This window comes from Vulpes vulpes, unplaced genomic scaffold (genome assembly GCF_048418805.1).
Source record: "Vulpes vulpes isolate BD-2025 unplaced genomic scaffold, VulVul3 u000000647, whole genome shotgun sequence".
Lineage (NCBI taxonomy): Eukaryota > Metazoa > Chordata > Mammalia > Carnivora > Canidae > Vulpes > Vulpes vulpes.
In genome coordinates, this window is record NW_027325811.1 from 627585 (window position 1) to 699673 (window position 72089).

Genomic DNA, 72089 nt, shown 5'->3' on the forward strand with positions numbered 1-72089 from the left:
AAAGCCATAAAATTTTGGGAAGATAGCAAGAGAAATTTCTATCCAAGAATTTCCATGTTCTCTACCAGAGCTTCCAACTTACACACAATTACTTTATCACTTAAATAAAGGTTATTTAAAGACTCTTAATTTTGGTCATTTTGTAAAGAATGGTACTATGTGCTAAAGAAGAAATCTGGGATAAATTGTACCTAAACTGACTGAACCACACAATCGAACACACCACATATATGTATTATCAAGTGTTTGGAATGCAACTTCAGAACTCCAACACATTTACTGTTAGCAAAAATGAACACTTTTCTAAGAGCCTTAAGTTGTTGTAAAATCACTACCAATTAAAATATGTACAGCACTTAAAAATAATAAAAAGAAGATGAAGACAAACATGATACCAATCTAAAATATCACAGCTTCGGTGACATCCCGTTATAGCAGCAAGAGTTTTAAAATTTAAATACAATATTGTCTGACAAAGTGACATGGTATAGGCTCACAAAACTCAGGATAACACAAAGATTCTTCTGATAATGTGCACCTTCCTTGGAATATCCCCTGCTCCTGGCTCCTTGAAGAGCATATTTAAAACCTGTAAAAGAAAAAAAAGGGTTTTGAGTACATTAATATATAGGAAAATATTTGTAAATCGGGTGTATTAAAAGAATAAAACTTTTCATAGGAACTGTATAGAAGTTTTCAACATCTATTTGTTTAAAAGAGTTATTTAAGAAACTGCTCAGTGCTAGGCACTTGTGGTTCAATCATATACCAGAAATCTGCAGTCTCTATTTTCACGGAGCTTAGTTGAGTGAAAGGTACTCAAATTTGTTAAAGCACCTTCTTTCTACAACTTGGGTTAAAGAGAAGAGACTCAGACGTACATGAAATGATGCCACCAGCCTCTAGAAAGCAAGAAACCTCGTATCTTTTCCATTCTCTAGGCCAAGTTAACTATGTCAGTGACACTTAGGGAATGTTGACTATGAGGAATCAGAGCTGGAAAGTTGGTCGGAAGTTAAGCCATCTCAGGAAACATTTGTTGGTCAATCTACCCTATTTCTTCTGATCGGTGGGAACTTGGGGAGAAGGTATTCTACTTTCTGCAGGTGTGTGGCTGCACCTGGCACACCTGGTGTTGTTGGGCCTTTGGGATCTCCTGCCTTCACAACTGAATCTCCTACAAGCCTCATAAAACACATGCTGCTCTTGCCTGGAGAGCTATTTTTAGTTCTCCGTGCACACCGTGCTCTTTCACACTTCCTTTGCTTTGCCTGAAATGTCCTTGCTCTCCTCATTCACCTGGAGTCTTCCTCCTCAGGTTGCAATGCTCCCCTCAAACACTGCTTCCTCTGGGGAGCCTTCATTCACCCCCAGGCTGGTTAGTCAGTTAGTGGGGGGTTGTGGCAACAACTGTGAGAAAAGACAGACTGGGAAACGGAGCTTGGTTCTAGCTTTTACCAGATGTGGAGTTATGTAAACGTTCTGAACCTTACTTTTTCCCTATGTATAAAATACCGATATTTGCCTTCCAGGGCTGTTTTGAGGATTAAATAAAATGGTGAAGGTCAGGTCCCTAACCAGAGAGCTTGGCACACAACACTCAATAAACCCTGCTTTCCACCGCCTCCTCTCTAGTCACACCTTGGAGTTGGCATGAACTTAAATATGCTTAGAGCACCCATGGTCCTTATGAAAATCAACACAATTACAATAATAGCTTCAAGTTAAAAACAGCATTACAAATCGAAGCTTATTAAAGATTTCCCAATTAGTTACAAATACATTTTGTGTGGAGAATGACTATAAAATAATTAGAAGGATATTCTACTTGAAATGCATGCATACAGTACTTTGAAAGATCCTGATCAAAAGCCTTAGCAGTGTGTGTTCCAGGCCTATAAATTTTACATAGAGGTCAATTCTATATTCTCAGCAATCACATCTGCCCTTGTAACTATTTTACAGACTCCTTCCTAGGCCAAGAACACAGTATATCCACAGCAAAGATTTCAAAAATTCAATAACATTATAAGAGCAATAATTATTATATTTAATAAGAATTTGCATTTCTTCCAAGACTTTGACCCAAACCTTAAACATTCTATGAATATTCATTACCTCTCATAACATCCTCTGTGGCAGGTCCGTAGTGCTGTGATAACTAAGCTGTCCCAGTATTCAAGGCCATGCACAGAAGGCCTTTCACATCAGGATAGCAGAGCGATGCTGGGTGTGTTGTTGGAAGACAAGAAACTGGATAAAGAACATAGAATGGTTCCTAAACAGGCCAAAAAGTTTCACTTTGGGGCCTGGTTTTCAACTCCATTTTGAAAAATTGGGGAATCATTAGTGTCTTATTCAGCCACTCACTCAGCAACTATTTATAAACATAGTGGGAAAAAGTACAGAGTAATCAGGAGTGAGAAGCCTGGGTTCAAATTCCAGCTCTGCTGCCTGTAGCTATGAGGCCTTGGGTGAGTTACTTCCTCCTCCTATGGTTTAGCTTCCCCATCTATAAAGTGGGGATAACGATACTACATCATAGTGCTGTATGGAGCAGGGAGGGCCTGGCACATAATTAATGTTCCTAATTATTGGGAACTATTAGCATTAACTTTTATTTCTGTCCTAGGCCCTAAGCTGCAGTGGTGAACAAAAGGACTCAATACATATTTAGTGGATGAATAATGCAATGCCATAATAGACTGAAGCCACAAATACAGATTTTGGATACCCAGGTGGTTTCCATGAATGGCTGATGTCAGATAACAAAAATGTAAACATTCATATGATTAAGTCTCAGCAACATGCTCATTTGCCCAAGAGCAGAAACAGAATGATATAGTGAAATTATCACCTGATGTCACAACAGGCAAACCAATGACAGTAAGCCAAGTAGCTCCGTGCCCAGTGTTCTTTTTTTAACTTGGCTGTAGTAGAATCCTTTTTTTTTTTTTTTTTAATAAGCTTGTAAACTTTGTTTGTTAGCCAAAAACAATGACTCTCCAGTGAGGTCATATTTGGAAATATATGTATCAACATTTAACTCAGAACCAAAAGAAAAGCCTCAATACTTCAGCCAAATTCTGTCTTAAAATTGAAATAAGTGAGATGTAAAAATTAGAGGAAGGCATATTCTCAGTTGGATCATTGTTTTATGCTACCCTTTATATGTAATAAGCACAGGGTAAAAGCACTTCAGGATATCACTAAAACTGTTTGCGGCATAAACGAGTTCGAACCATTGCGAAAACTTCCAGCAGTGCTTAAAAATACTCAAGAGACAAGAGCTACAATATTTACATCTGCCTACAAGCATGTAGTCATCTTAATTCTCGATTTTAAAGTCAGATATTTTCTTTTAAAGTTGTTCAAAACGTATGTTCTGTGAAAAGGAAACTTTAAAAAGCATTAATGTCTTAAGCTGCAAGCAAGAGCTATTAAGGAAGGTGTTGAAAGAGTAAATGCAAGCAATTGATGCAAATCTAAACCGGCAAGAGGGCCAGAGAGCAGAGAGGGCTGGGGGGAGAGATTCATCTCCCTCCAACTGCAAAAAGGAGAATGTGTGTCCACATGACCACAAACACTCTCCTTTATTATTTTCCCAGAAATGATGAAATATTAGGAACCAGAAGAACTTAAAGAGTTATCAGTACTAAGAAAAGCCTTCTTAGTATCAGCATAGATATAAGGGGTGGTTTCTTTCACAACTAATGCAAACAGACTACTGACAAGAGAGAATAGAAAAGCCAGAAAGAAGGATCCCTGGGGGGCTCAGCGGTTGAGCATCTGCCTTTGGCTCATCCTGGGGTCCCGGGATCGAGTCCCACGTCGTCGGGCTCCCTGTGAGGAACCTGCTTCTCCCTCTGCCTGTGTCTCTGCCTCTCTCTCTCTCTCTGTCACTCATGAATAAATACATAAAATCATTAAAAAAAAAAAAAAACAGAAGGGTGAAGCCATTCTTCAAAATACAGTAATGGGAAGCTGCCTTCAGTAACTGGGCATCCTGAAACCACAGATGATCCCAGGTAATCACACACACACACACAAAATTAATGATTGATAAAGGAGAGAATTTGCTTTTATTTACAAGTTCCTTTGTAGACAGGTATTATGTTGCTTTAAATGTCGCTCTGTTCAGATAGTGAATTGCATTTACATACAGAGTCCTTTCCGATTTTTGCTTCTGGTGAGTTATTTTAGTTGTGAAAATGAAAGTAAAATAATGTGGAAGTGCAAGTTTTATGCTCTTTGGTCCCCGTGTTCTAGCAGTAGCTTATTTGGGTTATACATAGAATATACTTTATCACCTTATTATTCTCTTTCTTTCACTTATTCTTTCAGGAGGAAGTGAATCCCAAATATATATATATATATATATATATATATATATATATATATATATCCAAAATATTACTTTAAAAATGTTAATGGATATTATGCCTTAACATGCTAATATTGACTTTTCTCTTGGTGGCCAGTTACCACAAACTTTCATGGCCTAAAACAACACAGATTTGTTATTGTACAGTTCTATAGGTTAAACGTACAGGTCTCTCCAGGCTAAAATCAAAACATCGGCAGGACTGCATTACTTTCTGGAGGCTCTAGGGGAGAATACATTTTTTGCCCTTTCCAGCTTTTAGAGGTCTCCTGCAAAAAAAAATATAAATAAATAAATAAATAAATAAATAAATAAATAAATAAATAGAGGTCTCCTGCATTCTTTGGCTCATGGCTTCCTTCCTGAGAAACCCAGCCTGCATAGTGATATCTCCCTCTGACTCTCTCCTCCTGCCTCCTCCCTCCACTTCCAAGGACCCCTGTCATCACCCTGGGCCTATCTGGATAGACCAAGATACTCTCTCCCATCTCAAGGTCTGTTGATTAACAACCCTAATTCCATCTTTAATCCCTCTTGGTCATGTATATTAGTCTGCTCTGGCTGCCATAACCAAATAGTGCAGACTGGGTGGTCCGAAAAACAGAAATGTATTTTCTCACAGTTCTGGAAGTTCAGGGCTTGAAGCCCAAGATCAAGGTGTCAGCAGGGTTAGTGTCTAGTGAGGCTTCTCTCCTTGGTTAGCAGATGGCCAACTGCCTTCCGCCTGTCTCCTCTCATGACCTTTACTCTGAGTCTGTAGGCACAGAGAGCGAGCTCTGGCGTCTTGTCTTATGGGACTAGGTCCCCACCCTTATGACCTCATGTAATCTTAATTACTTTCTTGAAAGCCCTATCTCCAAAGATAATCATATTGAAGGTTAAGGGCTTACTAAAGAAAACTGTTGCTCTATTTACAATATTTCTGGCACCAAAACCATGGGATTTTCCTAACCAACAATCAAGGTCAATTTTGCAGATAACAAGAGGTGTCCTACAATTTAATTCCATTTGACACTAAGTACCGGACTTAGGCAGGCTGTGTAGATTAAGAGCTCAGTCCCACAAGACTGCTCCCGCTTCAGATGCCAGTCACATCGTCCCAGGCTGTCCCATGTGCTCTGACCAAGAAGCTGTGAGGGGTTCCCACAACTTCCTCTTCAGTAATTTGCTATATAGAGGCTCACAAAACTCAGGAAAACACTTTCCTTACATTTACCAGTTTATTATGAAGGATGCTAGTGCACAGCCAGATGAAGAGGCACATAGGGCAAGCTTCAGAAGGGTCCCAAGCCTACAGGCTTCTGCTCCTGTTGTGCAGGGGTGCACTGACCTCCCTGCGCTTGGATGCGTTCACCAACCCAGAAGCTCTCTGAACCTTGTACTTTAAGGACTTCTTAATGGAGGCTTCATCATCCAGGCATGATTGATTGCTAACTCGGTTTCCAGCCACTCTCACTTTCCCAGAGGTCAGGATGGGGGTGATGGCCAGGGGAGGGCTGAAAGTTCCTGGTTTGTCTTTCCAGTGACCAGCCCCCATCCTGACACTATGAAGGGGCCCCCAGTACCAGTCCTCTCACTAGCATACCACATCACACTCTTACCTGGTGCGAGGATACCACGGGTCTTAGTAGCTCTTGTCTCAGGAGCTGGGGACCAAGACCAAATGTTCTAACAAAAGCTGTTGCTGTCACCCTTATCACCCTGAAAGTAACAGTTTTAGGAGCTCTGTGCCAGGGAACTAGGGACAAAGACCAGGTATATATTTCTTATAGCACAAGCTTCTACCTATGAATTATTTCTGGTGGGGACACATTTCACAATCCACATTATGGACTGAAAACCTGTGAATCATCATTAAATAAATAAGATAGTTCCAGATCCTGCTAATTCACAGGTTTTCATGCTAATATGTAAACTAACATATTCACAGGTTCTAGGAATTAGGACATGGACATCTTTGATGGAGCCGTTATTCCACTTGCCATAGTACTGTACTTTGGATTGCAGGCCCAGCCTGCAGGAGTGATAGGCTCCTGAGGTCGCATGAGGGATCAGCAGCGAACCCCATCCCAGACAGGGCCGGGAAGGAGGAGAGACACGGGAACAGCAGCATGCTGGCTCTTTTTCCCGAAGTGGTTGTAATTGCTGCTTGAGCCACTTCCAGAGCACCAGCCTTCCTTCCTCTCTGGCAGTGGTTCAGGGGAGGATCAATGCAAGCACTTACTCAGAGTAAAACGTGGCAGTGCCAGTGGCGTCAGGCCCTCTAAACCTAGGGGCTGTGACCGTCGCAACACTGTGGTGACTCACGGTGCCCGGAGATTAATCTAAACACTATCAAACGGCCTGTGCTGATCAGATCCTCTTGTAGAGCCCATGGGCCAAGCACTCTGTGCTTGGTTTTAAAATCCACATTTCCAGGTGGCATGATGAATGAAAGAGACGAGGAATAAGTGCAGTAACTAGTTGTTACAAAGGAGTATGCATCTGAAAAGTCCAGAGAGAAGCTGATTCTCAGAGTAGGCAAACATGTCACATCTCTATATTCCCCTTTTATCATTCATGAAGGTCACTGGGTTAATCGGCCCCATTATTCATCATTTGTGTGCCAGGACACACAGGGATGTGGCCATCTTGATAAAAGGCCTTACTGTTCTCAAGAGGACATAATTAGCCCAGGGAATAAGTGATTTGCAGATTCCAACCCTAAAAGGAGACAGCAAGTATCAGAACAAAAACAACTCACGTTCAGCTTCTCCTCTACTTTTATCTGGTGCTCTTATTATCTCTACTTTCTAGCCAGAGGCTTGTTAATGAATTTTTACCCAGAATTAGCTACCATTCTGATATCAGCCAAAAGATCAAGCAATGAATATGTAAAAGAAAGGAGATTAAGATGACAGGCAAAGACTTTCTTGTCCTCCTCCTAGTTGTTGAACACACACAGACATGCACATCTAGTAGAGCAATGAATGTGTAAATGAAAATACAATTCAATCCAACAAATCAAAACCAACAAAATAAAAACATGGCCTTGCTTGTTTTGTAAATGCTTTCAATTATGTGTGTAATACATTGCTTCCTAAACTAAAAAAAAAAATAAAATAAAATAAATTAGTAAGCTGTAAGTAAGATATTAAAAAACTCTAAGATATAGAAAGCATTTATGTTCTTCATGTTATGTTGGTTCCTAAAACCACACACACACACACACACACACACACACACACACCCAAACACCCATATTTTAACTCAGCCATATCCCAGACATTGTCCACTTGTAAGATAGGAATTTTGAAGCAGCGCACACTAGAATACAGAAGAGTCTATTAAGCCACTAAACTGCCCCTTCATATACCCATAGCGGATATTGCTAATCAATCCTATGAAACCCAGAGGAAACTTCATAGTCCCAGCACTGGGTTCTAGGTGGCTGCTACAAAGCATTCAGGGTTGGCATTAGAAATTATATCTATTTGCCTTCTGGCATACAACAGTTCTAATTTCTTCCTCTCCACTTAGCTTCTTCCTTGCTTCCTCCAAATATACACAGGCCTTACTCAACAGCAAATAGTTTGGAGCATCTACTCTGTACCAAGCACTGTTTCAGACAGTAGGAAAATACAGTGGTAACAGGAATTTACATGATCTCTGTTCCAATGTAGCACAGGGTAGGTTATACTTACTGAAGAAGACACACAATAAGTCATCATTAAATAAATAAGAGAGTTCCAGATCCTGCTAAGTGCTTCAAAGAAATAAAGCAGGGTGATGTGATGGAGAGACAGAGAATGGGGAAAACCACTGGCAGTCAGAGAAGTGCTGTGTGAGTGGTGAGTGGACCTGCACCCACATTTCCTCACCACCAGCCTCCTTAGCCATTGATGATCCAGTCCATTTCCTTTACTCTTATGAAATCTCTTTCTGAAGGGACACTGATGGCCTCTTCTGTGCACATCTCTTTTTGGCCCTTTCCAGGTACTCACTCAGAAGTTGTTATTGAGGCCCCATTTTGCCCCCAAACTCTGTAGTGGTCACTGTGGCTACCGTAGTAAAAGCAGGAAGGCCTGCCCATTGCCCTCATGGTATACAAAGGCTAACAGTGAAACTAGGCCTGTAACAATGAAGCTTAAGGTCTATGAAGGCGGGAGTTGCAGTCATTATGGGAGACCACAGCAGGGGCATCTCATCTAGTCTGGGGATGACTGAGTGAGGTATGGGACAGGGAGGACAGGGGAAGCACCGTGGGAATTAGCCAGGCCAAGAAGAGAACATATTCCAGGCAGTGGACACTGGAGGTGCGACAGAGCTCAGCAGGTGGTAGGAGCAGAAATGGTTCAGCCAGAGGTAAATAAGACAGGAAGTCATTTCCTCTCCATTATTATTATTATTTTTAAAGATTTTAGTTATTCATGAGAGAGACAGAGAGGCAGAGACACAGGCAGAGGGAGAAGCAGGCTCCTCGTAGGGAGCCCCATGCAGGACTTGATCCTGGTACCCTGAGCCAAAGGCAGATGCTCAACCGCTGAGCCACCCAGGTGCCCCGCCTCCGCATTATTAAACCATTCTGCTTACATGGTCCCTAGCAGTCTTCTTTCAGTTTTATTCCTTCCCTTCCAAATAACTTTCTGCTTAATAATTTATTGAGTTTTTTAAAACAATATTTTATTAAAATGTAAATGCTTGTGAAAATTGATGACAAATAGCTAAAGAAAATTAAAATGAAAATCAATTCCCTCAACATATTGGTCTGTGTCCTCCTAATAGTTTTTCCTATGCCATCTCCCTGCCTCTGCCTCTTTTGGAGGGGATGGAATTCAGTTTTATGTCCTATTTTATTTGGGGGAAGAGCTTTTTACTTTACATCCTCTGTTGATGGGTACAAGTTTGTTTGTTTGTTTGTTTTTTCTATGTTTGGGATGCTAGATATAGTTACGATTATCTTTATACATAAACCTTTGTTTACATCGTGGATTATTGTGAGATTCCTGAAGGCAGATTTGTCAGGTAAAAGCAAAGAAGCATTTCTGAAGCTCTCAGTGCTGATGGCCAAGTTGCCCTCCAGAAAGATACTGTTCATTACACCCCGGTAGCAGCGAGTGAGTGTTTTGTGCCACCACACACCCTTGCTGGCATGGCACGTCACTGTTTTATTCGTTGTTGGTACTTCATGGGTTAAAAATAAACTCATTGCTTGAATTTATGTTACTTTGACTCACATTTCTAAGTTGATTTTTTGGGGCCAATTTATGCTTTTCATGTAAATTTTTTAAACATTATTTACCCATTTACTTCACTGGCTTATTAGTGCTTTCCTTGCTGACTTAAAAAGTCCTTAATTGATTAAATTGAATCTGTGAATCTTGAGATTTTATAGGCTAACAGTCCTCTCATTTTGCCAGTTAAAAACTTTTAATACTTGTTTGTAATTTGTATATAGTCACAATTTAAAAACATTTTTTCAGCACGTGCTATTTGAGCTATAAAAACAACATGAATGGTGTCTTCAGAATCTTGCGGGGTCTTATTCCCACCTCGCCTCACCTGGAAACAGGACCCATGGTCTGGGACCATTATTAATCCTATCAAATTATCTCTCCCTAACTTCTTTCAGGCTGTTAGGGCTCCTCTTTCTCATGAAATCTCACCATTTCCACTTGGCTCTCCTCCAGTTTTGTCTCCACAGGAAACCAGAATGATTGTTTAAAATTCTACTTCAAATGCTTCAATGGCTTCCTGGTGTAATCAGAACACATTTCCAGCCCCTCAACATGGTTAATGTGGTCTTCTCCCTGGGCTGGTCTTGTTTTCCTCTCCCTCCTCATCTTGTGCCATCCTGTCCCTGGCTCACCAAATTCCAGACCCAGAGGCCTTCTGTCTGCTGTAGAACTCATGTTCTGGATTGTTCTTCCCTGGAGTTTTGAGCTGCCCTCGTGCTGACAAACACCACATAAATGGCACTGTACCAAATGAGGTCTTTGCTGACCTCCTAGCCTATTGTTCTTTCTCACAAAACCTAGCTACTTTTCCTTCATGGGATTTCTCATTTATAATGGACATTTTTGTGGTTATCTGTTTAATATCTGTCTCCCTTACCTCTAGACTCAACTCTGTTTTATTTGCTGTATATGACCAGAGACAAGGATGAGAGGGAAGCAGGGGAAAGGGTTCCACTCTTTTCCCCAATTCAGTTCCGCTTACCCTCTCATTAGAAAAATTCCTCCCAGATACTAAGAAAAGCTTGCCAATGGTAGCTTTTGAAAAGGGGCACTTGGCCCAACCTCCTAAAGGAGGGCTTTGTAGAGGAAGTGATGTGAACCAAGTGAACCAAGTCCCACAGGAAGAGGCAGACATGGGGAAAGGCATTCTTGACGGAGCACGTGTGCAGCGCCTGTGAGGTGAGAACACAGCTCATTTGAGGAAACCGAGGGACAAAAAGCCTTCACCTTTCCAGAGGAATTATCCTTCACTTTACTCAGCAAAAGCCTGTCTCCTTGCCTTATGCCAAAAGTCATACACATAGGTGCTCAATAAATATTAGATGATCAGATGAATGGTATGTGACCTGCCTTCATTAGGGCAACTCCCTTCTCATAGAAAGCTCTTTTTCTCTCTACAAGTCTGAATTCCATCAAGACCTGGCTAGAGACACACCTCCCTGAAGCTCTTCTTACCCACAGTGACCTTTACTTGCTCTGAATTTTGTCTTTTACCATTCTCAAATTGTTTTCTTTCTAATCTTAACAGGTAAACATCAAGGCCTCAAGGGTAGGGACCCATCCCCTTTTCTGCCACTAAAAATTTTTTTTATTCTGTTTTGTTTTGGTATATCCACATACCCTATAGAGCAGATGTTTACTTTCAATGGAAGGAAGGAGGGAGGGAAGCCTAAGAGGATAGCTGTCCTCATGGAGTATTTGGCTTAGAACTGACCTCTACACTCGCCCTTTTCCCTCCTATCTATCTATCATCTATCTATCTATCTATCATCTATCTATCATCTATCTATCATCTATCTATCTCTTTTAAAGCTAAATAACTTCCTGGATTAATAAATGAGATTTTACTCCAATGCTTCAAAATTCAGCAAAAGGTAAATAGCTTACCAGGACTTCACAGTCTGTAACCAAAGGCATTAATTTTCACCTTCTCTTTTCTAGAACAAATGAGATACTGTAATTCCTTCTGATGCAGTGTAGCAAGTCAGATGCTAAAATAGCACCAGCTGCTTTTCATACACAAACACCACTGTTATCTCTACCTTAATATTTCTGCATCTTGAAGAATCTCCCAATCCTTCCTCTTCTTTAAATCCCCATCCCTGTCCTCTGGTCTGCTCTAATCTGCCATCTCTTGCAAACACTTCCAATTTGTCTTCCTTCACCTACTCTTGCCGTTCCTAGTACATTCTACTAAAGACAGCCAGGGAGAGCCATGCTATTCATGGCATTTTCCTAAAATCCTCTGGTTTGCTGCCTTTGCAGATAGCATAACGACCAGCACCTACAAGACTTGGCATAGTTGGGGGCCAAACCACTTTGCCAGCTTCATTGACCAAGTTCTGTCATTCTTATGGTTCTAGTGGGCTCCAGCCATAAGGACCTTTCTTTAACGGCTCACACATATGTTGCTTCTTCTAGCTCCAGGATTTCTGTCCATGCTCTCCCTCCTCAGCTTCAGCTATTTATTTCCTAAGGAAGCGAGCCTTGATCCGCACAAGACAACACAACGTGCCCCCTTCCATTATATACACATGCTCAGGACCATATGCTTTTACTTCACAGCACTTGTTACATTTACAGTTATGTATTTGTTCATATAATTACTTGTATAGCACCTTGTGTTCCCAACCAGTCTAAAAACTCTATAAAGACAAGAACTCTGTTTTGCTCTTTTGTATCTAAATAGTACCTGGCATATAGTAGGCATTTAATAAATACTTGACAAATGAATGCCATCTGCAGTAGATGTTAATAAGATAGATGTCTTTTTTCGGTTTTTTTCTTCCTTCCTTCCTTCCTTCCCTCCTTCCTTCCTCCTTCCTTCCTTCCTTCCTTCTCTCTCCTCTTCCTTCCTTCCTTCCTTCCTTCTTTGTTTCTTTCTTTCTGTCTAGCAAAGCCAAAAATCCAATGATTTGAATTCTAGGGAAAGGGGAAATTAGGCTGGGAATTCCTCTTCAGATAAAAGATGACAAATTAGATTTATCCATATCCTTATTTCCTATAAATATACATAAATTGCTGGTACACTAATCACATTTTCCCCCAAACAACCTACAGCAATTCAATAAGCTCTTACTTAAATGATCTGGGCCTGCTCATGGGGTTTTGTTTTGTGAATAACACACTTTATTTTTACCAATGAAGAAATAATCTGGACATTTAAAACTTCCTGCAACTTAGGAGGGGAAATTATTTGGGATAAAAAGCAAGGAAAGACACAATATTTTAGTTTGTAAAATTGGTTTATTTACAATTTGGTGTTTTAAAATCGTATTTGGAATTTTAATTTTTATATATTTGCCTGGTAGGCATTCTGTGTTTTATTCAGTATGGAGGCAAAGAATAGGAAACCTGAGTTAAGTTTGAATTTAAGTTTGAATTTACTGACTGCTGCTACAGTCAGTAAAATTTAACTTTTAACCCCTGAGAATTATCAGTCAAAAATATTTGCATACATTCAAATGTAAAAAGCCTATTTTAAGAACAGAAAATAATAAAGCTACTATAATTTATCAACCTCCTCAAATATGGCAATATTAGGAGTCCCTCTTTCAGTTAACCAACAGGTGCATGCACAATGCATGTTAGTTATTAGGTGCACCTAAGGAGACTAAGATGCTGTAGACTTCCATTTGTTGTTTTTTGTGTAGCTTCTCCTAAGAAATATTCCTAGGAACTGATACACAATTTATTCAAGTAATATCAATGCTCACCACTAGCTCAAATCCTCCCTCCCCTCCCCACTTTCTAAATTTTTGTATGTGATAAATAGCTGGGGATTTTTTACTATCCAAGACCAGAATTCTTTATCAGATTGCAACCTGAGGCCCAAACTGTTTTTGTAAAGTCACGTTGGAACAAGTCACTTTAGTTAATTATAGCTTACAGGAATGTATAAGCCTGAACTGATGTTCATACACTGCCATGAGACCTGTGAAGTCTTCTTTGGAAGGAGCAGTGCTCTGGAAACATATCAGACTTATACCTTGCTGCTCCCTCCTTACATAGATGACTACCTAATACTCCTAAAATGTCAGCTTTCTTTGGAGGAGTAAATATAAATTCATTAGTCTGCTCATTAGACTTCCTTGAGAAGCAAAGGAATGGCAATTATGCCCTCCCCAATATATAGGAAATGTAGCACAGATAGTAAGGATGTGACCACAGCAAAACAGTAGGTCAAAGTCAAACCAAATGAAACCAAAGCTTTTGCAGTAAGATGGGAGTTTTCTTATGTATGTGCAACACAGTGGCAGTCATTTTTCATTCTGGACGGTGGTAAGCATCACTAATGACAAGTGTTTATTTGCCTAATGACTAAAACAAAACAAAAACCACAATGTAATCCAAACTTCTTAAAGACAACAATGAAACAAAGTCACAAGTACCCTTTCTTCAAATGTCTCTTAATGCTCTTTCCAAAACAGAAAATAAATGATTTTCCCTTTTTCTGAAACACCAATACCAAGCCAACTAAGAACACCCTGGAGTGCTAGTTTGAAGGCAACTTTGAAGTTCCAGAAATAGTTAATTGCATAGGTGTTGATCCCCAAACCAAAACGATTACAGAAATTCAAACAATATGGTATTAATCAATTTAAGAAAGAGATTTGGAAAGATCTGATAAAAGAGAATGAGTGGGAACTATAATCTTCTCTGAGTACATCAGATCTGGACATTCTATTTTAAGTTTAAATTGCTGCTTCAGCATCCAGCTTTCAATTTTATATGTAATGCACATCTCAAGTTTGTTTGTTTTTTTTTTCCTAAATATATTGGGTTTCTTGGGTTTCTTGGTTAGTTGGTCAGTGGGTATTTTTTCACTGGGTAAAAGCTCTGATTAGCAAGAGAAGCAGTAATAGGGGATCATGGCATATGATATGATAAGACCAAGTCTGGGTTTGGAAACACCTAGGGTATTCCTTGTTTCAGCAAATCCCATTTCTGCTGCAGGAAGCCACACTAAGTTTTTTGGCTGTTGGTGGCAGGAGGGGTGTAAATAAAAATCTGAGGTAGTTCTTTCCACAAGAGGGAAATATTTGTCTACATAATATCCCCGCAATGTCTGACAAATTACTAGAGCATCTGCTTGCTGTCATCTGTAAGCAAACTCTTCACTTGGTAGTAACTGAACTTGACACATCACGAGCTAGTTGCAGTTTACAGGCCCTATTTTCTGATCCAGACATGGGAAATAGAGACATTAAACTGCCCCTCCCCCGCAAAAAAAAAAAAAAAAAAAAAGCCATGAACCATAGAGACCACCAAGTACAAGAATTGCAAAGGCATAAGCTATAAGAAGCATATAAGGGAGCCGGTGAGAGCACATAAGGAGTAATTTGCCAGAACTTGGGCACAGAAAAGGATAGCCTGGTGGGGGATAATTTATAGGATCTGCTTCCACAGCTGGTCACCTCGAAGGTTAAAAAAAAAAGAAAAAAAAAAGATTTGAAGTTCTAGCAGGATATAGAACACAGCCACAGAGTCCATATAAAGGACAATAAACACAGAACTATATTACAGTTTAAAGAATAGGATATCCTAAGAAAAGCAAGAGTTGCCTGCTAAAACTTTAGTCTTTCTTACTTAGAATCTGCACATTTACGCTGAACTAATAAAAAAAAAAAAAAAGTCAATTGTAGCTGACAATGTTTGCCTTCTAAACAACTCTCTCCAGGCTACCAGACCAAGAATACCACCGGAAATAGATCAGGAGTTAAATTATAGTTAGAAAAGGGGAGAAAAGTAAGGTAGGACATTAAATTTTTATTCTGAAATTATCTCTGGCCACGACAATAAAATGTTAACAAATATTCACTGAACAGTCTTACTCCTGTCTTCAGCTGTACAATACATACAGTATCATAGAACTGGCCACTAGGATTAAAATCCACCAGAACATATTTCATGTTAAGTGGCGACAGCAGCATCTCACAGAAATGTTTACATACATATATACACAGTCCACATTCAACCATTTTCACATATTTTCAGTACACACAGTTGCAGCATATTACAGTCACGTGTCTAAGTTGTTGCTCGATAAAAACCCAAGCCACTGCCTAGACATAACTGTAGCAGTTGAGCTGAGTATAATTACAATTAATTTTATCTATGTCCATAGCAGAGAGATGTACAAGCCCCTAAGAAACAGAGTTGACAAATACTTTTTTTTTTTTTTAATGCTACCACAGCATTATGTTGGGCGATATTAAAACCTTTACCAACCAAATCAGTTTTTTTTAAAAAGTCTTCTGCTTACCAGAAATACTCTTGATGAAAAAAATTACAAAAATGAATGCTCTTTTAAAATAATTCACACTTTTAAGATTCCAATATGGCCCAATGCTACTGATGCCTGAAGTGTTGCCTAACCTCCCGATGGAGTCCTTTAACACGACTCCAAACCACCCATTAAGTTTAAAAGTGGCTTAAGTGCCTTGCACCCAAATTGTAAAAATCCCTGGCCATCCGTACTAGAGCCAGGCACATAGAAAAGGAATGCACTTTGGTTCATACCAAATGCCCTGGGATTAATCACACTATAAAATTAAATGGTTTGAGGTAAATTTTTACAAATACAGTTGATTTTTGTCTAGTGTTAGCATAACAAAAAAATATCATTTAAAAAATCAGTCTGATGATAAGATACAACAAAGATCGTCTTTAACCCCTTAAACATAGGAATTTCCGGTGTAACTAACCAGTGGTTACCTTTTTCAATGCCTGATGATGATTTACGCCTTGTGGTTTCTATTAAGGCCTGTAAGTCACTAGATATTTAAGACAGATGTATCTTTGCAGAGGTGGGTTCCATCCTTACTGCCTGGTATTCAAAGAGTTAAAGAGGCCAAAAAATGCATGCCCTACAACATGGCATTCAGAACAAAAGGCACATTGTTAATTAACACTGAGGGCACAATTTCTCCTCTCCTGTCGATCTGCACTGTCCTGCAGCACGGTGCTGTTCCACTGCTGGAGCAACGCACTCAAGTGGTCATGTGCGCTGTGGAGGTGCAAGAAACGGAGCCAGATGAGACTGCAACCAAAGACAAGACACTGTGCTATTCTGAAATCTGAAAACAGCTCAGACATCCCTAGACAATGGTAACCTGTGAGACCAAGGACTGTTTCCAAGCCAACTCCTAGTAGCCTATTAGAGCCCTTCATTTATTTAAGATCACAGAGATGCAACTTTTTTTTTTTTTTGGACATTATAATTAAGCTGGATTTTTTTTTTTTTTTAAAGCAGCCCTATCACTAAACACTGAACATGGTGGCTCTTGTGAATGAAGTAAATTTCACTGTATTTCGGGGGTGGGGGTGCATAGTGCTGCACATCATAGTTTGGCTTAAAAGTTTCCGGTTACATTTGTGAATATAGTCACAAATGCACTATTGGCATCTTAAGAACCAGTTTTATGTGGTGGGGGAAAGACAAGCAGTATTAGTCCACTTATAAATTTTCACATGTATTTTAAAGGGAAATTTCTATTAATGGCAGGCTCAGGTTCATATAAACCTAAATGTGAAAATGAGGATGGATATGGAAGAGGAGCATCGCAAGGGAAAAACAGCCTTTATGGGTTTATTTTAATGACCTAAAGAAGCTAACCATCATTCAGAGGCTTATGGTTTTACAAAGCCACCATACTGAGTCTTCTACTTCTTATGCCTTCAAGTCACAATTTTAATAATAAATACACAATCTTTAAATTCTATAAGCCACTGATTGGGGTATCGTCACATGAGCATCATTTTAAAAAGCAAGTTACTAACATATTATTGCACTTCCACAGATTACAAAGAAATGTGTACAATATGCTAAAGAATTTGACTAGGGGAAAGCAGCTATAATTTCTAAACACAGAAGTACAAATTAATTTATCAGTGACACCCTTAAATAGTAAAGCAAATATCAACATCACTATCTTACTAATAAGCTAATCTTATTACTGTTTTTTGGCAAATATCTGTAATAGTTCCTGAGCATTTTTCTCCACCAACTGACAAAGCCTCAAGATAAGTGTTTTGTTCCAAAAACTACTTTTTTTTTCTTTTCTTCTTTAAAGTAAGAGAAACCGTAGGACTAATGTTAAAAGAACTTAACCGGAAACTTTCTTGGCCTCGCTGGGGACCATGCTTTAAGTACTTGTAAATCAATTTACAGGCAATACAATAGTGTCTGTGCATATAAAAGAGTATTTATCCTAATTTATACTACCCAAAACCTATTATCCAAACAGGCAAAATCTTTCTATATTAAATTGCACATACTAAAAAAATTTCTTCCACGTGCCTTGAAATTGATAAATATCACTGCTCATACATTAGTGATAAAATACTGAATTTTTCACTTTGAAAATAATTATTATTCAGAGACGAAAATATTCTTTTACCTAACTCTCAGTTACTTTCCCAGGTAAAGTGTCATTCCCACAAAAACAATCAGTGCAATCCAAAAGAAAGTAAAACAGAGGAATGCAATTTGTGATTTTTCTAATGATGCAAGAAAGTCAAACCATTTAACTTGAGATTGAACTTTTCCTCCTTTACATTGGTTGTTAAAACAGGTCTCCTTGAACAGTCACAATGACTTCTGTTCAGCAAGAGGATTTTCAGCCTTCTTTCTTTTTAAAGAAAGAGTTGATGCTTTCCCAGGCTAAGAGAACCTTACAGTGACACCTGCAAAGTGTGAACTCACTTTAATTTGCTAGACCTTTGGAACTGTGGAAATCCCCACCTTAAGTAGCCAGGCTGCTGTTCTTTTTTAAACTGGGATATGAAACAATGGTCAAAAATCACAGCTGAAATGTCTCTCTTCTGTATTAACAGTCTGGGATATATATTTGAAGGGGGAAAAAAAAAACACCTAAATGCAAGCAACAGATGTGTGGTAAAAGAGGAACAGAGAGGAGAAAAGCAAAGAGGAGAAACAGTTCATGGAATACATTTCTATATTTAGGTGCAAAACCAAGTCCGTGATCTGAGGCTTCTTTACAAAACAGCTTGCTGATCATATTAGAGAATGTGAAGGAACACATACGTTTCCATTTATCCACCCAGGTGTGCTTGGCCAGCTTTTAGAAAGTCAGAGTGCTTAGTGGGCATTTGAACTTGGGGATGTCGTGTCTGTTTGACCACTGGTTTAGGGAACATGCTACACCTGTGTGTGAACCTGGAGCATCGGTGGGGCTGAGGGGGGGAGGGGACCTTCACCTCGGGGGAGGGGGGGAATATAATATGAACCATAAAAACAGTGAATGTCTTTGACACCAATCTGTAAATGCGCAGCAGTCACGAAGTAATCAATGGCCTGCCACTGATGTTTATTACTCTGCCACACTAGATACAGTAAGGCTCATCATACTTTTAGAACACAAAAACAGTTTCAGGAAGTATAAAAACTTAAAGCATTGTCCCCATGTATTTTATAAAAACAAAATGAACAACTTTCTTACATTAAAATAAGTGCTGAAAAGATACAAATGAGTTGAGTTATTGAGCAAATAAAAACAGGTCTGAGCTACTCCTTTTCAACCCAGTAAGGCTCAGCAACGTCGTATCTTTCAGATTACCAGCATCAGGGGACTCAGCTCAGCTGACAAGTTTTGGCAACACTGTCCTCTGCTGAATATTCCCATTGGCATCTGTCATCTGTGCCAAATTAGTCCTCAGTTTGGAAGCTGAGCTGGAAGGTGGAGGTAACTTGGAAATGGATGTGATAGCACCAGTGCTCTCGGTTATCCTTTTCACGGACGTCTTCTCCCCTGTCGGAGGCTTTGGCAGCCGCCTCCGCAACCAGGGATGCCGTAAAGCCTGGCCAGGGGTCATGCGAACCGCAGGATCCCATTCTAAACACTGTTTTAAGAAGTCCAGGAAAAGGGGATCGTCACACCCCTTCAGTGCATTCCCCCACTCCCGGCTCTCTGGTGGGCCCCTCAGTTTCCCCCTCCGGGAACGGCCTCCATTGAGAACCACAGAGCCGTCTGAGAGTGTCGTGACAGTGCAGTAACGGGGATAACCCTTGGAGCTCACAAAATTTTTGGCTCGTTTGGACGCATCCAGCAGTTTCTGGGAGGGCATGCCCAATAGTTCAATCATACAAGCCAGCTGGTCCCCTTCGTCTTCCCCAGGCAAGAGCGGGTAACCAGTCAGGAGCTCGGCTAAAATGCAACCCAGGCTCCACATATCGATGGGCATGCCGTACCTGGCGCCCAGGATCACTTCCGGAGCCCGGTAGAAACGGGACTGAATGTACGTGTAGACGCGCTGATGCTCGTAACAACTGGAGCCAAAATCGATCACTTTAATACCACTTCTACCCTGCTGCTTTAATAAAATGTTCTCAGGCTTAAGGTCACAGTGAATTATTCTGTTCTTGTGCAAAGCATCCAAGCACTGCAGAATGGAGTGGGCAAACTTGCGAACCAAAGGCAGGCTGAAGCCCTGGAACTTATTCTTCTTGATGAGCTCGTAGAGGTTCATGCTCAGCAGCTCGAACGTCATGCAGATGTGGTTCCGGAAGGTGAAGTTCTCCAGCATGTGGATGACGTTCATGGTGTTGTCCTTGTCCTGCTTCCGCAGGTGCTCCAGGATCCGGATCTCCTCTGCCGCCTGCCGGTGGAACCGCTTCTCATTCCGCACCATCTTCAGGGCCACGTGCTGGTGGACTTTGTGGTCGTAGGCCTTGACCACCTGCCCAAAGCTGCCCTTCCCAATGACCTTGAGGACCTCGTACCTGTAAGCCACGTGATCGTGGGGCACCTGCACGTAGGATCCCTGGTCATCGTCGTAGCCCCCGTTGTTGGGCCCGCCTGTCATGCCCTGGCGCTTCTTTGCATTTGGACCCAAGAAATATATTTCAGGGTAGCTGAAAATCTCGTGGTGTTCAAAGGTGGTTAGTTTTTGCATGTATTGCTTCATTGCTTGTTCGGGTGTCATGGGGGTGGCTTTCACCTTCCCCATGCCTTCCATAGACTTCAGAGACGTGGAGCTCCCCTGCCGTCTGTGGATGCTCTCCAGCTGCCGCTCGGGCACCACCGGCAATCCCGCTTTACCCACTGTTGTAAGCCCATTTGGTTGTGTCGTGAGCACTGTCCGCTTGTTACTATTATCCTCAAACAGCTGCTGAACCTGGATCTGTCCGTGGCTGTGGCTGCCGACGTGTAAGTGATCATTCATTGTGTGCTTACTGCCGCCAAGCTGGAATTCAGAAAGCAAACGTGAATAGGATGGAAGAGGTGTGTCTGTTCACATGGGCTATATTATGGGTCGGCCCCCGCCCCACCTTTACAAAATCCGGTTTGTTTGAATCTCCAGTCAGAGTCAGTTGCTCTAAATGGAAAGAGCTGTATACCCAGGAGGGACCTCACAAACACCCTGATGGGGAGAGTGGACAGGACGCCGACAACCTCTGATAAAGGAAAAAGATTACACGACTTGGTAAGGATACGAAACTTGGGATCCAGAAAAAAAAAGACCCCACGAGCGCTTACACCTAACAGACAAGCAGTTTGCTGTACATATCCAGGATCTTCCGAGCAGTTCCCTACGGAGGCGGAGAGCGTCTCTGTGCCTTGTTCGCTAGCCTCTACCTAAGATTCAGCACAGGGCCTGGCACAGCACAGGTGTTCCACTCAACCCACACAGCACCCAGTGAAACAGGATGCAGAGAGCATGAACAGGTAGTCCGTGCGCTGGCTCCCCCTCCTCCGGAATGTAGCCTCCTTCCCACCGCAGTTAGTAGCTTCTTCGTTACCCCGAGGGCAGGGACCACGTCTGTCTTGTTTACTACCCTTCCTCCAACGTCTAGCTGCTCTGTGTGGAAACACTAGCATCTTCATTCTCCTCGGTCTCCTCTACTCCTTGGAAAACTGACCACACCTAGGAAAGAATGTATGAACCGCTGGCAAAAAAAAAAAAAAGTCTGCACTTTCAGGCTTGAAAGATTCCCATGTAGATACACACTGTAGCATCCTGTAAATCCCTAATCTATTTTTAAAAATGTCTGGGCTTCATTGACTGTGATGACCATTTAAGGCCATTCGGCGCAACAAACCAACCACCACAGTTTGGGGCCTTCCTTTGGTCAATGGCTCAGCTCTCTCCACAGTGTATTTCTGTGGGCTGCTGGGATACCCGGCTTTCCAACAAGGAACACAAAGTAGCGACTTCTATTTCAGGCACACATGCCATCCCTTGAACATTCCTGTCTAAACAAAACTGATGGTGCAAGCCAAGGGGCCCCCGGCCTTCCACTGAGAATCTGCTGGGGATTTCTTTCAAGTATTATTATTGCAAAGATGTGAGGGAGGGGCGAGCGCTGGCAGCCAGGATCCCCTCTCAGTTCGGAATCCTCGCCAGCCTTAGACAACCACCCCACAAGTCTTAATGCATCCTGCTGGGTGATTTTTATATAAAACCTTAACGATCAATTCCTCACCTCCAGCCCATCTTATCCGCTCAACCAGTATCAGCTAAGGTCTAGCCACGCAAATGGTAGCATCCCTGCCCTTGAGAAGCTTATAACCGATTAGCTGAAATCTTTGGCCGTCGCTATTTTTTCTCTTCTCCCTTTCTGAAGCCCAGCTTCGGGGCTCTATGTCCTACCCAAAGAGTAGAAGCAGTTTGTATGTGTAAATCCAGCAACTCCGGGAGTGGTGTGGAATCACCTCGATTCCAAAATGAAATTTCTCAGTAGTAGACCAAGACCTTTGAATTTTCTTTAACTGACATGCTGCCCACACAGTGATTATTTGAGGAGTGAGTTTTCTCTCTGCTTGCTTCTGAAACAAAGCAGAAGACAGTACAGTCCCCGGGCTCGTCTGAAGTGTGATTTCATAGATAGAGGGATTTTACTTCTCAGACTTCTAGTCAAACCCTTTTATTAAAGTCACAGATGATAATGATGCTAAGTGAACTTGTGTCAGGGCAGCTGGACAGGTTATTTTATCCCCATTCTAAGGCAAAAGCAGAACAATCTATAAAAATGGGATCAGGAAGTCCATGAGTATATATATAAAAGTAGTACAGGCTTGTCCACTGCTTTTGTTCCCAAGCCCGCTCTCTGCACCCCGCCCTCCCCACTGTGGTCTTTCAAGCACCAGGAAATACAAGGACCTGAAATTCGAAATATAGCTCACGTAGAGAACCATTCTCTTCGGGGTGGAAAGAAGTGATTCAGAAGAAAAACCTACATTACCAGTATGCACAGTACAAAAAGCAGGAGGCTTCACTAGGGACAAGATTAACCTCGGGGCTTTAGCAACTCCTAAAAAGACAGCAAAGCAAAACTTTCTGAGCATCCGAAATTCACTCCAGTTTCAGCAACGGCAATCTTCATGTTGTGCACGATTTAAAATATAACACACAAGTTTATCGACCAACACCGAAGAGAGTTCGACAATTAACTGGATCACCTCCCGTCTCTCCAACCGCCTCCTCTGGGTCTTCTCAGAGGTCTCAAGGTCTCAACTATTAGTAGGTGAACTAACCTACCCTTGGGTGGCTTCAGGGGTTCCCCAGGGTTCAATCCTCAACTCTCTTGGCTTCTCGCCTCCCGTAATTCTCCCCGGCCGATCCTGACCACAGCCGGGGCTTCAGCAACCACCCAAGGGCTGGTATCTGCTGCATCTGCCACCTGCAGCTGGGGCCCGCCCGACCTAGGCTGAGTCGGGGACTCTCGTGACCAACTATAGACCCGTGGCCTTTCCCACAAGCAATTCAAACTGAACTCCTGATCTTCCTACCACAACCATTTCCTCCTCCCATACCCTCAATTTCTGAGAAACAAGAGGCTTCACCTCCACGTTATCACTCAAGCTTTACATCTGGAAATCCTTCTCAACGTCTCCCTCACCTCCTGAGTCCCCGCTAGGCCCTGTCCTCTCTCTCCATCCTACTCCTGCTCCACTGACCGGGCCTCACAGCCCACTCCTGTTGGGCTAGAATTTCCTTCTCAGGCTAGAATTCCTAAAATCTCTTCTCTCCAAAGTACTTCTAGAATGGTCATCGAGAAGTGTCAGTCTGACGGTGACCTCACTTCCGCTCAAGTCCTACAGCTATACCCCGTTTCCATAGACAGTAGAAGAATTTACAGGCCAGGACACCAGGTCCTAAAGTGTAGCACATGAATGACCTGAGGCCTTCCTTACAATGTCGTCTACCATTGCCACAATTCTCTCTGAGAGTAACAAAGCTGGGTTCCCCAAGACATGCGGCAACACCATGCTCCTTTACGCACCTCTCCTTTTTAAGTAACTGTTACAAGTCGAGGCATTTTCCGTTAGACACACAGGTAATGAATCCCAGCTCTATCACTTACTAAATGTGTGACCTTGGGCAATTTACTTAATCTCTCTGAACCTCAGTATGCTTGGCTGTCAAAAGAAGGCAACAGAGTTTCTCATGAGGACTATTTGGGTTAAGTAAGGCAAAATGTATAAAGTGCTTAGTGAAAAAGAGCTATTATTATCCTTTCCAAAAGCTGCTGGGAATCTCCTCCCGAACCATGTCTACACAGTAAACTCCTTCTCAGCCTTCGATGTCCAGTTCAACTCTCATCTCTTCCATGAAACACAGGAAAGGCCCCTTTCCTCCCTTGTGCTTGTAGCCCACCGACCGAGCGTTAACATCTACTTCATCTTCCCCTAAGTGCTGTAACACTTGAGGTACCCACCTGGCTGTGAGCAATACCAGGGCGGGGTCACCTCTTAATCTTTGTAAGTCCCTATTATCACAAACCCAAACATGCAGTAAGCACTCAGTAACTATCTGCGGAACGGAAGAACAGGTGTCAATAAATCCTTGCTAACTGATACCTCTCTGAGTTCTGCTTGGGAACTACCTTTGCACCTTCACAAGAAAACACGAACTTAATGCCCAGGGAACTGGGAATCGTCCCCAGTGATCCAAGTCACAAGATGGTAGGCTTGCAGTGCATCAGCAGAGACTTTAAAGGCAAATGAGAGCCAGTAAAAAAGTACCGGGAGCAGAGGCATCAACTAAACCCCTGAAAGCCATGGATGGCATCTTAAAAACTCTCCAGATGTTAAGGGGATTCAGTTGAGAGGCTTTAGTAAGGAAGGCCTTTGATCTCAAGCACTGCAGACTCCTAAAATCATGAAATTCTGAAGCACAATTAACTGATGATAAAAAAAAGGGGGGGGGAGGGGGCAGCTCTAGAAGAGCCACCCTATTTCCAGAACACATTTGCCAGGCCTACGTAACGGTAAGGATATTAAAAACCTCTTGGAGTCTGACAACCTGGCTTATTCCTATTTGCCACTGCCTACCTAGCATGGCTGTCACATTTAAAAATATACACAGAACGAAGGCAATTGTTAGAAATGTACAATCTATGGGTTCAAACAGACCTACAAAAGCCTTCTCTGACCATGAAATCGTTTAGTATTAAAAATTATAGAAGGACAGTGGTCTAACCAGTTGGGTAGTTTAAATCTCTTCCAATCAGAAAGTGGAAAATAGCAGATACTTCATACTGTGCTAAGATTTCGGAGCATTTAAAAACTTCCCTGAAGTCATCTTAGAAATGCGGTATAGTGTTATGGGAACAGACCTGACTGTAAAAAGGCTGGATTTTAGCTGCTCCTCAAACAGTCTGTGTGACCATCAGTCAAATATCTACTTTTTCTTCAAAATATTACTATTTTAAAAATGAGAATACTCATTCTTTCTTAATCCTAATTATTTTATAAACGTAAAATGGTAACCGGAGACTGCTTTAGTCATCAGAACAGTTATGAAAGTGAGAGAATACTAACACTTGGGAATTTTTAAAAAAGTATATTATTATCCCACAATATCAAAAGAAAAAAAAACTATAGGAATCAAGACGGTTACTGGGTACACTCTTAGGACAAACAGAAATAAACAAAATGACTAAGTATACAATAATATATCCATGGAGACAGGGAACAAAAGGGCAATGGACGAAATAAATTCCAAAGTTCATAATCTTTATAAGCACATATTTACCCACCTACTATATCATGACCAGGGAAAATATGGGCAAGCTTCTGTGATAAGATCCCTTTTCTTATCCTCAATACCCATCCCTCGCTCCCATTCTAAAATTGCTCTTCCCAGATATAGCTGTGGAATTAAAAAAAAAAAAAACCTGAAAGACATACGGACGTACGGATCTGCAAAGGTTCCTGTATGTATAACGAAACGAACACAACTTCCTAGGCTTAGCGGTGTCAAGCAAGATGTTGAAGGTAGGCTCAGGAGGGCCTGGGCTTTCACTCCAGCCTTGATACGAAGTGGCTGGGGAGTCTTGACCAAACCAGTTAACCTGTCCGACTGCTACCTCATCTGTAAAATGAAGGAGTAGAACCAGATAAACACTGTGGTCTTTTTAAACTTTCCTGTTCTAGGAAATCTGCAATGTCGTACAAATCAAAGCCAAACCACAATAGAAAACGAACCTCACACTTTCAAAACCAAGCCTCCGATGACCAAAAGCATACTGGAATTTTAACTCTAAGCTCAAGACAGGTAAACCACTCCGATACCGCAGCGAAATACAAGCATCCATTCCTGGGAGTCCTGAGAAGGCCCCTCACATCTGTTCATTTCTGGGCCACCTCAAGCTGTTGCTCCAGTGCACACCTCCTGTTTTCTCTAATTTCATTACATATTTCTACGGGAAAAGGCTCTGATCTAGTAAAGCCCACTTTTTGAATCCAGGTGCAAACCAAGTACTTCTTTCCCAGGTCACACCAAGTCACGTGATTACATCCACACACCAGGATGGGGGTGGGGGTGTGGAAGCGGATGCTACCTTTCCAAATTGTCAGATGATTACAAACCAAACCAGAAACTCCTAAAAACCAATGGCAATTCCTCAACTAAAACGTCACTGTAACAGGAATATTCAGCCCTAACATATGGAATCCACCAGCCCACCGACAGATTCTCTTCCACCATCAATATGTAACACAGATCGGTTAACTTCTGTGTAGTGAATTCTTAGCCCCTGGTCACGTGGGGGAGGGGGGAGCGAGACGGGGGGGGGGGGGGTGGGGAGAGAAGAGAGGAAGGGAGAGAGAATGACTAACAACAAAATGTTTTCCTACACAACTTGTGCACATGGGTCCAGGTCTAAGGGGGGATACTGCACTGGGGCCATCCTTTCACAAACTGTTTATTAAAGAAGTTTCCACGGAACCCCTGACCCTCAGAGATGCTTCTCTGTAGACCAGAAATGGCCTTTTCTACAATAATTCAACTTGCACTAGGCACAGCCATATTCCCACCAACCATCCCTTACACAGAACCACCTTAGGCCGTTCTTCTGGAGGATCCAGTTGCCAAGTAGGACCTGGGGAAGCACGGCCTCCTCCCCAAGTGCGCACCTCCTCTAAGGGGCAGTCACCTTCCAAGGGCGATCTCTGCGAGCTGAGAAGAGGTACATGCCGAGGTCAGATCCAGCCGGCCAATCCGCAGCCACAGGTCCCACGGTGGGTGGTGGGCTCTCCACCCACCCGGGGACCGCAGCACCTGCCAGGTAGGTGCCCTTCCCTTCTCGCTTCCAAAGCAAAGGCGGCTCTTTCCTTTTGAATGATATCCAAGCAGGAGAATCCTACAGGGGTGGCTGGTTGTTTTGACTGCTGCTGTGGCTCTTATTTTTGTTCACGTTAATTACAATTTCTGCTGTGCTCAAACCTGTAGCACTCATAAAACATGCTTCCACACGCGGGGGACAATTGGCGGTGCTCCCCGCTGGCTGGAGCCGGGCCTGGGAGGCTCTTTGGGGGATCGATTTTCCGGGCAGGTCGGCCTGACTGTCCCCTAACACATATCTGTTCTATAAATACCCACTACCCAACGTGGGGGGGGTGGGTGGCGGCTGGGGGATGTTTATCCGGTCAGGGAAAGGAGCTCTGGGAAGCGAGGAGGGGGGAAAGAAGGAAAGCAGCGCGGAGGAAGTTCCGAGGAAGAGGAGCGCAGGGGTGGGCGGGCTCCGGAGGGGAAGCGAGGGGCCCAGGCCGCGAATCTCCCTTTGTGGCTGCAGCCCTGCGCCCGCCCGGGGTGCACCGGGTGGCGTCCGAGAGGCCAGGAGCCAGAGGCGTGGGGACCCTCGCGTCCCGGCGTCAGAGCCGCACAGCGCCGAGCCCGCGCCCGCGCCCCTCCGCGCCCCTCCGCGCCCCTCCCCGCCCCCGCGGCCTCCCGGGGGCTGGGTCTCACCGTGTGCGCCGCGGCCGCAGCGTTGCTGGCCCGGAGAGGCGGCAGGGCGATCGGGGAGGGCGGGCCGGTCCCCACTCCGCTCCGGGGGGCCCCCGCACCGAGCCCCGGGGAGGCCTGCAGCTGTCGCACGGCGCTGTCCCCTCCACGGCCTGGGAGCCACGCGCGGGAGGAGACAAAAGAGGGTCAGGGGAGGGAGAGCCACCGGACCCCGACGCCCCGCCCCACCCCTCGGGCGGCGAACCCCGCTCTCCCCCGGGAGGGGGCCGGACGCTGCAGCGGGCGAAGCGGGGGGACGGGGGCGCCCGGGCCCCGGGCGGGGTGCGGGCAGCTGCAAAGTTCGCGCGGGCGCCGGCGCGGGAGTTCGCGACCCCGCGGCGCGGCCGGACCGGGCGGGGAAGGGGCTCGCACCGCCTGCAAGGGCGCGGGGGCGCGGGGGGGGAGGGGGCGCGGGGGGGGGCAGGGGGCGCGGGGGGGCAGGGGGCGCGGGGCCCCCTCGGAGGCGCCCCGGGCCCGCGCGCAACAATGAGCGGGGCCGCGGCGAGGGCGCGCCGTCCTCCCGGGCCCCGCCGCCGCGCGCACTTCGCTCGAGGTCCCGCGGGCGCCCCGCCACGAGGGCAGGACCCGGGCGCGCGGGGGCCGCGGGGGCGGGGGGCGGGGGGCGGGGGGCGGCCCGGCCCTGCTTACCGGTCGGGTAGGCGGCGGGAGCGGCGGCCGAAGGTTTCCTGGTTAACATGGCCGCTGGAGCAGAAAATGCATTTCAGGGCCGCCGCCGCCGCCGCCGCCCGTCCTGCCGCTGCTCCTCCCGGCCGCCCCTCCGCGGCTCTCCGGCGCCTCCTCGCCGCCTCGCGTCCGCTACAGCCGGCCCCGCGCAGCCCGCTGCATCCCCGCCGCCCGGGCCCGCCGCCGCGAGCGCCCCGCTCTCCTCCTCGCCGCCGCCGCCGTCCTCTTCCTCGGGCGGCCGCAGCACCCCCCGGCCCGTGCACATGCCTCGCCCTCCCCTGCGCGCCGCGGGCCTCCCCGAGTCCCTCACATGGGGCGCGGGGGAGCGGGCTGCGCCGCCTGCACCGACTCGCTCGGGAGCCTCCCCCGGGCCCGCGCGCGCGCCCCCGCGCACACTCGCACTGGCGCCCGCGCGCCGCCCGGCCCGGGAGGACGGCGCCGCCCCCGCCCCGCCCCGCCCCCGCCCCCGCCGCAGGCCCCGCCCCCCTGCTGCAGGCCCCGCCTCCTGCAGGGCCCGGCCCCGCCGCCGGCGCAGGCCCCGCCCCCTCTGCTGCAGGCCCGGCCCCGCCGCCGGCGCAGGCCCCGCCCCCATGTCGCTGCAGGCCCCGCCCCCTCCGCTGCAGGCCCCGCCCGCCGCCGCCGCCGCAGGCCCCGCCCCCGGACCCACCCACCCCCACCCCCGCCCAGCCGGCCGCACGCGCTCACGCACACCCCACCCCCACCCGGCCACCCTCCGGAGTCCCTACCCCACCCAGTCATCTGCACGGCCACCCCTCCAGTCCCCGGAAAAGTCTGCAGTCTCCGCTCGGCCTCCGCCTCCCCCGGCGGCCCTCCGCGCGGCTGCCCGGCTCCCCGGCCCGCAGCCCCTGCAGCGCCCCCCCTCCCCCTCCCCCCTCCCCCTCCTCCCCGCCTCCCTCCCTCCGCCCAAACCGCCGCAGAGCCCCCTCCCGTTCCGCGGGTGCCCCCTACACACAGGCACGCCCGGCTCGCTGGGCCCGAGGGCTGCTCGCACACAATACGCGCCCCAGCCCGCCTCTGGTCCCAGGGGCTTAAGCACCCCCAGGTCCGCACTTGATCTGGGAAATTAACTTGGTGGTGCGAGGGTCACCTCGGCGAGCCCAGCCCGGGGAGCGCGGGCGACGGGGCTGCCTCCCCCTGCACCGCGGGCGCACACGCCCTCCGGGTTCACTGGCACCGAGGGTTGCAGAGGCGCCGGGGGTTGCTAGGCAAAAACAAACATCGCAGGCGCCTCCCCTGGGCGTCCCGCGGCCGCGGAGACACACCTGCCCGCCGCCGCCGCCGCCCGCGTCCCCGCGGGGGGGGCACCCTGGGCTCCGCGCGTCCCCCGAGGCCGGGCTCCCGCTCTCCCGGCCTCGCCCACGTGGGCGCGGTCCCTGCGGTCCCTGCGGTCCCTGCCCTCTCGCCGTCACGGCCTCTCTCCCTTGCGGGCTACAGACCTGCGCGCCCGTCCCGCACCTGCGTCCTGTCGAGTGTGTGGAACATCCTCTGCACGAAGGTCACGGGTTTGGGTCACTTCGGGCAAGGAGGAGCAAGCGCGGGGCTTCCTCCGGAAGAGGAGCTGCGGGTGTCTGAAGTTCTGGGGGACCTGGGTGCCCTATGCCCTGCCCCGCCTGACCTGCCGTGCCCCCGGCTGCACCCAGCATGCAGGCCTGAACCAGCGCAGACTCCACTTAGAAGGGGGCCACCTCCCGCGGAGCCCCGTCGCCCCTACCGTTTGCAGATTGTCATAGCAGCCTCCCAGAGGGAGCACCCTGGGCGGCATACAAGTGCCCCAAACCCTAGTGTTTCGAAGAAAGGCTGTGACCCGGCCTCCGGCCTTCGGGGGCTCCGCAGAGGCATCAAAGACAGTGGCTTTGGCAGAGGAAGCAAGTGGCGCGGAGGAGAATCTGGCCTGGTGCATGTGCCCGCAAAGACATCCTGTTAGCGCCTTCTCCTAACCAAGTAGAACATGGTGAAATGCTCAATCCGACAAGAGGCCTCTGGAGCAGTGATAACCGGGTCTGGCCCTGGCAAGAAACAGCCCCCTTAGCCTGCCGGCCCATCCAGATCCACCTGGGGAAAGAGCTGGTGTTCAGAATTATCTAAAAGAAAAGGGGCTGCTGAGTGGCAGAGGGGAAGCTGGAACCCATTCCCTGGCTCCCAGTCTAGTTGCACTCTGCTTTCCTCTACCTGACCACCTTGGATTGTTAAGAAACTCAAGACTTTTTCCTTCCTTCCTTCCTTCCTTCCTTCCTTCCTTCCTTCCTTCCTTCCTTCCTTCCTTCCTTTGAAGATTTTATTTATTTATTCACGAGGGACCCAGAGAGAGAGGTCGAGACACAGGCAGAGGGAGACTCAGGCTCCCAGCAGAAAGCCTGGTGCAGACTTGATCCCAAAATCCCAGGACCACGCCCTGGGCGAAAGGCAGAGGCTCAACCACTGAGCCACCCAGGTGCCCCTACTTCTTTCCTTTTCAAAACAATTATTTTCATACCGTATTCCTTTTTTTTTTTAAATGAATACCCCATGTAACTGATCTTCAAATAAAAAAATCTCAAGCAAAAAATTCAATTTTAATATAACCTGACACCCCTTTTGAGCTAAATCAAAGTCATTGTTGCTGTACTTCGATAGAAACGAAATATGGGGATCCCTGGGTGGCACAGTGGTTTGGCGCCTGCCTTTGGCCCAGGGCGCGATCCTGGAGACCCGGGATCGAATCCCACGTCGGGTTCCCAGTGCATGGAGCCTGCTTCTCCCTCTGCCTGTATCTCCTGCCTCTCTCCCTCTCTCTGTGTGACTATCATAAATAAAGAAAAATTAAAAATATATATTAAAAAAAAAGAAACAAAATATGGCACTGCTTTTTCATGAATAAGGGCAATGCTGGAAGTCATGGTTTGTAAAATCCAAATTACCAATATTAATCTATACACTAAACATGAGGAAAAGGAGCACCGACTTTTTTTTTTAAACAGACACACACACACACAAAATAAACAAAAGGACACAAAGAATCATTAACTTTAATCAAAGAAAGAAAAAGATACATGTTTGGGGAACTTTAACAGTATATTGCTTTAAAAAAAAACAGTATATTGCTTTATGACATGGCAAGTATAATTTCAATTTTATATTTTTTTTGTTGTTTTGTCTTAAGGAAAATTTAATATTAGCCTAATCTGGCTATTTTGATTATAAATGGCATACCTCTCAAAATTATATTCTCACTCAAAATGAGTATTTATAATTTCTTGGGTTTCTCTCATTCTGTTAAATATTGAGGACTTCAATATTTAATTTAAGTTAATTTAATATTTAATTTAATTCAGCCTGAATTAATGTCAAATACATGTCCAAATGCATTCCATGAGCTTTCAAGGAGAATGAACTGAGAACATGCTATGAGTTAGGACCCTCCAACTTTAGTATTTTAATGCATCATTATTAATCCCACTGGCTATTTACCTCTTTATAAAACTCTTTCACGAATATAATCATGTGTAATCCTCACGATTCAGTCTGACTGGGTTGTATGATGTTACTAGTAGCCTCCTCAGGGGGCTCCAGTCCATTAGTGAATGTCCACTCTTTGATTCTTACCTGTTGGAAAAACCCCATCGGTGTTGTATGTTTATAAAACCCAGACTCAGATAACAAATAGGTAGGCAGGATGTGGCCAGAGTAGAGAGAAGGAAGCTTTGGGGGACTCACAATAGAGCCTTGTGGAAGTTGAGTTTTCGCCGGGAAAAGTAGCGATCACAGGGAAATTGAAAATGAACAAGAAAATTGCTGGTTCCAAAACACATTCACTCCTTTAATCCCTTTATCCCAGAAACATCTACAAAGAATTTAGTATGTGCAAGGCCTACAGATATGATGAATCATCAGATGAGGTGGGCTAGCCTTCAGTCTGGCAATCTATTAGGACCTCATTCTTTTGTCCAATTAAGCACTGGGCCTACACCGTTAAGTAAATAATCTCCAGCTTTGGTGATTGTGATTAAGGAGCTCACAGTCCAGGATAGGAGACCACACATTTAATGATGTGATGGAGCAGAAACTGAGGCCAGTAGGAGGTACGGTGGTGGCACACGGAGGGAATGATGAGCTCTACCTAAGTGGTGACTGGCATCCAAGAGGTTGAGCTTCAATGAAAGTTCTTTAAAAAAAAAAAAAGTATTTATTCAATCATAAGAGATAGAGAGAGAGAGAGAAAGAGAGGCAGAGGGAGAAGCAGGCTCCATGCAGGGAGCCCGATGTGGGACTCAGTCCTGGGACTCCAGGATCATGTCCTAGGCCGAAGGTAGCACTAAACCACTGAGTCACCAGGGCTGCCCTTTGGTGAAGGTTCTAAAGACACTTGGGTGTCTTTAGACACCATCCAACACCATCCAACACCATCCAACAAGCCAGGATGTTCTAGGCAGAAGAAACAGGATACACAGAGGTACCAAGGTATAAGGAAGCGTGGTGTATTCTGGAAGAAGGGTCAGCAATTTAAAACGGAGGGCGCTTGGGGTAGCAGGGAAAAGCGCCGTCCTGTCGCCTCCATAAAGTCAGGGTCATGGATGCTAGAGTCAGGTGAAGAATTATCTGAAATTTTACCAGCTGTGGAAATGTGAAAACAAGACACAAGGTCTCTTAAAGCAGTGAAGCCAATTACTAGGAACCGACTCATTTGGGGTCTCGGAGCCCTGAAGGGAAATCCAGCCTAACTCCCCGTAGGAGAACACTACTTACTGGTGGTACCTTCCATGTGCCCATCACCAAGGTTCAGAGCCATTTGGAGAAAAACATGACCTTTATTGCCTGAAGTCCACGAATGGAATCTGCTGAGATGTAGGTAGGAGGCCTAGATGTCATATCACCTGATGGTCACTGGGTGTTTGCATTTGCATCTGTGGCCATCGCTGGTACGGAAAGCAAGAAGTGATTTCTACGCCGTGGAAACTTGGTGATCCACCAAGCACAGTTGGGGCAGGCTGGTCATGTTTTGGGTAGCGTACTTACAGAGCCTGTTTCTTTGATCCTAAGTGGAAGACTACCCCTAAAGCAAGCCAGATATCTAGAAAGGCTGAGGATATTGTTCAGCATTTCTTGGGGATAGTTCTCCTGCTTTCTCCAACTACACCTTAAGGATGGAGTTAATATAAAAACCAGTGAGCAAAGAGAAGACAAAGTTACACCCTGGAAGCGGGGAGTGCATGATAAAGAGCCCAGTGGGACCGCTATTCACACTCTGTCTTTGGCACTAGCAAGACAAATATGAACAGAGTGGTGGCCAGTGTGTCCAGGAGCTTCGAAGGGACAGAAGCACCACAACCGGATAGAGTCCCCACCAACTGGCCCCCACGCTATCGGCACAGCTCACAGAGCCGGCCAGTGGGGTCAGCCCTCAGGAGACAGGCTGACAAGGCCCTACCGGGGGCCGCCAGCCAGGAACAGGTACCCGGGAGTCGTGCTGGGCCCTGCTCCTGCTGAAGGATGAAGAGGGGAAGTGGTACCAGAGCCTCTGAGAGCAGCTCCACTAGGGAGTTTGCTAGAAGAGAGACAGTGATGCAACTCTGCAAACCAGAGGAGAGCTGGAGAAAAGGGTCTGTGACATCCCATCTTGGGACCTTTGGTGCCACTCTAAACCAAAAGTAGTGTCATCTAGTAGTAGGAAGGGGCAAGTGGGGAGGAGAAGCGGGGAGGAGAAGAGGGTTTCACGAGCATTGTGGGGGTTACCCTGGGCGTTGCTGCTGGTGTGCTGTACGGAGTAGAAACGAAGGCCAAGGATGGGCTAAGGAAAAACATCCACATTCAACCTGTCAGGACCTTCTATAAATAAGGAAAAAGATCCAAATTCACTAAATATATATATATATATATATATATATATATATATATATATATATACCCTTGCTGTTCAAGGTATATGTTCAAACAGCATGGGTTTGAATCTCATGGGTCCACTTACAAGTGGATTTTTTTTATAAATACGGTACTGTAAATGTATTTTTCTTATGAATTTCTTTTTTTAAAGATTTTATTTATTCAATAGGGAGAGAGAGAACGTGCACAAGCAGGGGGAGGGGCAGAGGGAGAGGGAGACACCCCACCGAGCAGAGACCCCAATGCGGGACTCAATCCCAGGACCCCAGGATCACTGTCTGAGCCGAAGGCAGATGCCCAAAGACTGAGCCACCCAGGTGCCACCCCCCCTTAATAATTTTCTTAATAACATTTTCTCTTCTCTAGCTTACTTTTTTTAATAATAAATTTATCTTTTATTGATGTTCAATTTGCCAACATACAGAATAACACTTTATTTTAAAAATACACTATATGTATTTTTTGCAAATACACTATACAATGTGTAATACACTATGTGTAGTTTATGTAATACACTATACGTACTTTATTGTAAATACACATAATATACAAAATACGTGTCAGTCAATTCTATTACTAATAAGGCTTCTGGTCTATCAATAATAAATAAGGCTATCAATAATTAATAATTAAGTTTTGAGAAGTCAAAAGTTGGATGTGGATTTTCAACTGCACGGAGCTGCTATGCCCCTCATCTTCTCCTTGTTCAAGGGTAAACTATGTGATGAACAGATATATTCAATATCAACCTCTGTATATCACTGCATATGTAACCCATTATATATATAAAACCCTTTATACACTGTGTATACGTGTCTGAAATCCATTATACATCTGTCAAGTCAATTATCAAGTTCCTACATGTGTCAGGCATTGATCTTGGTATCTGGAGTCAAGCAGACTAGGTCCTTGCTCCGTAGATCTTGTATTCCAGGGCAATTCCAGGGCAAGGAGAGCAATAAGTGACACAATGCAAACACCGCACGTCAGGTGGCAGTGGGCACTATAGGGAAACAGAAGTGAGGTAGGAGGTAGGGAGAGATGGGGGAGTCAGCAGGGAGGGCCTCCCTAATAAGGTAATAGGCTTTTAGCAGGTGGAGATCTCCAAGCAGAGGGCCTGGAAGATGCAAGGGCCCTAAAGTGGAAAAGTAGGGGGGCAGGCGGCTGGCACCGTGAAGTGGGTGACAGGGAAAGTCATAGAGATGTGGTCAGACATAGCAGGATCCAGGTCACGCTAAGAAATTTGGATCTTACTATTTTTTTGTAAAGATTCTATTTATTTATTTGACAAAGCGCGTACAAGCAGGGGGAGTGCTAGGCAGAGGGAGAGGGAGAAGCAGGCTCCCCACTGAGCAGGGAGCCCAAGGTGGGGTGGGGGGGGCTCGATCCCAGGACCCTGAGATCATGGCCAGACACTTCACCAACTGAGCTACCCACCCATCCCCCCACCCCCACCCCCAGGATTTTACTTTGATTGACTTGGAAATCCAAGGCTTTGGTGCTTGGAAAGTTATACTTAGAGTGGGAAGTTACTATTTATTGACTTGCTTACCTATTTTACAATCTTTTTTTTTAAGATTTTATTTATTGATTCATGACAGACACACACACACAGAGAGAGAGGCAGAGACACAGGCAGAGGGAGAAGCAGGCCCCATGCAGGGAACCCGATGCAGGACTCGATCCCAGGACCCCAGGATCATGCCCTGGGCCCAAGGCAGGTGTTAAACCGCTGAGCCCCCCAGGGATCCCCCTTATTTTACAATCTTCAACGTATATGAATTTTTACACCTTTTCTAATTGACAGCATACTAGGCACTGTGGATGGTAAAAGCCCCACACAAACCTATTTCCAAGGGATTCCAGCCTAGCTTGGGAGAAAGCTCACACTCCAGGAAACATTTGGGCCACACAGTAAAGATCCTGTGCCCCCTATTTTCCTGTTTCTCCCTCGGATCCAGCCTTCCACCCCATTCTGTGCCACAGGGGGCTTTACAGAGGCATCAAGGGGCGCCCTCGCCCATTAGCTTCTGGTTGGGTTTACCATTGGAAGGTCCTGGCAAGAGACCAAGGGTAATAAGGGGACAATAGGGTCAGGCTGTTCATCTTCCTGGCTCGCCCCAAGCCAGCTCACCTCAGATTGGTTATGGCCCTTGAGTAAAGGCCTCAGCTCATGTCGGGAGCCCTTTCCTATGGCAACAGCTAGTCCCCAAGGGACTTGGGGACTTGGACACTCCTCAGTCCCCCTGCCCCTTCAAGCCTGGAGGCGCCCAGGGTTTCTTGCTGTGGCTGGCTCTACGGGCTGGATTTTCCCTTCGCCCTATCCACACTCCTGAACGTAGTCCTTTCATTAAACTCTCTGGGTCCTCTGTAGGATAGGTCGTGGGATCTAAATGTCCTAGAACTCGAGAGGGCTGGGAGGATCTGTGCCCGTGGGAGGAATCAGAGTGGGATTCCTGGCAAAGGCACAACCTGCCCTGGGCCTCAGAGAAGGAGCAAGCAGACCATGCGAGCGAAGGCAGGGACTCTGCAGAGCTGAGGAGGAGGCCTGGGGAACAGGCATGGTGGGTAGGGCAGCGGCCCATCCGGGTCACTGATAGCAACCAATGCCAGAGGGAGGAGTTTCCACTTGGCCAGGAGGGAAACCAAGGCCACTAGAGATTTCTGAGGCTTGAGTTGACCTGAGACAAGTGGTTAGGAAGGAATGTGATTGATTTGGCTGCAGTGCCCCAGAAAGACGAGAGTGGGGAGGGGGCAGCAACAGAGACGCCCAGTTCGGAGGTGGCTTCCAGAAGGAGCTGAGGGGGGCACTGGGAGGCAGGGGCAGGTACTGGTCATTTGGATGCTCTCCCTGGAGCCCAGGGGAGGGGGAGGCCTTTGAAGTAAGGAGATGCCAGAAGTGATGGAAGCACCAGATGTTTTCCTCACTACCCTTGGGCCTCAGAAGCATCCAGAATTCCTCGAGCTGCTTATCCAGGCATTTTGCAACAAAGCTTATTAAGGTGATCAGTTCAAGGGAGACATAATTGTGAGATAACAAGACAGGGAAACTCGGAATCCAGAAAGATCCCTTCCCAGCGGCCCACAGACAGGATGTAGCGTTCACTCAGGGAGGATGAGTTGTCATGAAGGAGGAACAGACAGCGTGTTCCAGAGCCCCGTTTTATGGGCCAGGGTCTCATTTATTGTGAGGATCGATGCCCTGAGGTTGGGTACAGACTGTTTAGATTCAGACAAAGGGGTACCTGTCATTAAAAGAAAATGCAAAAATCTGAAGATGTCCCCCTCTTCCCTTCGTTGTCTTGGAGGAAGGAGAAGAGACACACTGACAGGATCTAGAATGATCCATGCCCCTGTTCACTAGGCAGCCCTGGGCGTTGAGGTCCCCTACACCTTGCAGGTCTGGTGTCTTTGGAGCCTCTCACTCCAGGCCTCTGTAGAGCAAGTCTGGGGATACAACTCTTGGCTACCCTTGGATATAGGTCTGTTATAGGGCAAATGCAGAAGAGTCTGGTTCAGGATAGTCCTGCTCATCAGAGTCAGCCACACATGCTAAACTGACTGCGGTTCTGGGGGCTTCTAAGACCTCAAGTTAGATGGAAAGAAGGCAGCACAGAGTCTAAGGCTAGGGACCTTCTCGAAGAGTAATGATGCCACTGGTGACACCTGAGCTGCCCGAGTATCCTCACTATCATAGCCTCTGTGAAGTAATAGAATTTTCACAACCATCTGCATGGAAGGTACTGTTATTGGTTCTGTTTTAGAGCTAAGGAAACTGAAGCTCCGAGAGGTCAATTAACTTGTCCAAGGTCACACAGCTAAGACACGAGGAGGCAGGTTCTCTGGCTGGAGACTGCATGGTTACAACTTTCAGGGCCAAGCAGAGATTTGACCCCATCGCCACCGCCATCACCACCTCAATCTCATTAACATTTCATGTCACAAAATAAACCCTCAATAACATCTCAAAATAAACTTCTCAGAGAAGCCTTTCATGTTTATATGGTCATTCAGCTGTGGTCATCCTCAGGAACCCGGTATCCGAGGCAAACCTACTTCACAGGTGGGGACAGTGAGACGGGAGGAACATGGCAAGTCCAGAGCCACAGGTAGGGGGAGAGGACCCGCATTAGGGTCAGAAGCTAGGTTTGTTGACTTCTAACAATTTCTTCTACGTCTTCCAAACCAAATTATTATAAAATTGCCTTAATTTCAGAGATGAGGGCATGAGTAATCCCTGAAACTCCATGCCACACAATGATCAAGCTTTGATGTCTTAGGACTTTGAGGGACAAATTCCTATTCAGACATTTCTGAGAACGATCTGAGTCTGGCCTTTATTAAAAAATCAGTTAAAAGAGTTAACTTTACTGGGTTCCAAAAAGTCCAAACACAAGTCAATTGATTTCGCGTTTATCCTGCTGTAGCAAATCAGTCCCCTTGCCTCAAGCAGATGGAAACATCAAGGAGCCTATGGCAATAGACGTGGGTGCCCTCCACCTACCTGGCTACCCCGTCTAGACCACCCTGGATCCCTGGGGAACTGCTTTTCACTAAATTATACATTTATTGGGGATCCCTGGGTGGCTCAGAGGTTTAGCACCTGCCTTTGGCCCAGGGTATCACCCTGGGGTCCTGGGATCGAGTCCCACGTCGGGCTCCCTGCATGGAGCCTGCTTCTCCCTCTGCCTGTGTCTCTGCCTCTCTCTCTCTCTCTCTGTGTCTCTCATGAATAAATAAATAAAATCTTTTAAAAAAATTATACATTTATGCACAGTTACACTCTTATTGAGGTTAAATGGGTCAACAATGCGCTTGCTCCTTAAGATCATATAAACCATCCCTGGATAATCTAAGCCCCCAACTCACTTGTTTGTTGTTTTATTTTCAATTAGCCTGGCAAAAGTAAGAGAAATTGTTTTTGGTGATCGAGTAATTTGAGTAATGGTTAAATGGTTAAATGGTTTTGGGACTTTTATATTTCAAGGGAGCTTTGACAAGCCGTGGCACTTGTCAGGTATTTCTCCTCAGATGGTATTGGACAAGCGTGCTGTTTACAAGTCATGTTCTCCGATGAAGGTTTTAAAACACAGGAAACCTAAAGGCCTGTAAGCAAGTGCGAGCGTTCAGCACCTGTGCAGGTGCATGGCCCTTGGACGGCATCTCCCGCTGGCACAAAACATAAAAATGCCCCAAGAAGTAATAACTACTGGTGGGCAGGTAATGAAGGTATCGATGGGTAAAGAGGAGATTAAGAAGGAATGTGTCCAAAAAGAAAAAAAAGAAAAAAAAAAAAGGAAAGGAAAAAGAAGGAGTGTATCCAGGGGGTCAGTAAAAAGAGGATTGCTTTTTTGGGGAAAGAAAAAAGAGTTTTCTCCTGGCTGGGAAGGAACCCCAAAATATATAAAATAAATAATAGAGCAGCTGGCAGGCTACAGACAGCACTAGTTGCCCCGAGGGCAGAAGAGAACCGAACCACGGCAGAGGCCTGGCAAGAATGAAGAGGAGGAAACAAGGGCAGGGAGAGAGAAGGGTCCTAGAGGAGAGGCCCAAGAAACTTCCAGAGGAAGGCGGGGCGCTGGCAGGTTGGGGGTGCCGCTAAGCGTGAGGCAAAGGGAGGAAACACCATGCAGAGGTAGGGCCAGGGTGCTGGGTGCAGGCCCACCGACCGCTCGGCCTGCGCCTCCAAGTCGGCTGGGCCTGCCCAGAACTGGATGCTCCCCTCTGGCTGGGCTTGCCACCCCCCAGCCTCTCCCCCCTCTCTCCTGCCCCCTCAGCCTTGTCTCTCGGCCCCCCCACACCACACATGCTCCAGCCCGGGCTGCTCTGCTCCGCCGGGCCCTCAGGCCTCAGCCAGAGCCACCAGGCCGGGGTGCTAGTCTCCCGTTATTTCGAGTCTCCCATTGGAGGGTGTGCAGGGTTACATGACCGGTGAGAAATGGGGCCCTAAACGGATTTGGACTCGGGGACGTCGGAAGCCAAAGCTCCCTCTTGGGGAGGGCACCCTGGCGGCCCCATCTGACCTGACAGTGCTGTCCTCTGCCTCTGTTGTCGTACTTCTGCACTCCCCCAAAGGCTGCTGACTGGAAAGGAAGAGGAATCTCCACAGAAGTCCTGACATCAGCATGGCCAACCCGAGCAGAAGCGAGGGTCTCTTCCTCATTTGCTCTCCTGTCTGTTTCCATGGCGCCGTGGGCCCCCCTCAGCCCTTATGTTGCCTTTCCGTGTGCGCCTACCTCCGCTGAACAGAGCTGCTTCCTCCAACGGCTGAGCTCTTAAGGCGGCGTCTGGGGAAGGAAAAGAAGAACAAGAAGCAGCAGCGGCAAGATCCAGGGAATTTATGCAAAGAAATGATCTCTCAAATGTGTGAACCTAACGTACGGAATGACGTGTCCCTGACGGGACTCAGCCGGCACCATGGTAGTTGGGAAGGGCACTGTTGGCCAATGACCTAACTTGGTAGAGAAAGATTATCCAACTCCAACAAGTTGCTGCCTCCTTCAGACCTTTCGGACAAACACAGAGGCGTCCGGGCCGCGGTATCTGGGGAGTTTCTTTCCTCCTCGAGAAATGAAAAAGGGACACAACCTCGTGAGGAAGGCGTTCCTCTGTCCACAGCTGTTGTGTGGTGGGAGTGACGAAATCTCCCTGACCCCCAGATTATGGAACAAGAATAAAAGCATGTGACGACCACCTGAAAAGAAATAATATCCTCTAGCTTGGCACGGCGGTGGGCAAGGGAAAGACATCTGTCCCCACCCTTCTTTTCAGCAAAGGCGCTCCCGTGGCGCCAACCGGCAGCGAGGTGTGTGAGGGCCTGTGTGTGGGGAGCGAGTCAGGGCGAAGGCTAATGGCCAGAGGAGTCACAGCCACACGGGCCAGCTGTGGGCCACGCCACGCCAGGCCCCGGCGCACTTACTGGGGACGAGGAGCCAGGCTTTCCCCCGGCAGCTCCCCACCTCAGGTTTAGCCCTCCTCGCCCTACTGTCAGCAGATCTCTCCAAAGTTTGCAGAGTAGGATGGGACCGTCTGGGCCAGTGACAAGCTACGCTGGTCTGTCAGCTTTCCCTCCAACCAGAGCTCTTCCAGCCTCGTTCTTTGCCCCTCGTCATTAGAAGTTTTCCCGAAAGGACTTGGGATTCTCTCTAAAACCGGAGGGTGGGTGAAGGTGACTGAAGTGGTCAGCCCTCTCTCTAAATGCTACGTCACTTTTTCTTTTTGTCTCAAGCAACAGTTGATTTTGTCTTCATCTCCCAACAGAAGCCTGAGGAGACTTTGATCTGTCGCTCGCGAGCCGCAGCCAGCATGAGGCCCAGCTTATGGACACGCTCATGCCTCCAGACCCTGCCCCTCCCAGACTTCTGGAGCTCGGCCTTGACTTTGTGGTCTTGCTTTTCTCTCAGCTCGCTGCCTCCATGGGGGGGGGGGGGGTGGTAGGAGGGAAGAAGTCACTCTCCCACCTAAGGTGTTAGCAGGTGAGAATTTGAAGGGAGTTCACCACTCTGGGGTTATCTGCTCCTCTCAATTATCAATCAATCAATCTGCTCTTCTTGATTATAAATAAATGAATAAATGAATGCCTTCCCTCAAATCTATTTGTATGAGTAGGAATGAAGCCACTATAAGACAAGAGTCTCTTTTTTTTTTATGATTTTTAATTTATTTCTTCAGAGAGAGAGAGAGAGAGAGAATGAGAGAGACTGAGAGGCCGAGACACAGGCAGAGGGAGAAGCAGGCTCCATGCAGGGAGCCCGACGCGGGACTCGATCCTGGGTCTCCAGGATCACACCCCGGGCTGCAGGCAGGGCTAAACCGCTGCGCCACCGGGGGTGCCCAAGGCAAGAGTCTCTTAGGAAAGTTTTCAGGAAGGCGGAACCCTTCCCAGACGCCCCCCCTCAAATCACAGCACCCTCCAACAAGGCTCTGGCAGCCAGCTTAGACTGTCCTAGCATAGAGACCATCACAGGCTCTGAACAAATGGAGTTGAAGCATCACCCAAATCTATTCAATCATCCAGTATTTCTTGCTTTTTCAAGGAAGATTCCTACATAGAATGATGGAGGCAAATGACTTACGAAGAAAATCTGTGAAGACCAGCCTTAATCATAATGGAAATCTCTCCTTCCACTTGTTCGTTCCAGCCAGAACTAGTTCTTTCCCATCAACCCTACATAATTTCTGAAGCCGAATATCCTTAAAAAAAGAATTCCAGGAGAATCTCGTAAAATGTCAACCTATTTTGGAAGCAGCAGAACATGACTCTGCCTCATTCAACATCATCCTTGGGCAACTTTATCATATGGAGATGACTTTAATTTGAGAAGACTTCTGCGAAAACCGTCACAAAAGCCCATCACTTTCATTTTTAAAAGTTCTGAAAAGGTCAGGGGTTATTTGGCATTATTACATCGTTTTTGCTCGTCTGCATTTGAAGAGGAGGACTTTGTATTGAAACAGAAACTTCAGGTCATATTAAAAAAATGGTTTCTCCTGTGTGGGAGAGATAATTGCTAGAACTACCTTGGAGTGTAATGGCTTCATTTAATCAATAATTAAAACTATTGGAATGCAAATGGCAATGCTAGAAGTTGCAACGTGGTCTAAAGACTGAGGGCAGTTTGCAGTTTGGTTTGGCTTATGCGGTGCTTGTTGAAAGATGTGAACTTAAACGCCAACATTTCAAAATCGGGAGGTCTCATAGAAACATCTAGACTCCGGGCTTTCCTGGAAATAAAGCCCCGTCCTGCGGGCCGACAAAGGGCCCTCCCCCCACATTCTCTCTGGGAGGAAACCTGTCCGGCTCCTCACCGCAGCCCCACCACCTCCTGTTAGAGCCCCAACCCTGCTCTACCCATCGCCCTTACTGAGCGGTCTGTAACAGGCATATGGGTCTCTAACCCCTACTTTGGGTTTTGCATCCCCTGAAGGTTTCCCCGCTGCCCTTTGCCGTCGTCCCGGATCAACCCCTCTTTTCCTCCCATTTCCTCTCCTCCTGCTCCCTGTCCCCGCACCACCGCCCTGCCCAACAGGGGTCGAGCCCCCATTTGGCCTTTCAAGCTTGCCTTGTGCAAAACCACACCTCCTGGCACAGGAAACACGGCTTCCCTCGTGCCCGAGAATCAAACCAGTTGAGATTTGGTACCAAAGAGCGTGGAGCCTCAGAACCCCTGCCTCCTGGAGACGTGAGACAGTAGCCCTGCCCTGTTTGCCCTCGGGGTTCCGCGGCAGGTGCTGCAGGGGGCTCTACTTTGGGGTTTGAGCATGCAAGTGACATGCCTACTACCTTTTAGGGAGGGTCGTCAAGCCCGCTTCCACCAAGGGAGCCATGCAGGTGTGTCTGGGTGCTGCGGGACACCTAGCCGCGAGGCATGCATTCAGGACCCAGAAGAATCCTAAAGCAAACTCCTCGCTCAACGTTGCAGCTTAGACAGCTAACAAATGAGGATCTGTGACTTGATGTGTCTGGTTTTGCACATCTGATCCCATTTCTCCAAACCTGTTCATCCCAGTGTGCTCCCTCCCCAGTGTCTCACAAAAGGCAACTCTGGCCTCTTAGCTGCTCAGGCTAGAAACCTGAGAGTCGTTTTTGATCTCTCCCTTGCTCTTACACCTCAGATCCCACCCGCCTGCAGGTCCTGTTGGACATACATCCCCAAAGGTACGGAATCCACCCGCTTTCACCACCGCCAGTGATACTAGCGGGGCCACCGATCCTTCTCGCCCCTGAAACACAGCAGCAGCCTCTTACCTGGTCTCCTCTGCCCCCTTTAGTCTATTCTCAATGTAGCTTCCATACTGATGTCTTGAAAAGGTAAGTAAGATCGCGTCCCTCCTAGGCTCAGAACTCCCCAAGTTTGCCATCAGTCAGGGCAAAAGCCAACTTCCTTAGAGGAGCCAACAGCTCCTGTATGACTCCCATGCCCTCTCCTCGCCCTCATGTCTCTACACTCCGCTCGTGTGTTACCCAGCCCTGTCTACTTTGCTCCAGCCACACTGGTCCTCTCGCTCTTCCCCTAAACACACCACACAGGCCCTACCTCGGAGCTTTTGTGTGTCTTAGGTCCTTTGCCTGGAATGTTCTTCCCCTAGAAAGTCCTCATCTCCCTGTGGTCTTTGCTAAACGTTACCTTCTTGGCGAAGGCCTTCCCTGACCACTGTATCTGAAGAGCTCCTTGTCGCCTTATATACCTGACTTCCTTGTTTTCCTTTAGTCACCCTCCACAATGTGTACCCTCCACAAGGTATACTCTCTGAGGGCAGGGACTTCTTTGTCATTCTTTTTCCCACTGCTGTTTTTCAGTACCTACAGAACTTCCTGAGACGTAATAGTTGCTCAATAAAATCCTGATGCATGAGTTAGGTGGAAATGCCATCAAATTAAACTTTTCTATTTTCAGCAGTGAAGTCTATGGAGAAGAGTGCGTGCTTCCAGTCATGAGTGTATTTGTATTATCTTTAAACAGACAGAAGCCCAAATAAAAAGATTTACTTTTTAGATTTTTTTTTTTTTGGATATGACCAGCAATTCCGGGTTTTTCAAAGCTAACTCCCTACTGCTGAATTCCAACTATGTGGAACCTTAATATCTAAATAAAGGAAAATTTACCATATCAAGGTAAGTCATAATGAGGGGTAACAGATTCAGTTTGGCTATTGTAGTTGACTCTGCTTGCTCTTGTCAACTGCACAGAGGATTCTAATGCATCTTGAATGAGGCCCTTTAGGGAGTCGTGTTTTGGCCTATAGGTCTGTGGGGCATGTTTCTGGGTCTGAGCTCCACTCTATAAACTCATCACCATTGACTGCTACATTTGTTTGGTTAAATTAATTAAACAATAAACAAGGAGGCCATTTGACTGAGTGGCTCTAATGCCTTAGTAGCCTACATACATAAGCAAACCAAATCCCTAGCCTGTAAATCCCTCAAGGTTAAGAAATTGAACCCTAAGAACAACTAATCACAAACAGCCAACTAGGGTTTCCCAAATAAGCCAAACCCTTTGCCTATAGCCAGTCGAGTAATTTCTTGGCTTTGTATCTACATCTTCTCTGTAAAATTCTTTGCCCTGGCCCCTGTGGGTGGAGCGCTCCTAGACATTTCCGATTTGGCACTGTCTGATTCAGATCGATTTTTGCTCAAACTCTTAAAAATTCTAATATGCCTCAATTTATCTTCTCATAGTTCTTTTTTTTTTTTTCAACATTCTCATAGTTCTAATACCTGATGCCGGTCAAGACGTTACAACTCTTGGGCTTGTGTTATCTCAATGCAGCCTGCTTCTTCTGAACTTGAAAATATAGAACCGCAGGAGAAAAGACCAGAACAAAACACAACAGAAAGTCTCCTGCTTTAGGAGAAACAATCACAAAACAAGACAAAATGGACACTCTGCTGACCATGTTAGAGTTTCTATTAAGTGTTGATTTGTTAGGACTGATGGAGACACGGGTGTGATCGTTGTTCATTATACATGCCCTCAAATAAGTCAGGCTCCCTAAGGAAATGAGATGCGATCAATTGTCCAATGTGACTATTGGCTCTGCAGTTGGTGGCCACCTGTTTCAGGGAAGTGTTTAATGCAGACTCTTCTTCAAAGCCCTGGGTGGATGATAATAGCTAAGATTTACAAATCTCTCCCAGGTACAGGTACAGGCCCCGTCCCAAGGCTTCATGTGCCTTAGCCAGCCACAATGCTATGACGCGGAGGCGGTTGTTTAGGTAGAAGTTTGTCTCATGTGACCGAAGGGTTCTGAGCTGGGTCCAAAAATTTAACCGACAGATCCTAACAGGAGCAAAGCAGACATATTCTATTAATTTTTTACTTACACACGGGAGCCTTCTCAGGAGAATGAAGACTCAAAGAAGTGACCGGAGCTTGTTTGCCTTTCCAGTAAAGAAACAATACATTTGTGAAGAATCAAGACAAAAGGGTTTGGACTAGAGGTCCTAAATGGGGGAAAAACTAACTAGGAAGATAAGAGTGAGTTTAACAAGGTTTGGGCAGATTTCTTGGCCCTAAATTCCCCATCTCTGGTGATAACAGTATCTCCCTTTCTCTTGATCTCTGGAGGGCACCTTTTACATGGGGGTTTTACAACCTGTTTCAAAGAAGGACAAGGAAGGAGAGGTCAGAGTGACCTTCCTATTTCTCCCATTTCTGCCATTCTTTTTTTTTTTTAATTTTATTTACTTATTCATGAGAGACACCAAGGGAGAGGCAGAGACACAGGCAGAGGGAGAAGCAGGCTCCATGCAGGGAGCCCGACCTGGGACTCGATCCCGGGACCCTAGGATCACGACCTGAGCCAAAGGCAGATGCTCAACCACTGAGGAACCCAGGTGCCCCTTTTCTTTCTTTTTTTTTTTTTTTTAAAGATTTTATTTATACTTCTGCCATTCTTTAAAAAAAAAATTGCTTCCGGTTAAGATATTTAATATGCCAAGGTATCGTATCTTGGGGTAGTGTATTCTGAACCCCACCATTGTTTGTATCTGTATTTTACAGATGAAGAAACTGACAAAGGAGAATAAGTAACTGGCTTGACTTAACACAGATCTAGTTAGTTCCAGGGCCTGATTTGGGGCCCAGGTAGCCCGGTTTGAGAGTCCAGTTTCCTCATCAATGCTCTTAAGAAAAGATGAGAAGGCAGTAAAAAATATAAAAAATATATTTGATTTTTAGTCCCTAACTTTGGCAGAGCTTCTAAAATCCTTGGAATTTCCTGAAAGACTAGAGTGTCTTTTGTTATTCATAAGGAGAGTCTTTGGAGCACATGTGAGGTGGCTTGGACCCAGGCTCCCCCCGGACACCCTCAGAAAGCCGCCTGATCACAGAAAGACTGTATGAGGAGAGGGTTGGAGCTCTCAGCCCCTCCCACCAATCTCGGGAGAGTGTGTGTGAGTGTGAGTATGAGTGTGTGTGTGCAGGGGTGCTGGAGATTAAGCTCTTAGCCCGTGGGATCTGACATGATCTCCAGGTTACAGTGTTAGAATTCAATTAAATTTGTAGGACACCTAAGAAGTGTCTGTGGAGAGTGACAATGACTCACCTGGTAGTGGAAAACATGCCAGAAATACAAAACCAGCACTCAAATAAGCAAGGTATTCATAGTCTTTTCCTAAGAAAGTAAGAAAGTCCTGGGGTAGGTACCTCATAGACATCTCTCTCTTGCAGAATTAATAGCTCTGTCTTGAGTTTGACCATCTCTGTGCAGATAGATCCAGTCAAGGAGGTAAAGACCTAAGCTCGGGCAACACAAACTTGTGGAAATGCCTTTGGTCTCACTGCAGCCCCAGGTCTCTAATAGGAAATCCCAGAAGTGACTAAATCTCATGCAACCTTGGAAAGGTGGTAGAGGGCAGGTGGGGCATCCTGCTGCAGAGAGGTTTGCCCTGAGGCCGGGCCTGCACCCTCATGATGCCCTGGGACCTGCTGAGAGGGAGGGGAGGCCGGGGGCTCCGTCCCACATTTGCACAGTGTGCAAGTGACCCACTGACGGGATGGCTGTCCTTCCCCGGCAGGGCAGGCCAGGAGCTGACAAGGAGCACGGTTTCACCTCTTTGTAAATTCTAGTCACTTGTAGCAAACATGCTTTTGGAATTCATATCATCGACCTGCTTCTTTTGCATGTTCCTGAAGCCACGAGGAAGCCTCCTGACATTAAGTTGCAGCTGTATTCCTTTGCCTTCTCAGCCAGCTTGATGAGCATGCTTTTTAGCTTTTAATTTTAAGACCTAAAGAAAATCAACTTTCTTCAGTTATTTGACATAATAATCTAGAGGAAACGAAAAAGAAATCATTAAATTTTAGAAGATCTTCGTATTTTTTCTGACATAAACACACGGTGAGCGACTATGGAAAAAAAAAAAAAACAAGACTCTTTCCATACCCCCTTAATCTAATGCTTAGAACACAGCTTATCAATATAGCTACAACATTTTTTCCTGGACCTATCGGTCTAATATCCCCCAAAGCACAAAGGAAGAGCATCCTGATTATGGTAAGTACTCGTTAAATGCCCAGCACACCTGCAGAATCAGAGGACATAAGAATCTCCCAAAGATGTCATCTGGTCATGGTCAACTCCATTTCAATTTCCCTGGCTCCCCACTGCTCTGGGATAAAGTCCGCATTTCTGAGCACAGACTTCAGGGTGAGCAGGAGCCACATCATGGCAGGTGGCCCTGTGGACATGCTCCTTCATCTGGAGTGCCTTCCTCACGTGCTCCCTGTACCCCTCCTGTGGCCTCTGTTTGGGGTCCTCCTTCTCTCCTGACCACCCCCTAGGGAGACTGTCTCGGAGGTCCTCCTACGTGTGCAAGGCTACCCATTCATAGGGGCCATATTCTCTCTCTCTCTCTCTCTCTCTCTCCCTGATAAATGCTCATTTAATCAATGAATAAACAATACCATTCACATTATCAAAAAGGTGCCATAGGACTGACTAGGTCATCTACTTCTAGATTCCCAGCCAAACGCCATCCATGGCACATCCATGGCACACTCTGTATGTGCATTTCCCTTCCAATGTGTTTTATATTCATTTCACAAATATCATTTGAATGTCTATTTGCTGGGTACTCTTCGAGGTCTTTGAGGTACTTCCGTTCTAGCAAGAAGACTGATACAAATAAGGGGCGCCTGGGTGTCGCAGTGGATTAAGGTCTGCCTTCGGTTCAGGTTGTGACCTCAGGGTCCTGGAATCGAGCCCCACATGGGGCTCCCTGCTCAGTGGGGAGTCTGCTTCTCCCTCTCTCTCGCCCTCGCTCACTCTCAAATAAAGAAATAAAATCTTTTAAAAAATAAACTTTAGAAATAACTCATTATATATGATGTTAGGTGATGATTATCACGGGAAGAAAAGTAAGAGTGGGGTAAGGGGAATCGGCGAGATGGGAGGAGAGGGCACAGGCTTGTAACTTGGTATAGGGAATTAGGTGGGCCTCACCCACAGGGTGACATCTGAGCAAGTATTAGAAAGAGTAAGCAAGCATTCGCCCCATGGATGTCTGGCGGAAGAGGGTTCAAGCAGAGAGCAAGTGGTGCAGACTCTCAATCTGAGGCACAAGTTTGCTTAGCTCACTCCAGGAAGAGCCCACAGGCCAGAGTTATTGGAGCAGAGTGAATGATGGGGATGGGGGTGGGGGGAGGGGGGAGGAGAGGCAGAGGTAGGCATGGTGGAGGAAGGGGTGCAGGGCCTAAGTTCCTCTCCAAGTGAAGTGGAGAGCCAGTGCCGGATCCCAGCAGAGCCGTGACATGATTTGGCTTACACTTTGAATATATGAGCACTATTTGGGGAAGAAGAAGCTCTATTTTAGTAAACTCGAAAATGGTCTTTCTTAATTGATAGCTTCCTCTTTCATGTTCCTTGAACATTTTCTTGGCAGCCAGTTCTGTGCCAGAGGTAGAGTTTCATCCTATATGAATGAGTCTTATCCAGTATCTCTCAGCCAAGTTATCTTGGCAAACAGGAACATCATGACCTATGGCGAGGATTTTTCCAACATTTGCAGCCAAGTTGATTTTTAGGACACTGTCTTGAGATGGAAAATAGAAAAAGTGTAATTTTAATTGTTATTTTAAAATATTTCGGGGCACTTGGGTGGCTCAGCTGGTTAAGTGGGTACCTTCCGCTCAGGTCATGATCTCAAGGTCCTGGGATCGAGCCCCTCATTGGGCCTCCTGCTCGGTCTGCTTCTCTCTCTCCCTCTGCCCCTCCCCTTCTTGTGCTCTCCCTCTCTCTCTCTTTCTCTCTCTCTCAAATAAAATATTTTAAAAATATTATTTCAAAATAAGTAGTGGTAAGAGTTCTGTCATAAGGGGCACAAGATTCATGACGTGGTACAAGAATTTACAATTACAGCTATCAATTATCCTACAAAGTGTTGCAGCATCATTGAATTAAGGCACTCTGTGGGCCTTTGAAACAACACCAATGTTAGAGAAAAGATCAATTCTGGATTCTTGTCAGCTTCTACTATATCAAAAGAGAATATATACATTTATTGGAATTGGTCCTAGAAATGTTTCGACATCAGCCAAAAGGCAAAGCCACATAAAGGCTATTTCAAAAGTAAGCGGGAGAAAATATTTTACACAAGAAGGCTATTAAACGGCTAATAAATCTTACAAAAAAAATGTTTAAATGTATCAGTCACCAAAGAAATGCAAAGCAATGATGGGAAACTTAAGATGAATTTTAAGGAGAAAAGAAAAGGAAAAGGAGAAAGAATATTAGAATACTTGGGTGAGACTAGAGGAATCAGTGAAACATACTTCCTAAGCGCTTGGGATCGAGAACAGACACATTCTCGTGCTGCTGACGAACAGAAAGTGATACTGTGGATTATAAATCTGGCTTTGTGCTTGTAATCCTGGGAAAGTTTCTCTAGGAAATGACACAAAAAAGCAACAAAAACGTTTAACTGCAGCACTATTTTAGATAAACATCATATACCTTCCAATGAAGGGAGGGTTAAATAAAATATTTTAAATTCATATTAAAAATATTATATGACTTTAAATAGTTTATGAAAAACTTAATGCTATGGGGAGATACCTATGGTATAATGACAAGGTGGATGCAGAATGAAACAAGGTTCAGAACAGGGTCTCAGCATATACAAATGTGTGATAGAAATGGAAACGGATTGGAAATGCACTACATTATTTTTTTTAAGTTTTTATTTATATAGCTAAATAAATAACTCTACGTCTCATGGGAGACACACAGAGAGAGGCAGAGACACAGGCAGAGGGAGAAGCACGCTCCCTGCAGGGAACCCGATGTGGGACTTGATCCCAGAACCCCAGGATCACACCCTGTGCCGAAGGCAGATGCTCAACCGCTGAGCCCCCCAGGCGCCCCAATGCACTACATTATTAACCGTGGTTACCTTTGAATGGTGATGTCATGGGGGTTTTATTTTTTCTTATGTTTTTGTACACAGAATCTACAATAAATAAATTTTTGATGCCGATCGTAGGGTATTTTGACATTTACCAAACTACTAATTAAAATGGGGCTTTCTAGAGAGCCTTAAGATTGTCTAAGACTTAGAAGTGCTTGTTATTAAGCAATAGATACACAGAATAAAAATTTCATGTAAAAATCAGCAAGGAAAATGAATGTACAAGAATTTGATCTCTCAATATCCAGAAGCGTCCTTATTAGGGAGTGTGGAGGAGAAGTGATGCTAATTTTCAGCTCTCAATTAATCAGTTCAAAATCTTCCATATGGGCGTTACAGGTAGAAGGAAATCGTTGTTTTCCAGTTTGGTATTCTACTCTTCTGGCAATTTCTTTCAATGATATTGTGCCTTAATATCAGACGTGATACAAATAAAGAAACAACACCCTCTCTTTTTTCTGAAGAAGGCTTTTCATAGCCTTTCAAAGACAAGCTGTTTGATTTTGTTGCTAATAAAAATTTTGTATTGATTCTTTTAAGAATATCTGGGTTTTTTTTTTCCAATTAAGTCTTTGGCCTAGAAACTTCAGGAAATCGGCATCTTACAGCTTCAATTCATTATGAGGTAGTTGTGCTCGAAGGGTTCAAAGGATCCGCAAGAGGTCTTCCCTCTCGTGGGAATTCTCACTCTTCAATGTCCTTATTCTCTACACCTGGGTGGGTTAACTTGTCCCAAGTCTCCCTCAATGGCGGGCTGAGTCCACAGGCCTTCAAATAGGGGTTCCGAGAGTGTGTTTTCCCTCCAGATGCAAAGCCTGGGGACTATCACGCTGCAGATTCTGAAGAATCTCTGGAAACAGTCACATAAATACTTGCAGGACTTCATATGTCCAGTTCTCTGGAAAGGCAATTTCGGGGAAGCACTCACCTAGTTCACCCAGGTGAGTGATTTCTTCCTGCCAAGGTTGTGTCTCATTCTGCTTCACCTTTTGGGGCTTTTTACGTATTTTCTTGAAATCCCTCCTGTCCCAGGAGCTGCAACACTAGGTGCAAATTTGCCATTCAACAGAATGGCTTCAGTTTGGTTGGGTGGGACATTGGGTTTTCTTACCAGTGGTCACACAGACAGTTGAGGCTCTTTCATTCAAGCCATGAAGACCACCCTATGGGCCCTAGGATGAGCTTATTAGAAAATGAGCCAGAGTCTCTGAGAGTGAGTAGGGAAGCAAATCCTGCGGCCCCCCAGAAGCCTCAGATGGGCGCAGCCCAAGCTTGCACCCACGGGGCCTGCTGCTGCTTGGGGACCTGCCTTGTAGACTTGCAAAGCCTAGATCCAAGGAGGCCACCTGGACCTCCCCTGGGGAACAGCTTGCTGGGAGAGACCATCGTGGAGCTATTCCAGAGAAATTTACTTCTCCAGTTGGCCACAGGGAAGGTATGCAAGAGCTTTACACATCCAAGTTCAGGACTGGAGGAGTGGGCCTTGGTGTTTCTGGTCAACTCCTTCAACGTTGGGTGCTCAGTGCCAGGGAAGTAGCTGCCATTCAGAGAACCTCACAGCACGTCTCCTTGGGTCCTCTCCTCTGTTCTGTCCATTTTTTCTCTCGATGAGGAATCAGGGAACACAGTGTGATGGAAATCTTCAGCCTGCCCCAGTGAATAGGTTGGATTTTTAGGCACAAATGTTCTGCTTGTGTTTACCTGACGATCCTTCCAACGAATCTGAAGATACGGGCATTTTCACATCCTTTGTGTACAAGTGCCACATACACTGAGAGATCTTAACACCAAGAGTGAACTTTTTTTTCTTCTTTTTTTTTTAGATCTTTGCTCGGCAGTTTTATAGAAATCTGACAGAGCTGGGTGAGGAAACGTAATGGTGTGTCTGAGATAAAGATGTATAGGGAAGGCCTGGCCTTGCCAAGTCGTGAGATTAGGCCAAGGGTTTCTTCTGAGCATCCGCAACCTTCCTCTTTCCCTCCCAGACTCTTCTTCCGAGTAATCTGTGATGATGAATCATTACCCCCAAGTAAACCGGACTAGCTAATTGACTGGAAAGTTCTGGGAGTTAAATAAGCTATTCATATCCACTTGCCCAGGTTTAGTGTTTTTTTTTTTTTTAATAGATAAGGAAACTGATGTGTAAATAAAAATGCCCAGCTTAGAGGTAAGCAGCCTGTTGGTGCAAACACAGGACTTGAATACAGGATGGTTTTGGGTTTTTTGTTTTTTGTTTCTTTTTTTGGCTTAAAACTCAGTACTTTTCCATATGCCATTGATGCCGACACACTGGTTTTATTTTTGTCCTTAAAATGATCTGTATTTAAGAAATAATTGGCTTTTATGACTTTCTAAAACTGAAGGTGGTTGGGATTACTATCAAGAACATGTGAACAGAGGGTCTGAGAACCCGTCCGGGTCACTGGGAAGACAGAATGCTAAGCATCCAGCGTGTGTCTGGGCAGCACAGGCTCACCCGGCTGGGCTGCTCCCTGGCCATCAGCCCCCAGGATTCCAGAGCAAGATTCCACTACGCGGTTACGTCGCTCTAAGGCTAAGGAAAAATGAAAGGCCTTTTTTCTAAAAGTATGATAGCCTTGCCGATGAACATAACAATTTCTGTTTTAATATCCGTACTGGTTTACTAACCTCTTCTCTGTGACTAATTTCCTAGCTGGCTTATCCCTTTCCCCTGAGCAATCCACAGCCCCAGGCTGTGAACCCAAACAGTGTGATCTTTCCTTTTCTGCTAACTGGGAGTACCCTAGTCTTTTCTGAGAAAGGAAAAGGCATGGAATCAACTGGGTATTAAGACGATGGCCTTAATGATTACTATGCCATCTTTCCCTGGATGTATTTTCCTTTAAAAAAAAAAAAAAGAAGAAGAACCGGGAAAAAAAATTTAACCCCAATAACTGACTATGTCACAGTGGAATTTCCAATAATGTACACAAATAGCACTTCTGGAGTCTGGAGCAAAGGAGACTATTTTAGAAGAGGGTGGCCCTCAAAGGATCCCAAGTGGGGCTCATGTCCTTGCTTTATATACAGATGATCCTTTTAAAAATGACTTGAGGGCCCTCAGGGAATGAGATTAAGAGCCTCACTTTTTCTCCTCTGCTTGAATTGTTGAACCAGAGTCAACAAACCAACACTATGAAAGCCTCACAATAGGAAGCCTAGGCTTTGGGGGTCAGCCAAATGTAGAATCAGATACTCAAACACGAACTAGCTGTGTGTCCTTGGGCACACCACAGACTGGTCCTCAGTTTTTTCCTCTGAGAGTAGAGGTAGCTCCTTGGCTATCGGGCTTAAGTGAGTCAGTAGGGGCAAAGCATGAGGCCCGGACTTGGTGTTTCATGCATAAGTGCTACTCCGTCTATGTTTAAAGTGTGCTCAGCACAGATACCTTTCTTCCTCCTCTCCAGATAAAAGCTGTGATTTCTTGGACTTGATTCTTGAAACCCGGGGAATTTCTAGGAATTGGCAGCAGTTAGGAACACAGGGAATGATTTAGAAGCTCCCCTCAGAAGCCAGAGAATGCAATTCCACAGTAGAGAGATTCTTCTTCTGCATCCTCAAAAGTTCATTTCCTATTCAAGCCTCCACAAGTGAAAAAAGAGAGAAAGATTAATTAGATCCAAATCCCTACTCTCCTTTTCCAAGCTCTAAATTAAAAGGCATTGCGAGATACCTGTGTGCTGCACAAACTGCCAACATCTGAAATTTACAACCCCCTTGACTTTGTATTTCAGGAAATTTGATTTTGAAATCTAATTTTACGATAACAAATAGTCCTGCACAGAGTCCCAAATGTTCCTGGTTCCCAAGGAGCTGTGATTTCAGAGCTTCTCTAAGAAAATCTGAATATGCGATCTTTTTCTTTCCTTTTCTTTTTTGATAAATCACTTAATATATACATTCTACAAGAACATTAGAATCTTCTGCAGAACCATCATTTAGTTCTCCAATAAGGCAAAATCTACTGTAAGAATTCCATAAGGTCTCAATGATGTTTACAAAAGCCAAAATAAATCTATTAAACACACATGCATGTAGACACACTTTTATTTTAAACTGGTCTGAAACAAAACTGTTCTCCTTATCTGAACTCTTCACGGAGCCCATCCTCACAGTTCAATGCCAGCAACTCCCTAAAAGATCATCTCATTAACAACTGAGGGCTCAGCGTCGTGCTCTACTCAGAAGGTAGCATAGCATCCCACCCGATTCTGGGCACCATTCTTCCCTTAAAGCTTGTTTCATCTTTCTCTTCCTTTTCATTCAAGGATATGATCTTACTACATGGTTTCAGCATCATCTATCCTTTACTTTGTGATTTAAAAAAAAAAAAAGAATCTAGGTTGAACAGAAAGCGAAAACCTATGGCTCAAAGTCCAAAATCTGTGTATCTTTCCTGGCAAAGCACCTGATATTCTGATGCTTCAAAAGTTTGGGATTTATTGGGAGAACTTGTGTTCAGTCTTCTCCGGGCATCTCATAGAACTTACCACTTGGCAGGTGGATCGGAGTCACTCTCTCATTTCAAAGCAGCCCTCTTGCCTCTGCAAGATTGCACCTTCCCAAGGGAGGAATCCATCATCTCTTAAAGTATTCTTGAACCTCTCACTGCATCTAACGCTGAATCTGATGATTAATAGGTCGTCAGCAAATATGAGATGAATTAAAATGAATACCTGATATTTAGAGATATTGTCACATGGCTCGCTCTGGTCTATGAACTAAGAGACTCTGTTTAAACCAAACTGGTTTTTTTAAAACTTTATTACCACAGAAAATTTAGAGAAAAGATGTATGATCAACTCCATGTACCCATCATTTGCTTCAGTAATGATAAGCTTATGAACCCACCTGTTTCATACAAATATTTGGTTTTCTGTCTTTTTTTGTAATTAATAGGTGGCCTTTGAGCATTTTTAGGGTTACAGACAAATTAAGTGGAAAGTATAGAGTCCCCATATAGTCCCTCCTCTCCAGTTTCTCATATTATTAATCTCTTGCGTTAATGTGGTATGTTTGTAACAATTGATGAGCCATTACTAATATATTATTATTAAATAAAGTCCGTAATTCACTTAAGGGTTCACTCTTTGTGTTGTCCATCCTATGGTTTTAATAAATATATAATGACATGTACCTGTCATTGCCATGTCGTATAGAATAGTTTTACCAAATAGTTTCTTTAAAAGAAACATTTATTAGTTTATTTATTTATTCATGAGAGACACAGAGAGTCAGAGACACAGGCAGAGGGAGAAGAAGGCTCCCTGCCAGGACCCCAGGGTCACCACAAAGGCAAAGGTAGACACTCAAACTGCTGAGCCACCCAGGTGTCCCCCAAATAGTTTCTAATATTAGAAAAATAGCTAAAACTAACCCTTAATTTCCTTAGGGTAAATTATATTTACACTATTGAATTGAAGTATTTAGATTCAATTCATATTTTATGCCTATTGTGATGATTTCCATATATTATGTCATACAATTCATAACAATCTCCTTTAGTAAACATTTTTATCCCCATTTTCTAGATGAAGATATCGAAGCCCTGAAAGGTTAAATAACTTTCCAAAGGGCAAATAGCTAGTAAGGGGGAGAACCAGGACCCCAACCTAGGTTAAGTAGGATTAATTCACACTGCAAAATTTATGACCTGGCAAATGGCAGGAATGCTAAAATTAGTCCTTTCTACCATTTGTGGAGCAATTAAGGACGTAATTGAAAGTAGTTCCAGATGGCAGAGGGCTCCCCAGGAGCAAGGTTTGTTATACTCTGGTAGAGGAGCGAGGACCTGGAAGTGACGCTGGGGGAATGTTTGGTGTCCAACCACGTCCCGTGGGATATGTGTCGTGTGTGGGAATGAACAACTGCAAGAGACACGTTGGGTCCAGGGAGAGAACCAGGTTTCAATCAGGCTGCGGAGCTCAATGCGAGAAGTATATTTGCCATGGAATAGAGGTTCCATATGGTACTGAGGGACAAAGGAGCAGTGGAGGTTGCACAGGGCCCAGGAAGCAGGAAGTATTGTGTGGTGAGCACAGAAGCCAGACAGGCTTCCATCTAGCTAGCCATTGAGGGAAGAATTTGAGGCATGATGGGTTTAACTGAGCACAGGGTTTTCGAAGACTCCCTCCCTCTTGGCTCTCCATAAGTGTCAGAGTTGGCAATCCCCACTCTGGGTCTGGGGAGTCTGCAGTCAACAACCTGCTCTCCAGTTGTTCAGAAACATGCTGCTTGAGAGGTACTCTGATGTCCAGTGGCCTGGCCCAAGGCACACAGGGTGGTTTTACCAGGTCCTAGTGGGTGGTGGTCTGATGCTGAGCATGGCCTCAGTCAATGCACAAGCAGGATATTCCCTAGAATATTGGGCTGAGGGCTTGGTGTTCATGGGGGTGGTAACTGGAGAAGAACATAAGGTGTGTGAACTGGCCTATGACAGTGAAAATAGCTTTGAGAAGCATCCTGCCCTTTCCGGGTAGTGTGTAGGCCCAGTTCTAGGAAAAATTGGGTTGTAGGGGAAGCACACCCTTGAGTTTCCAAACTACACTTTGGTGGCCTCCTTTCTGCTCTCTCTCCATGACTCTGCCATCTATGCTGCTATGGTCCACGACTAGTTTCTCCTCTAGGCACATTTTCATGCAAACCTTTTGTCTCTCTGTGCTTCATAAGACTATACCTGTTTTAGGTCTAACCCTGTACTTCTAGACCCTGTTATCCTGATAATCATGAGATATGCACCTTATAAATCTCCAACTTCTCATCCTATGATTAAATGCTCCCCCCCCCATAACATCTCCATCAAGTGGTCATGTCACTTATGCTTGAACAGATTCGAGGACAGAAAACTCACTACCTTAAATTATACCCTAGCTTTGGATAGGCTTGAGTGACAGAAACTTCTTACTGAAGTAAAATCCTTATACTCCTCAGTGTAATTCCTCTTCTACAGGCCATTCCTTCAAATACGTTCCTCTGGGTTTATCTTGCTAGTGGAGCTGCCAAATCCTTTGTGCCTCAGAGAGTGAATGCCAATGGAGGAGGGTGAGATCATAGTTCCCAGATAAGAAATCTGCCTCAACTTTTTTTTTTTTTAAGGCTGTATTATGCACTAACTCCATGTTAGACTCTGTGCAAATTGTGAAGATTGATTTAATTTGATTAATCCTCCTAACAATTCCAGGAAGGAAGTATTGTTTTCTTTCTGCAAATGAAAAAAACAATGGCCTAGAGAAAGACACTATTACTTTAAGGTCCGACTGCTTTTCAGAGACCAGAACCAAGGCCCCAGTGCTCTGATGCCAAGGTCCTTTCTCTTGCCATCACATGACTGGGAGTGATCCTCTCCAGACATGGACCTATCTAGCAGAGCAATCAAAAGTTACAAGTCCAGACAGAATTGCAAATGTGGAGACTGAGGGAAAAATTGAAAGCTTTTTTTTTTTCTTAACATTTCCAAAAACCATATATATAGGTAGGTTATTATCTTTGTTACTCTCAAGTCCAAGGTTAGTATGATGGTGGCATTGTTAATTATGGTAAGAGACATTAGTTGTTACGACCCTAAACCCTAAACTCTTAGTGGCCTAACACAAAAGTGTCTTACACAAAGCTTAATGGGAGTGTTTCTTGTCAGCAGGTGGCCTTCCTTGTGGCTGTTATGGATTGAAAAGACTAACCCTCGTACCTCACAACATAGCCTTATTTGGAGATAGGGCTGTTGCAAATGTAATTAGCTGAGAGGGGTGGGCCTCCAAACCAGTAGGTTTGGTGTCCTGATAAAATTGGACACGGGCACACATGTAGGGAGAATGTCACGTGAGCATAGAGGCAGCCATCTACAAGCCTAGGAAGAGTCATAGGACAAATCCTTCCCTCACAGCCCTCAAAAGGTATTAACCCTGATGAAACCTTGATCAGAGGCTTCTAACATCTAGAACGGTGACACAATAAGTTTCTGTTGTTTAAGCCACCCAGTCTGTGGTGCCTTGTTGTGGCAACCCCAACAGGCCAGTACATGGTCCTATAGCACCATTTTTCTATTTTGTGGGTCTTCCATCCTCTCTAGTCTCAACTGTTGTTTACTTGGAGCGTTGTTGTTTATCCAATGTAAGAAGAAGGAGAACACACAGAAGGCCACAGAGGAATTCCATGGGTCAGCCATAACAGATGTCAATTAGCATATAGCAGTCCTGACCACAGATAATTTAGAGTAGGAAGGTCCTAGAAGAAAGAGGCCACCTCTGGGAGGCTGGACCAGAATCATCTATAACCATTCACTCCTTCATCCCTTACATCCATAAACCATGTATTTATTGAGTACCTACAATTTTCCAGCATTGAACTTGGTTCTAGGGATAGAACAGGAAACAAAAGAGACCCGTTTCCTGCCTCCTGAGAACTTGCACTGGGATAACCTATGAAAGAAAAGTACAGATTGCCCAAGGAGATTAATTAATTAATTAATTAATTAATAATTTATTTACTTATTTATTTTCCCAAGGAGTTTTTAAAATGTAGTTCTAACCTACTATGGGTGGTCAGAGGTGTCTTGGCGGGGGGACATATTTAAATCAAAATAAGAATGAGCTACTGGTTGCCACCCCTTCTCTGCCATTCCACAATCCAATAAGCTCTGAAAACTAAGTATTTTTGGAAGTTACTCAGTAATAAAACCTGATCTGATCTTGACACATTTAGTGGAAAAATCTGATCTGAATGGACATGAGGTTACCTGTAATCTCTATCTATCACACTTGATGTGAATATTTGCAGATCTTGCTGAGGAGATGTTGATGTTTGATTGTGTAGATAGATCAAGGAATAATATCAAGGAATAGATCAAGGAATAATATTGCTAGGATGCTGGACAGGGTTGCCAGGGAATTGAAACAAAGAGATGTATTTTAATGAGAACAAAAGATGTCACAAATTGTCTTCAGAATATATTCGTCACCCAGCATTATGGGCATCTTTAATATTCATCCTTTCAGTAGTTCTAATAATTGAGTGATTTCTAAATCTCTGACTTCAAAGGGGAATCTTCAATGATTCTTCCAATACCTGGAGCTATAAGAACAGGTAGTGAGCAAGACAGGCAGAAGCACTGAAAGTAGTACCTTTAGCACCCCCGGCTGGACCTGGGAGCCACTTAACACATAGAGAGTGGACTTAGGGTCTAGAATTTCTGCTGCTTGGAAACTTGGAGACAAAGGTAATTATTGGGGCCACTCTGGGTATAAAATTGTCTTCTCCTCGGTAACTATGGCATGGGGGAAATAATGGGAACATTAATGCTTCCAGAGATGTTTTGCTTGCTTGCCTTTTCATAGATAATACCTGGAACCCACAATAAAAGGAAACATTATTTCTAATCAATCATTTACAAGACTTATATAGACAAATGAGCAACGAGGAAGTCAGTGTTCTTCCAATCAAGAAATCTGGGCAACGATTGCCATAAAGCAGGATCATCCTTGTGATAATGGAAATCTACTATAACCTGTGTCCTCCATAATGGTAGCCATGAGCCTCATGTGGTTCTTGAGCACTTGGAATGAGGGTGGTGTAGAGGAGCTGAATATTTTAATTTTATTTAACTTTAAAACCAAATGGCCACAAGTGGCTAGTGTCTATCATATTGGAAAGCTCAGGTGTAAAGAGTTACCTTATTTTTCAAATAAATGTTACACCATGATTGAAACACTAGGCTAGGAATTGTTCATCCTTGTAAATTAAACATACATAGACCACGATACATTTTTGAAGGCACACTGACACTATTCTTTCCATAATTTTATTTCCCCTAGGAAAGTGTTCTAACCCAGAGTCTATTAAGAACCTAGGGAAAGACTCTGTTTTCTCTAAATTCTCTGCACTCAATTACTTACCTCTACACCTTCAGCCTCCCTTCTCTTCTCAGTCAGGCAGAAAGAGAGTAAAAAAATTATACATTATGTTGCAACATTGGTATGTGGAACACCTCATGTTTGATATTTCTTTGGCTAAAATGTAGTCCTTCCACGTCTCTTGGTGGGATGCATTTACTTCAGGTCTTTACCTTTAACCCCCTACAGGGGTGTTCTGCTACAGAGCAGGGACACATTTAATTTTTCCCTGTGTGCCAGAATGTCTGACACTAGCATGCATTTGATAAATGTATGTTGGGTCGAACAGCTTATCACAACCCTACAATGCTGAAGTGTACTTGGTAACTACCAAGTAGTACACTTCTCCAGACACTTTGAAAACTCCACCTGCTGTAGCTGAACTTAAGCCAGGGTAAGGTCAAGTTTATGGAGACATAGCTTAAAGTTGTATATTGAATGGAGTGAAGTGAAGCTAATAAAGAGAGATACGATATGACTTCTCTATGGGTATGAGAGGATGATGGGGGATCTCCCACTTCATAGCTATTTAAGGGTACTATCAATGACTATTGCTCTCAAATGTTTTACAGGTTAATTTAGAAAGAGGGAGAGACAAAGGAGGGTCTCAGAGTCTTTTCTAGCTCTGAGTTCTTGGGTGTGAAGATTGAGTACATTTAGCCCTGTAGGTCTCGAAAGACCTTTCCCCACCAAAGGAAAAAAAAAATAATGTCTCAAATATTCCATTTGAATTCTCACATGTGTACAAATTTGTATATCGATTCTGACATGTATACAAAACATAGTCCTACAACTGGTTCTGGTAAGCTTGGTGAAGCTACAGTTCCCTCCCCTTCTGGGTGTTTCACGTGGAAGAATGTGGAAGTAGCTCCCTTAGTCAAATACAACACATATTCCTTTGGCCACCAGGTAGATCAACCAACGGGATCCTCCACTGAGTGGAAGGCATAGGACTGAGTGGAGTTCTAGCTACAACCCTATATCAAGGGTGTTGGGAGCTCAGATCCTATTTGAGCACTGGGGGCAGTTTAGTATGTAATCATGTATCGTAAACATAACTTTTTTCATGAATCAAAAATAATCTCTAATATCCTTTAAACTACATAATCAACCCTCTTGGGGACATATTTAGACAGAAATATTTAGAGTCTTTTACCACTAGGGTATAGACACCCTATTAGGATCCTTCTAATATAACTAATCACCCTTAGAGTATGGATTTCTAATCAGGGCATTTCAGATCTTATTTAACTGCCTCTGAAAAAAATCTAACTATATACGCCATGTAGACATAGAGTAATTTCCTATAAATGACAGTCAACGTAAGAAGATAGCTGAGGGAATGAATCAACAACTTTCAAAAATTTGACTTAAAGATTTGGGAAATTGTATTCTTTTTTTCCTACCTGACTCTCGTTTTAGGGCCGTATTCATCACTGTTCTCTCTCATCTGCGTTCACCTCAGATCATTCCTGAAAGAACAATACTCATGAAAGCAAGAGCAGAGCCTCTGAAATCGGGCTGCCAGGGTTTGGAGCCTGGCTCGGCCACTTACTCTCTCATGGTCTATCTTTTCTATGCCTTCATTTCCTTGCAGGAAAATGAGGACAATAACTTGCCTATGCTATCAGGTTCCTCTGAGGATACAAAGTATCTAAAATAAAAGCCTGGCACTGAGCCTCACATCTATGAGGTATCCAATGGACAAGCTAAAGAAAAGCAAATGGGTGCCTACAGGGATGGGATTGTCGCAGCCAGGTTATATGGGACAAAAGCCACAGTTCCTGTCTCAAGGAGCCCAAGACCCAGTGGGAGAGACAGACAAGGAAATAGGAACAATGTCGTTGATCCATTCTATGCAAAATATAGTTCCTAAAGTAAACTGCCAGCCTCATTATCAAATATACGTAATGATACATCAAGGACCACTGACATTTTAATATCTAATGGGGAGACTTATCATCAATGGTCTGACACACAGAGTAAATTTCAGCATAGAAAATATTTTAAAACAACTAATATATTGGAAAACTATTCTATTTTAAATGTTCCACATTAAAAATTTGTCTCTGTTGGATGCTGAGAACATTTTCCAAGGCTATTTTCCAGTTAGAAATGAGACTAATATAAACAGTCCAACAATTAACGACATACAGTTGGCCTTTCTGAACTAAAATACAGTCACTGAGCCCAAATCTACAACTACGAAACACATCGCCAGTCACAAAAACAAAGCTGAATCATATTAGAAAACATATGGACTTCAGAAAGAGCACAAAGTTTCATCTTTTTTGGATTTTCCTTTACTTATTCCTAGCTTTAACAGGCCATCTACGTTATCACAGCAAAGCACGGTGTTGCCATTTTCCTTGCCAACCGCAGATATGAACTGAGATTTCATGGTATAAAGATGAATCATTTCACGAGAAAAGGCAAAATGGTCAAGTTAATAAAGCCTAGACAAGAGCAAGAGTTTTTGTTTAAATAGAAATGACAGATTGGGGATGATTAACCTTCTGATCTGCAGATGCCTTAAATGTCTGTGAATAGTCAAGCCCGTAATCATTTTAAGATTTTTTAAAAAATATTTTGTCATGGCAAGATAAATTATACATATCCTTGATATTTGTGGAATGAGATCGATTGTGCCAAACATACAGGGTACAAGTAGAAGAGTATTTTCCTTACATACCTTCTTTTATTGGAAATGTGGCAAATCAAAAGTAGCAACAAAGAGTCAACCAAGCAGTCACCATTTTGTTTTCCTAAATCTTGATTTTAATATAATGAGGGTTATTTCGTTTCACTTTGTTTTGCATTATACATGGGTAGGCTTAAAACCTGGAGAAAAAGGATTAATTTTGAAAGCATCAAGAATGTGTACTTTTTGGTCTTACAAGATTCTTCACAGTCTACTAATTCAGATATATATGCTTTTCTTTAATTGGATCTTTAAGAATATTGCCAGAATGCTGATGTGTCCCACAGAGAGACTTTTTTTTATACTGTTGGAAGCGGGGATGGGACTTATGCGGGATGAAGGAAAGTGAAGAGATGCCGAGATAAAGAGCTTAATAGAAGTCATGATTAAAACCCAAACTCTTTTTCATTTGAAAATGTTGTAGACTCCGAAAGTATTACTGTGTTCATAAAAGTGAGAAAAAATTTAATTCTGGTTCAAATCATTTAATGCTAGAAAGCATAATTGATTTTCATTTTTAAAAGCTTAATTCGGTACATTAGTATCTGGATTTTATACCTGCCGGGGCATCAACCTGTCTTGTCTACATTTGTTCTCATCATCTGTCTCCTTTTCATAGAGCTTCACAAATGGAGGATAAAATTATAGCCCTCTTCCTTTGCAGAGTTAGATCTTGCATGTTTCTCCCACTTATTTTACCTGCGAAGGTAGCTTGAGAGAGGGATTAAGAGAACATTGCCAAAAAGATCAAGTACAGAAATGAGTTTGTAATTTTCAGACTCATTTAGTTTTATATTCAACAGCATGTTAAACATTTGGGAAAGAAATTCTTCATCAATTCCTTTGAAAAGTGATACACAGACCATGACTTTTTCTGAACCACCACCCACTTGGCCTTGAACTAATAATACGGTATATGTTAACTAAACTGAATTTAAATAAAAAATACATTTTTAAAAAGTCTCCCCAAGAGGATCTCCTTATAAATAGTGTGCACACACTGCTATAAGCAAGAATGGGAGCTAATCAAACTTGTCTACTGCAAGGCTACACACGTTGGTTTTATGTTCTAAATTAAATTTTAAAATAAGCTTGGGCACCCAAATACCAGATAAATAGGAAGTCCAGTCTCTTACATTTGAGGCTACTCCTTCCCTTTCAATATCTTAGAACCCCAAGGGGTGTACACCATCTAAGGGATGGATCCAGTCTGACTTTCACAACCGAGCAGAGCTCAGCCACGTACGGCTGTAATTCTCACCAACACATGCTGTTACTAAAAAAAGTTGTCCCATAAAATCTAAAGGCCAAGAAGAAATATTTCTGGCCCAGGTCCCTGCAGTGAGATGGTAGCAGGGAGTCATGCCTTGGAAGAAGCAGGTTCTACCATTTTGGATTTTTAAATAAGGTTAAGGCTCTTCCTCAGAGTGAAGCAGGAAGTCTGTGACTTGAGCTCCCAGGTTCACAGTTTTAACTAGTCTCTAGGACACCAACTGTCCCAGGAATGCTGCGTCACAAGACGCCCAGTAGCCCACCATTGGAGGACCCCTGCCAGCATCCATTTTTATCTCCCTAGGGATTTGAACCCTGAGACTGAGGCTGGGCAGCTTCTCATTTTCAGGCCCTTACCCACAATAGGCTTTGATTGCCTCTGAGAGTCCGGACACTCACAGTAGTGAGGGTCTCCTGACTTCTCCCTGACATTAGGCCTGGATTACTTCCAGAGCTCTGTGTTCTCCACTGCCTTTCCGGAGATGAAGCCATGTTCCTGCCAACAGTGATTTGCTTTTTCGATGATCCCCCAGGAGCAAACAACAACAACAACAACAAGACAAAAAATAAGAGGGCAAGTTAAATTTTCAGAGGAGCTATTGCACCACATTTAGGTTCAATGATACTATGATCATTCCTTCCCAGCAATAGCCTAATAAGTCCATCTTCCCTGCTGTAGATGTATTGGGTTGCTTGGGCTGCAAAATATCACAGACAGGGTGGCTTAAACAGAAATTTATTTTCTCACAGTTCTGGAAGCTGGAAGCCTAAGATCAAGGTGTCAGCATGGTTCGGGTTCTGGTGAGAGCTGTATTCCAGGCTTAGGGATCACCACCTTCTGGGTGTGTCCTCACATGGCAGAGAGAGATAGGAGCTCTCTAGCATCTCTTCTAATAGGAGCACTAATCCCATTTTACCAGGCTCCACCCTCATAATCTCATCTAACCCTTATTATCTCCCAAAGGCCCCATCTCCAAATACCATTACACAGGAGGTTAGAGCTTTAGCATAAAAATTTGAGGAGGACTCAAACATTTAGTCTAACAATACATAAGCTCATTGTCTTTTTTTTCTTGGCTCACATTTAGAAAATGCCCCCTTTTAAAGATTTACTTTATTCTTCAGATGCATCATTTAAGCCATAGTGAAACTGACCACCAACAAAACTTGTTTTGTATTAGAACATTAATATTTTTGAAACTTAAATAGAAAGCAATCCATACTTCTATCCGAATTGACTCAGCTTAAGCTTTCATCTCTTCCTATTTATTGCTTCTTATCTCACATGGCTTTTTAGAGAAAAATCAGCAAATATCCCAGCATGGAAAAGTATGTAAATATACACATATACATACACTGTGTATCTTAGTATAGTTAGAAACAGAATATATGGAAAAAATATACAAAATCCTGAGTCTTTCAGCCATTTCTTTAATCAAACAAGTCTGCATTTTTATATCTAAAAATTCTGAGGTTTCCTTCATCATGATTTAAGGCACCAGCACCTTCATTTACATATAATTACTATTTTATACACTTTCACAGCAACATGACCATCTCTAGTATGTCAAAAGAAAAGATTCATAACTGATTACAACAGAAAATATTACAATTAAATTAATATTAATATTAAATCACTACTACACAAAGGCTGATAGGAGATGACTAGAAGCAACATAATTCAATTTTTATCGCCTATATTTATGCAGTTCCTTAACAACTGAAATAATAATGCAGTGAGACACTTAGATAACTTAGACTAAAAATTGTTTCCTTAGGCCTCCCTTTTTAAAAACATACCCATCAGAATTTATTCTTTGTATAAATGGGCAGGGAAAATTAGCATGAAATTAAATATAAAATATCTTGATCACTTTAGAACCCAGCAGAAAGGTTGGAAGGAAGAAGAGTGCGATTTTGGGGGGAGGGGGTTGGTATCCTTCTAGAAGCAGACCTTCTCCTTGTAATCTTAGAGCCTCTCTGTTAGTGAGGAAATGCCTCAATTGTGGCTTTACAAGGGGTATCGCTCAGGGTGAAGGGCCAGGAGATCTGAACTGTCAACCTAGTTCATGTACTCCTGAGTATGTGTAGGTGTGTCATTAGTTTTTTCTAAAGGAAGAAAAAGGTCCATGCAGGTTTTTCTAAGGTGAGCTAGAAAGCCTCTTCTAGAATCATTTCAAGTTCTCCAAAGAGCTTGAGTATGACAATTTGTAAAAACAAGTACTATGGCTTCATACTAGTGTAGGAGAGGTGGTACTAAGTAGTAGAGGGAGCTTACCACCTGTCATCTCGGCTGTGTCAGGGACTCCAGTCATGGAACTGTGGAAAACGTTGTGACATTTTAAATACTTCCAAACTTTCTCGTGTTCCATTTCCTGTGCTCAATTCTCAGGAACAGCAAGGCAGAGGGAGCTGAGGGGACATGTTGTTACATCAGGGACTTGGGGAAAGAGAGACACCAAGGGTAGCACATGAGGCAACAGCTACACAAGAGAGAAGGAGACAGGAAGTGACGTGGAATGAATGTCTCCTGGGTGCCAGGCTCCATGCTGGGCACTTGGTCCTCATGATCCCGGGTAACGAGTACAGCAAATCTATGAGGTGTATGCACTACTACTCTCATCTCACAGATGAAAAAACTGAGAATTGACATCCAAGTTCACATACCAGCACAACTGGGGTTCGAGCTTGCGTTTGTTTGATTGTGAAGCCCAGGCTTCTCCCCCTATGCCGTATGTACCATGTCCTATAGTGCTCCTACTACCTCTCAGAGACTTCCCTTTACTAGCATAAAGCCACTCAAGTTATATTGCAGAGTTTGCTCACATCATTCGCATCTATCAAACAGTTTCTTCTGCTTTGAAAGACAGTGTATACCAATTTAAGCTTGAAAATCAAAGCCATTATTACATATCAAATGCTACTTGAAGTTCTGAGAATGTCCCTGGAATTGACTGAACAAACCATGGGTTCACGATTTTTCCTCATAGTTATTTATTTACTTTGGTGACTGTTATTGAAAAATATATACAGACTTGATAAGTTTGGGTTTGGCTGTACTTTCCCTAATTTTTAAAAAGTTTTTATTTAAATTTCAGTTAGTTAACGTACAGTGTAATATTAGTTTCAAGTGTACAAAATAGTGATGCCACACTTCCTTTCAATACCCAGTGCTCATCACAAGTGCCCTCCTTAGTCCCCATCACCTCATTCCCCTATCCCTCTACCCACCTCCTCTCTGGTGACCACCTTTTTGTTCCCTATAGTTAAGAGTTTGTTCCTTGGTTTGCCCCCCACCCCCACTCTCTCTTTCTTTCCTTCGCTCATTTGTTTTGTTTCTTAAATTCCACATATGGATGAAATCATATGGTATTTGTCTTTCTCTGAGTGACTTATTTGCTTAGCATAATACTCTCTAGTTCCATCCACGTTGCAAATGACAGATTTCATTTTTTTAAATGGCTGACTGATATTCCATTGTATGTGTGTGTGTGTGCCACATCTTATCCATTCATCAGTCAGGGCACTGGGCCTCTTTCTATAATTTGGCATTACACCTTCCCTAATTTTAAGAAGGGTTTCCCTTCTACTTGTTATCAAGTCATGACCAGAATTTAGATACTCTCACTGGTCTTGGAGTGAAATTTCAAATGCGCCTTATCACACTGCTATGCTCTATGAGGAGAGATAAATGCTGAGTTGTGTTTCTCAACCTAGACCCTTGGGTACTTCTCCACGTTTTCAGGCTCTGAGCATCTTCCCTCCTGGGCCTGTCTCCTTGCTTCCAGATGCACGGTGTTCTGTCTCCTTCTGAGATTCTCCACTCAGCATTCTCTGCTGAGGGCAGTGCCCTCAGTTCTTCCTTCCACCAGGAAATCATCACAGGTCATTGGAATGTACCTTTGGCCACGGCATTTTATCATGCCTTTGGGGAGAGGTCATAGCTATCTTCCTAGCATCCATGCTTCCCGTTGGTAGTGGCTGGGGCGCTAATGGTCATGAGTAATGATTTAATTCTTCTTCACTCTGGATCGTCACTCTACATCAAAGCATCAGGACAAAAAGTCTAAATGATGAGAGAAGTGATGAATGATGAATTCCATTCTGTCTCAGGCTAGAGAGGCAATGCAGCACTGTGGGCAGGGGACGCCTTCAGGTGTTCAATCCCACCTCATCTCACTCCACAGGGAGGTAGAGGAGATGCCCGAGTCTTTTCTAGCCAACCAGCTGTGCATATCATCGGGCAAGTAACTTCATCTTTGTGACTCAATTTTTCATCAACATGAAGCAATCATAATACCTACTCTTTTCTTCAATTTGTTAGAAGATTGCGATGTGATCAGGGGTGTGAAAGTGCATTAGAAAGTACAGGACACTCTTCCAAACTCCCAGCTGCTGTGATGTTACTGGTTCCAGCCTTCAACAGTCTTTGTTGTCTTTCTTACTCACTTGGCATCTCGTCAGATACTGCCATAATTAGGGTGACCAACTCATCCCGGACTGCCAGGAACTTTAACAATCAGACCTCACATTTGGAGACCCCCAGGCCCCAACAAATCAACAATAATGAAGGTACCTGAAAAATGACTGTCCTGATGAGGACTAACAGTGTCTTTTACGATCCCCTCCACAGGAAGAGGTCAGCAAGGTGTGTCTATAAGTCTAGGCCGTGTTCACCTAAACCCTCCTAAAGGGAAAAGGTTTTCTGAGAAGGGGCAAGCTTTGTGGTCACCGATGCGAAGAGGATGGAAAAGACATTATAACTGATGCTTAGTCATATGTTAATAAGGAAACAGAGCATTGGTGGGTATTCAGGAGACCAGCCTTAGAGCCAGACCCGACTCACTTCTCCGTGCCCAGCAGCACGTCCTGGTGTCCTACTTTCATGGGAGAGTGGGAATCTGAGTCCAGAATCTGCTTCCACATTGCTGTGCTCTCCCCACCCCCTCCTATCTCTTCCCACTCCCAGCCAAGGATCTGCCCAGCATTTCAGGCACTTTCACAATCATCTGCAAATTGTCAGGCCTGCTGAGATGATGTAAGATGGTTACTTTTTTTTTGTTTTCCTCTAAACCAGAGCCAGTAAAGCAGTTATCTCACCTGACCTTCAGGCTCTCAACCACCTTTGGGCTCATTGACTCAATTCCTCAATTCTGATCCCCACTCCCACCCAGCTCAGGAGACTGAAAAGCGGTGGTGTGGCCAGCCTCCTCGCCCTGCAGTGGTGACTCCCCTCGCTGCTGTAGACACGGCCTAATCAAAGGCCTGTTGTTTGCTTTTGGCTCTGGAACTCACTGGTTTGCGCGTGTCTGTAGCATGATTATGGACGCTTTGAAAGAAAGAAAAAAGGAAAAGAAAAGAACACGGCCAATCCACTTACATTGGCTCTAGTGTAATATTTTATGGAAAGAGAAGAGATGGAATTATTCCAACGTGGGAATAGTAGAAGAAACATCTCTCTCTGAATTTCATAGAAGAAATAAAACTTGAAGTGATCAGAGGATACTCCAGTAGCTCAAGAGCTATTAATGACTGTCAGGAAAACCAAGAACTGGCCAAACGAGCTCAACTGCTTTCCTGTGAATCATCAGACTTAGCTCAGGCCTCTGCTTGGGCTGGGCCCACGTGCCCCAGGTCCCTCTGACCTGTGGGAAACAGGCTCTCAAAATGGAGATTTGCCATCATCACCAGTCCTGGGCTTCTTTGGGGCACAAAGGTCACAACACCTATCTTTATACTTATGCTTTTTAACTTTGGTGATCCCTTTAGAAATGTAGTGGTGTGTTTTATAGTGCATTTTTTTTAAATGCTGATTATCTTGGTGATGAAATGAATTTTAGAACTTGAGGGGCTTGGTAAGGAGCATAAGGGGGCTAGCCTGGTGTCTCTGAAATGAATTCGATTGTGGATATTTTCAATGGTTCCAAGTTCTTCCACTGGGAAAGGATCAGTGCTGTGCTGACAAATGTTTAACAGACACTCTGGGGAAACAAAAACAAAAACAAAACCTGATTTGTGGTGTTTGCCAATTTCCATGGTGTAACTACTCCCACCATGACCAATGAGGCTGGCTTGAGCATACCACACCAGGGATCCTGGTTTTCCTTTGCCAAAGTCAGTCTTACCTGATGTATGGCATAAAAATAAATGTATTTGTTTGTTTATAATCTAGGTGTCATTGCAAAATTGGTATATTTATTAAAAATTAAACTTCAGGGCAACGTGGGTGGCTCAGTGGTTTAACACCGCCTTCAGCCCAAGGCCTGATCCTGGAGTCCCGGGATCGAGTCCCGGGTTGGGCTCCCTGAATGGAGCCTGCTTCTCCCTCTGACTGTGTCTCTGCCTCTCATTCTCTCTCTCTCTCTGTCTCTCATGAATAAATAAATAAAAATCTTTTAAAAAATAAACTTCATAAAAAAATTAGACTTCATCAAAATGGTGTCAGTTAGAACACTTTACCAAAAATGTCACTTGCCTTCCTTAACTTCCCTTTAGCAATTTGGCCTACCGTTTGCATGCTCAGTACCCTGCCATGCTCATTTTCTATTTGAAGTCTGTTTCTTGTTCTGATCTAGGTCCTAGTCACATACCTTTCACCTTTTCTTTTCTTTTCTTTTTTTCTTTTCTTTCTTTTCTTAAACGGGTATCTAAAACTTGATCATGTCACTCAGCAATTCTTCTCTCCCCTCAATACTGAGCATCTGGGTTGGCTCCCTGTGACCCTGGGGATAAAGTTCAAACTCCAGGGCCTTTGTGACCAGTCTCCAGCTCCAGTGCCTGCCCCCCTCCCCACAATGAAACTCCCATTCTGGTCAGTCCAGAATTCTTGCAGAGCCCTGAGCATACCAAACCATCCTGTCTCCATGCCTTCCCACCTGCGGCTCGC

The 72089-nt window shown here is 44.6% G+C and overlaps 1 protein-coding gene and 1 long non-coding RNA gene across 4 annotated transcripts; one reads left to right on the plus strand and one right to left on the minus strand.

The window, feature by feature from the left end:
* Window positions 1-15349: 15349 nt before the first annotated feature.
* DYRK2 (dual specificity tyrosine phosphorylation regulated kinase 2) lies at window positions 15350-28723 on the minus strand. 3 transcript variants are annotated; one of them, XM_072746176.1, is made up of 3 exons: window positions 28501-28723; window positions 27817-27965; window positions 15350-20808 (listed from the first exon to the last, which is right to left on the minus strand). In XM_072746176.1, the coding sequence occupies exons 1-3, from the start codon at window positions 28547-28549 to the stop codon at window positions 19201-19203; spliced, it is 1806 nt and encodes a 601-aa protein (XP_072602277.1). In that variant the 5' UTR covers window positions 28550-28723; the 3' UTR covers window positions 15350-19200. The 3 variants fall into 3 exon arrangements, with proteins under 3 accessions (XP_072602277.1, XP_025857541.1, XP_072602278.1); XM_026001756.2 differs by lacking the exon at window positions 28501-28723 and adding an exon at window positions 26910-27027 and having other exon boundaries at window positions 27817-27938; XM_072746177.1 differs by lacking the exon at window positions 27817-27965 and having other exon boundaries at window positions 28501-28643.
* LOC140597508 (uncharacterized) lies at window positions 27010-44906 on the plus strand. Its single transcript, XR_011999341.1, has 2 exons — window positions 27010-27136; window positions 41674-44906. It is a non-coding gene; the product is annotated as an uncharacterized lncRNA (long non-coding RNA).
* Window positions 44907-72089: the final 27183 nt, after the last annotated feature.

What these genes read in the sequence shown, in the direction of transcription:
- DYRK2 (XM_072746176.1), bottom strand. Translation starts at nt 28,549, where the DNA reads ATGTTAACCAGGAAACCTTCGGCCGCCGCTCCCGCCGCCTACCCGACC. An exon ending in TCCCGCCGCCTACCCGACCG is followed by an intron (nt 27,966 to 28,500) that starts GTAAGCAGGGCC and finishes CGTGGCTCCCAG; the next exon opens with GCCGTGGAGGGGACAGCGCC. An exon ending in CTGCGGCCGCGGCGCACACG is followed by an intron (nt 20,809 to 27,816) that starts GTGAGACCCAGC and finishes TCTGAATTCCAG; the next exon opens with CTTGGCGGCAGTAAGCACAC.